The sequence below is a fragment of the Aegilops tauschii genome, chromosome 4 (genome assembly GCF_002575655.3).
Source record: "Aegilops tauschii subsp. strangulata cultivar AL8/78 chromosome 4, Aet v6.0, whole genome shotgun sequence".
Lineage (NCBI taxonomy): Eukaryota > Viridiplantae > Streptophyta > Magnoliopsida > Poales > Poaceae > Aegilops > Aegilops tauschii.
Window position 1 is genome coordinate 510402293 of NC_053038.3, and position 71238 is coordinate 510473530.

A 71238-nucleotide genomic window follows, 5' to 3' on the forward strand; every position below is an offset into this window, starting at 1 on the left:
TGTCCACTCCACGTCATGGATCATAAGCTGAGCATTGACGGTCCCGTTGATGTGATCAACGAGGCCGAGCTTGTGGAAAGTCACGTTGAATTGGGTTTGCTAGATGGTGAAGTTGGACTCCTCGAAGTCGAGGATTGTGGGAACATGCGATCTGATCGACAGGAGCTGGATGGCTGCAGCAGAGGGGCCGAAGGCGTTATGGGCAGGACCGCCGAGGTCGGCTAAGGGGTTGCCGCCGCCGCCGTTGGCATTGGAAGAAAAGGACAACGACATGGTGATGGGGTGGGAGGTGGCGGCTGAAGAAGAAGCTAGGGTTCGGCGGCCTTGGAAGGAGAAGCAGCGGAAGAACTAGGGTTTAGGAACGTGGGTATGAAAATTAGTGAGATGTGGAAAAACTTCAGTTTTTTTATGGAGAGGAAATGTCCATGCATAGTGAGAATAATATAACCGGATATACTAGGAACAGGAGACATCCAAACGTCACAATGTAGAAGTTCGCCGCCCGTCCATGCTCAGTCTCTCCCTCTCTCGTTTCGTCCGTCCACTCCTCTCTTACTCCGGTTCCGATCCTTTCCACCACCATGAGCAGCTCCGGCAGCGACTCTGGCTCGGAGCTCGGGCGGTCCAAAGTGAAGACCGGTGGCAGCTCCGGATCTGGAGCATCGCCGCACCTCCCGCGCCGGCGCAGCGCAGACGCTGGAGCTGGACCCTCCCGACCCGCGTGCAGCGACGCCCGGTCAGAACAGTCTGTGCCAGCCCCGCGACGTCTCCTTCCCCCGCCGGCCGCTCCTCCATGCGCCCAGCGCTGGGTGCTTGTGCTCGCGCCTCCAGCCCGCACGCACACTCCGGAGATGGAGGCACGCGCCGCGCGCCACGAGAGGCGGCGTGCACGGCGGTGATTCATCTGTGCTCCCTCACGACGGCGGAGACAGACGCTCGCCGCCTCCACGGAAGGACGCCAAGGCGCTCCGGCTAGCCATTGAGCAGTCGGAGCGCGAGGCGAAGGAGGCAGCAGCGGAGAAGGCTCGGGTGGCAAGGCTGAAGCGGGAGCAGGACAGGGCGGTCCGTCGAATGAAGGGGCTTATCGTCCTATCCGACTCCGACTCTGACTCCGACGACAGCTGCAGCTCGTCGTCCGACGACCAAGACCCTTCACCAGCCGCGGACACCTACCGGCGACCGGAAGGGCAAAGGCCTGGCGAGGAAGTGGTGATTCCGGCCCTCCTCCTCCTCAATGTTTATATCGTTTTAGTTGTAGAAGTTTATGAACTTGTCCGTGGACAAACTATGATCTTTTGGATGTGGTGAAGTATGTTTATGTCCGTTTGCAGCCGATCTTGTGTTCCTTTGTAGCTCAATTTTGTTGTCTGTCGTTTGATCATGTAGAATAAACCAATGTGTACATGGATAGTATGGATATAAAACGCCGGATATGAAATACGCACATGCAAGACAGCAAATATGAGAGGTGCCCGATCAGTGCCCGCGGACGCATCCGCGAGCGTTTGAGAAGCCGGATTTGTCAAATTCTGTAGATGCTCTTACAGGGTCACCTGCGAGTGTCCCCGCCACCCCGTCAGGCTCTGCCGCAGCACGGCCGCTTCCTCCTCCCCCGGCGTGTGCGCTTGCCCGCCGGCGGGCCACATACTAGACAGATCCTCCTACGGTACCTAGCTAGCTACTCTTCGGGTGTAGTAGTGTAGATAGACAGACGGGACGCACGCAGAGATTTAATAGCGTGCGTGCGTCCTTGTGCAGCCCCACACCCCCTCTCTGCGTAGTTATGCAAGTGAGGCCGTGACGTATGTACGGTAAGATATGTGGAGGACTCCCTCGCGTCAGCTGATCTTCAGTATGTAAAGGGCATCTCCAAATCCGCCCATACAATCGGACACTTCAAACATATGTGGACACGTCCGAATGTGTCCGTGAGATATTTATTAATATTTAGGATTTCTCTTTTACACATAGTAAAAATAAAACAACTAGTCGGATTAGGTGGACGTGGGGGCATCTGTGTCCCATGTCTTGTTCTTCACTTGACATGAGCACATTTATGTTCCATGTCCTACTATTTCTCACTGGAGTCCGCCCTTCGGCTTTCGACGTCGTCGGTTCAGATGAGGTCGAGGATCGAGTAGGGCGGTCAGGGGCAGCTCGAGTGTAGGGTCGTGTAGGGGCGGCCGCCCAAGTAAATTTTTGTAACATAGGGCACCCCTACTGCTTTGGCCAGTGGCCGCCATGGGAGTCGAGAGATGCTCTCCTGTACGTTTCGGTCGGAGGTGATGTCGATCAAGAAGACGAGATGAAAAGAAAATGATTCGTTTTGTGTCTTGTGAGATGGGCCAGTTAGCTACCGAGTAAAGCCTAATAAAACAGACGAACCAACCTGTGGTTGGATGGTTAGAGGAACAGTGGTATTCCAGCCCACCAGGGTTCAAGTCCTGGTGCTCGCATTATTCCTGGATTTATTTCAGGATTTTCGATGATGCGCTTTCAGTGGGAGAACACGTTCCCGTCGACGACGAGGTGCCTACAGTGACTTCGTAAATCTCTCAAAAGTGCTTACAGGGGTAGAAAAAATGTGCGTGGGTGTGTTCATAGAGATGAGTGTATGCGTGTATGGATGAGCGTGTGTTAAAAAAAGCCTAATAAAACATAAGCCCATTATTTTATTCTTCTATACACAGCTTTCCGTTCCCAATTCTCTCTAATTTTCAATCCATCAAAAAACCTAGCATCAGGCGATCACGCTGGCCCGCCTCGCCGGCTTGCTGCGGCGCTGCCCAGCTCCAAGTCCAAGCAATGGCATCGTCCGCACGGACTACATCGCCACCGCCTCCGTCACGCACCCTGCTAGAAACTGCGAGCGAGCGGCCAATAGAAGCAGCAAGTTCGTTCGCTCTCCCCTAATCTTGTCCTTTTTGTCCTATCATTCTTTAATTTCGTATCACATTGGCCTAATTTTTGGAAGGTTACAATTGAAAATTAATTAATTAGGAAATTTGATGTTTTAGGGGTCTTATTCTTTTTTTCAGAGCTACTACTGTAAATTAGTCCCGACCACCAGTTTGGGATAATAAAGAATGAAAGATTTAACCAACGCGAGTCTAAGTTAGACTTTATATGATTTTTCTAATTGCGTTATATATATATATATATATATATATATATATATATATATATATATATATATATTTATTTATTTATTTATTTATTTATTTTTATATATTTATATTTATATTTATATTTCGGCTAGTTCTTAGAATGAAACTAGTTTGAATAATAAATTGTGTTGATTGTATTGCCTGAATGCATACCACTTGACTAATTAATTAGGTTGATTATCTTTTTTGATTGCATCATGGCTTCGATTTTTCCTTCCGTTCAAAGTCTGCCCCTCTCTCTCTCTATTGTGTTTAAAGTTTGCCCCTGGTAACTTCAAATCCTAGATCCACCACTTAGGACGGTCCGGCCTCGTCATTGTTGTTGTCCAGTGCAAATGACAGCGTTCCCGTCTGCCACCGACTGTGTCGCCTCCGCGTCCACTTCCGACGTGATCTCCTCGAACACGCTGTCATGCTCCGCCTCATTGACGCGGAGGTGCCACCGCTCGCATCGGATGGTGCCTGCACTGACTCGTACAACACCCCCATTCATCGATGAGGTCTTGGTTTTCCGCGAGCATGGAAGTGAGGGCCTGCTTGTTCGCCTGCTCGCCGGCGACCTGGCCCTCCGCGGGCTGGTGGTCCTCGTGGAGCGTTATGTTGTTGAAAATGATCCATTGGTTTTATAGTGATCCATTGACTAATTTTATAAGAGAACAAGCACTTCATCCGCGTTCCGTGACGAGTCGGTAATAGTCGCTATGGAGGAACAAATTGAGAATTCTGGAAGGGGAAAATCCTATGGAAGACAATGTTGACATCAACACGGTTGATAACAATGTTAGTGACCATAATCTCATATTTTATTCATCTGTTCCATAATCTGCTAGTATAAACCAGATACTTGTTTTTACTATGGATGTTTATGAACCAAGAATTAGGGTAATCTTAATAACAAGACAAGGGATATTTCATATATAATATGTGTATGAAATCATATTTCCATATTTATATTAAAGGCCTCCATGTGCTTTTTTCGCCCCAGAGACCCCCGAATTGACAATGTCTCAAACTAAGTTGCAAAGCCGCCGATGTTCTAGAATTACAGCACAAGCAGGAGGTTTTAGAGGGGTTATTAAAATGGTCCGGCCAAGGGCTTTGGTCTGAGAAAATGCTCATATTAGAATTGATAAACTCTACTCTAAACTATGCTACTTGGTCTGACTAACACCTGCCATCCATTTTCAAAAGAGTTGAAAACACCTAGAATGGTCTGAAAGAAGATTATCCTCTGCAGCTCTGCTAATTGAAAAGGAAAACACCATCCACAACATTTAGGAACCCCTCGTCGTCAGCCAAATTGTCTTCCTCCTCTTCCCCATCCACTACACAAACGTTCAGATCCCAGCAAAGACGACGACGTGGTCTCACTTCAATGTCCGTGGCATCATCTTTGTCCTCGTTGTTCTGTCGTCGCTTCACCCGTGGGGAGGAAGCGGAAGCCACAGACGCCGACTCACACAGGTCAGAGCTCAGCACCAGGATGACATCCTCCAGACCGACCACGTTGCCGTTGCATCCCCCCGCCATTGTTCCTCCTGCGATTGCATTCTTGATGAGTATTTCTGAATTGCTATCCAGTCGGTCGACTTCGTCTATCAGTATAACACGGTGAGGGTTCTCCTCGATCGCTTCGAACAGCCTCGCTCCAATGTCGCCGCCATTGTGCGGTGATCGCTGCCTCTTGATGGCGAGTTTGCCGGTGCGCGCGGGGATGTCGGTGCTACCCTGCAGGGCGGTGAATTTGGCGTAGGAGCCAAACACAAGCCTCGCGAGCTCCAGAGCAACCGCCATCTTGCCGCTACCGTCCCTTCCTCGGAAGAACAGACAGGTCGTTGCCTTGTTCCCCGCCCTCCGTCTCGTCACGCCGGATCGGCACCGGAGCACCGTGCTGGATATGCCGGGAACGATGTTTGCATGCCGCGGAACTCGCTGCTCAAGCGCGTCACACAGGATCCTGAGATTTTGCGCGGTGAGCTCCGTGAACTTCGGCCGGCTGCAAGCACCCTGCATGTGCATGTGTCACGGGTAATCAGATCGTCAGTTCACGACTTCATGCATGAGAGATACGGAGTATTACACACATATGTATCTATCTGAATGTGTTATGCGTACGTACGTTTGCTTGAAGACTCGTGCCGCAGTATGTTGTACTGGTGTATGTTGTACATTTGTGGCGGTGGAGCCACGGAGGCAGGATCGCCGTCGTTGCGTCTACCATCGTGCCGCATAAGAAAGCCGGCTGCCCTGATCCTGATTTTGCTTTGTTCGCTTGACATTCACTGCAAGAAAACAGGGATAATTAGTCTATTTCTCAGCCCATGAGAGATAGATAGATAAATCATTCGACTAATTAAGTACCATGCATGCGTCTACATTGGCCAAATGGCAGTCTATTGTTGCCTTGTTGCCAACTAGAATTACCTCTAGCTCAGACTAGGATAGTACTATCTCCATTCGAAGATACATGCCTTCATACAAAGGGTGCAATATAAACGTTTCAACTGTGAATATGAACATATAAAAATATATTAATAATGGTAAAGTAAAAATAGAACTAGCATAGAAATATATTTTCTTATCAACATACTACCTCCGTCCTGATTTATTGGTCTTCTTTGTATTTTATGTCAAAATTTGATCATAGATTTAACTGAAAAAATGTTAATGCATGTCATAAAAAAATTATATCGTTGAATTCATATTTGAACATAGTTTTCAATCATACCATTTTCTGTGACATGTATTAACATTTTATTAATTAAATCCATGGACAAAATTTGGCACAAAATACTAAGGGGGGCAATAAACCAGGACGGAGGTAGCACATGTATACAATGTTACAGCCAAAGATACATAGGCCATGTCAGTATCTAAAACAAGAACAATTTTGTGAATAGAGTGAATAATCTTTGACAAGGGAAATAATTTCTATTATTATGTAAGTGGACTAGTGCGAATTATTTCGGCAAAAAACTAGTGCAAATTAACTATAGGAGAAAACTACGGAGAATAACTAAAGCCATAGAAACGTTCTTCCTCGACGTTTTTTAATTTGCCGGCTAGGCAACTAGTATTTCATCATCAAAACCGTTACTATAATGCCATCAACACAAACAAAGTGTTAGAGAACTATTATTTTAATTTGCTAGTCTTGTTTATTTTCTTAAGCACGCGTCCATGTACCATGAGATAAGGAGAGTGTTAGCAGTATAACAGAGAGTTGAGGAACCACCTGCGAAGTGAAAATGACGAAGGTGGTGGGAGGATCGAGGAGGATAATTGTCAAAGTTAGGGTGAGGACGAGGTGCCCGTGGGACATACTCCCTCCGTTCCATAATGTAGTGCCTATAGATTTTCTAAAAAGTCAAACTTTGCAAATTTTGACCAAGTTTGTAGAGAAAAATATTTATATCTACAGTAGCAAAAATATATGATGTGAAACTACATCTTATAATGAATCTAGTGATATATGTTTCGCACTCTAAATGTAAATATTTTTCTTTACAAACTTGGTTAAAGTTTGTGAGGTTTGACTTTTCAAATAATTTATAGGCACTACATTATGGAATGGAGGGGGTATAACAAATTAACAAGCCCAAGGCGATGATTACACTGTTGTGTTGGGGAAGAGATTGGTGCTTGCAATAGCAAGGTGGGGAGAACAGAAATACTAATAGGGTCGTCCAACCGTTTAAGGAATATAGAGATTTACTAGAAAAGCACCACACCGCTGATGTACAAACCTGATGCACGTCCCGAACCTAGTACTCCCTCCGTTCCTAAATACTTGTCTTTCTAGGCATTTCAAATGAATATCACATACAAATGTATGCAGACATATTTTAGAGTGTAGATTCACTCATTTTATTCCGTATGTAGTCACTTGTTGAAATGCCTAGAAAGACAAGTATTTAGAAACGGAGGGAGTAACTTAAACGCCAATCATAAACGTGCATGCATGCATGCGACACTCTGGATGTTGTAGTAAAGTACCTTCCGCCCGGGACGACGTCGGCGACGACCGGCGTGTGAGGTTCCGGGACGGTCTGAAGAGAAAGAGATGCTTGTCCACCAGCCCTAGCCTTCATGGGAACCGGACTGGGAGAAGGCGTGACGTCGGAACTTGCCCTATTTAACTGCTCTGACGAGACGACGCTGGCTCTGACCTGGGAGCTCGACAAGCCGGCCGAGCGCATGACGCGGTCGACGCTCGGGTCGTCGAGGAGGGAGATTACGAGCTGCTCGAGCTCGACCTTACCGCCCGTGCGCCCCCGATGCGCCTGCGCCTGCGCCCGCTTCAGCGCGGCCACGAACGCGTTCGACGGCGCCGGCTCGACGCGGTCAGCGTCGTGGGCGACGGCGGACGCTGCCCTGACTCCTTTGGCCAAGGGGAGGCGGCCGAGCGCCACGCCTAGGCAGAGGTCGAGCGCGCTGTGCTGCAGCAGGTGGGACTGGGACCTGGCGCAGGCGGCGCGGAGGATGCCTGCCGTTGCCGGGGACGCCAAGAGCATGGCGCTAGCGATGTGGAGCGGGGTCACCTGCGCATGGCCCCGCCGCCCCGCCAAGCTCACCGCCTGCTGCACCACGGCTGCCGCCGACTCCCCCAGCGCGTGCGCTTGCCTGCCGGCGAGCCTGAGCCACATATTTGAACGATCGTCCTACGCTGCCCTTTTTTGTTGTTGTTTTGCGACAGTCCTACGCTACCTAGCTGCTACTGCTACTCTTCGGGTGTAGCCAGACAGACGTGACGCACGCAGAGATTTAAGTGCGTGCGTGCGTCCTTGTGCGCCCCTACCCCCTACTCTGCGCAGCTATGCAAGTGAGGCCGTGATCGAATTATGCGGTTGTCGTGATGGACTACTTGGGCTACGTACGTACGGTAGATATGTCGAGTACCCCGTCCCGTCAGCCGATCGTCACTATGTAAGGGCATCTAGGGCATGTACAATGGTGATTTCTTATGAGTGCCACGTAGGATAATTAAATGATGAGGTGGAGAAAAGAGAACTTTTAAAAGAGATGATCTCTTAGCACATATGTCTCACCACATTTTTAGGAATAGCTAGTTATTGAAGATAAGGCTAAGAGATGACCTATTGTAGACATTTTTTCTTGTCATCTCTAAATTACATGCAAGATTTAAGATAAGACTATCTTATCAATCATTGTACATGCCCTAAGGCCCCATCTCCAACGCCATGCATCAAATTAGACACGTCAAACGTCCATGGACACTTCGAACTTGTCCACGAATAGCCGAAATGTTTAGGATATCTTTCACAAAGTAAAAATAAAAACGACCCTAGCAGTCTTGGTCGGACGTGGGCACGTCCGTGTCCCATGTCTTGCTCTTCGCCGGATGTGGGGCAGGTCCATGTTTTTACGTTCTACTCTTCCACGCCGGAGTCGGATGCCTGGCCGTCGATGTCGCCGGTGGAGGTGAGGTGAGGCTAACACTCGAGCAGGATAGTCCGGCCTCGTTGTTGTGAGCAGGCGCAAACGACGCAGAGCTGTCGGCGTTGGCAGCGTTCCCTTCCGCCACCGCATGTGCCGTCCATGCCTACGCCTCCACCACGATCTCCTCGAACAAGCGGCTGCGCTCCGCCTCAATTACGTGGAGCTGACATCACTTGTGGTGGATGGTGCGAGCGCTCTGCACTGACTCGTACGTCGCCCGCTGTTCATCGATGAAGCCTCGGTTCTCCGCGAGCATGGTCGCCATGGCCTGCTCGTTCACCTGCTCATCCACGATCTGGTAACCCGCGAGCCGGTGGTACTCGAGAAGCGAGAGGCTACACCGCTACTCCTCCCGCAGCATCCGAAACGCGGAGACAGGCGGCGCCTGCTCATCCGCCTACTCCTCCTCCCGCACGTCCTTCATGAATGTGGCGCGGAGAGTGGTGTGTTGGTTGGAGCGGAACGAGCGAGAGGGGGCTCGTGTGGGCCGGGGGTGTCGAATGCCCGCAAACCTCCTACTAGTTTGCTTCCGGTTTGGTGGGATTCAGACATGTGGATCAGCGATGAACATTAGATGCACGACATTACATGACACAAAGTATCTAAGCCGCGCTGTCCGGATGTTTGCGGGGTTTTTTATGGACGACATTGAACATTGAAGATGCCCTAATATATACTCCCTCCGTTCGGAATTACTTGTCTCGGAAATGGATGTATCGAGAACTAAAATACGTCTAGATACATCCATTTCTGTGACAAGTAATTCCGATAGGAGGGAGTACCCCGCAAATCTTTTGTCGTCACTGTGCCCTCTGGCACAAGATCGATGGTACAACATCCCTCATTTATTTACATGCAATGCAATCATGGCAGAAAGACGTATTAATGGTGGACACGACCAACTGATTATTGCCGAACATGGGAAGGACACCAACTATTAATTTCCTAGACTTCCTAGACTAGTACTCTCTTCGTTTCTTTTTACTCCGCATATAAGATTTTGTTAAAGTCAAACTACACACAGTTTAACCAAATTTATATAAAAATATATAAACATCTACAATACTAAAACTATATAGTATGAAAATACGTTTCATGGTGCATCTGATAGTATTGATTTCATATTGTGAATATTAAATTTTTTAATATAAAGTTAGTAAAACTCTATAAAACTTGACTTTGACCAAACCTTATATGCGGACTACAAAGAAACAGAGGCAGTACTGCACTATATACTCCTTCCGTTCCATCCAACGTTCGATCAGCGAGTAAGACACAAGCGCATTTCGAGAATCAATTTGACCAATAAAATGTGGGCTATGTGCGACAAAAGTAGTATTGTCAAATTTGTATTTGATTTTTTTAAATGGTCGAACTTTGGTGTCCGATGTCTTGGTCAAGGTGTTCTTGCCCGGGTTCCTTTACAATGTTATGTTCCATGTGTCTCTGTTGATAGTGTCTCCTGAGCCACTTCTGCGGTCGTGGGGTTCTATGCTTCAGGATTTGTCCATATGCGGTCATGTTTGTAACGGTTTTTACCTGCTTTTCATTAATTGACCTAGAAATTCTTCTTAACGGTGCTCCCTTATTCAATCTATGTTTAATAAACCTTACATTATTGGAAATCATTCATGTTTGCTTAGTTGATGCCACAGTGGATACATGACTTACAAAACTGGGTTATGTTTCTTATTTTGAAAGGTAAACTGGGTTATATCAACCTAGGTTTCACGTTCCCTACTCTGTTTGTAAGAATACTAGGAATAACCTATTTGCATTTTGAGATATGATGGATATAAACCCATCGTATTTATGGATTTTCCTCTTTTCATTTTTTTATCTATTTTCCACAGTTCATAATGTTTTGTTTTCTGTCTCATTTTCTGGACCAGGTTTAATTGACATGCATATAGTATCAATTTTTTCATCTAAACCCAGTTGTGACCGAACTGTGCATTTGCTTGTAGACTGTTTGGTTGATCTCAACAATTTCCTCCCTACCCTAAATCTGAGGCTATTGTTGAGGAGGCAGTAAAAGGCGTAATAAAAGCAAGCGGAATAATCTTCGCTGAATATGTTAAATTATTTCCTTTGCTTTTTATATTTCATCACTGGGGAGCAGCTTGTGACGCCCGGGTAATCAAGCTACAGTAACCCTCTGGTATGATGCCACGTCACCACGATTACTGTTGCTAATCTCGTGTTAGTTCAGAACCGATCCAAATTCAAATTTGAATTAAAGTCAAACAATAAAAGTTTTCAATTCTCAAAACTAAAATGTTCTTATTGTGAAAATTAAATCATCGATAGTATTGGTGGAGAAACAACATTTTTATAAAATAATTAATTACTCTAACGTGATTAGAACTGCAGCAAAACAATTAAGTGAATACCTTTTTCGATTAATAAAATTCTAAACTAATTTATTTCGGGGTAAAACATTTATGGCAGTGGGTGGTTCTCAAACATCAATTTAGGAGTTGTTATCATTTTTTTCTAAGCTAAAAACAATGTGTATCTAAAATAAAACAGAACAGAAAAATAAAAAAAAAGAAGAAAAGGAAAAAAAAAAGGAAAAGACACACCCCCCCCCCCCCCCCGCTGGGCCTCGGCCCAGCTGGCCTCTGGGCCACCAGGCCAACCCACCTGGCCGGCCCATCCCCGCACCCCCACTAGTAGAAAAGGGGGCTTTTGTCCCGGTTGGTAAGGGCCTTTAGTCCCGGTTTTTCAACCGGGACTAAAGGGTCGTTACTAACGCCTCCCCCCTTTAGTCCCGGTTCTTACACGAACCAGGACTAAAGGCCGCGGCCACATGGAGCTCCACCTTTAGTCCCGGTTTTTTTTTTTCAAATTTCTGAATTATTTTAACCTCTAATCTCTAATCACCACCCCTCATCACTGCTCAATTTATCCTCTAATCTCTAATCACCCCTCATCATTCCAAATCATCTAACTTCCCAGACGGTCACCCATCCTCTCACTACTCCAGCCTGAGCACGCTTAACTTCCGGGTTCTATTCTCCCTCGTTTCCAAGCCTGCACATGTTGTTTTCCTGACAATAGTAAGATGTCAATCCTATTAACCCTCAGGATTTAGCTTGAGCATGAAGTGACACATTTCACTGTTTGAGTTTGAAACTATTGTTTTAAAAAACAATAATTATTTAGTAACACTAATATTTCTAGAATAATTAGTTTGACCATTGTTTGACCACAGTTTGACCAGATTTGACCAAAATTCAAAAAAACTGAAATAATTATTTAGTAACACTAATATTCTAGAATAATTAGTTTGACCATTGTTTGACCACAGTTTGAATTTTTTTGCATTTTTTTGCCTCTCCAGATCTTAAAAGCCCCGTAATTTTTTTCTGTTAGGTTTTTGAGGATTTTGAACTGTTAAATTCGGATGTAACTTTTCGAGTAGATGATTTTTCATATAAAAAACTTTTTCATCCGAGTTCGTATGCAAAAGTTATGCCCATTTTAAGAAATTCCAGAGAGATTTTGCAAATAAAGTCGAAATTCATATTTGTTAATTTTCCCAACAACTAGACCACATATCACATGGAAAACTTATTTTATTTTATTTTTTTGCCATTTCCATCATTTTCTTTTGTTTTTTCTAAAACTGAAAAGGCGGTCCGGGGGGGTAGAGTTTGAAAATGGGACCTTTAGTACCGGTTCGTGCCATGAACCGATACTAATGCCTCAAAGCCCATTAGTACCGGTTGGTGCCACCAACCGGGACTAATGGGCATCGCACCCTTTAATCCCGGTTCGTGGCACCAACCGGGACTAAAGGGCCCAGGTGAACCAGGACTAATGCCTTAGCCGCACGAACCGGGACGAATGCTCACATTAGTCCCGGTTCGTGACTGAACCGGGACTAATGTGAATACTGCCCTAGGACCAAAGCTCTGTTTTCTACTAGTGGCCATAACCTCCCCCACCCCCCACTCACCCGCCGACACCCCCACACCCCCCCTCCGAAATATCTTCCCCCCTCTCTCTCCCGATTGGATAGGGATCGAGAGGAGGAGGCCGCCGACGCCGCCTGGTGCCGCCTCGCCGCGACGCCGCCGCCTTCACCTCGTCGCCTACCCCGCCGGTCTGCCTCCCGCTCCGCCGCGTCGTCCCCGTCGACCACCCCGGCCCCCACTGCCCCGTCCATACTCCCCGCCGTGAGCCGCGCCCCTCCTCTCCTTCCCCTGTTCCTGCTCGCCATCCCCCGCCCGCGATCACCGCGTCGTGGCCATGACCGTCCGTGTCCGAGCTTCGGCCACCGCGTCGTCCATCCCCGCCATCGACTCTGGCCGTCCCCGGCCAAGCCACCGCCACCAGTCGACGTGCGGCAACGTCTGCGTCCGACCCGCACTCGCTGTGCCGCTCGAGGCTGCGCCCGCACCGGTGCCTCGCTAGTGCCTAGCGCCCGTGGCGACCGCGCCCTTCTCTGCACGCGCCCGCCTACTCTCCCTCCCGTTCGCCGCTGTCCGCTCGTCGCCAGCCCCCCCCCCCCCCCGCGCTTCGCCCAGCCGAGCCCGCAGCCACCCCCCTCCGTTGACGCCCCATCTCCGGCCGCTGCGGCCTGGGTCTCCCCTGACCAGCGCTGTGGCCGCCGGCGCCCTGCTGCGCTGGGTCATGGCCTTTGCCCGTTAGCGGGCGCCCGCAGCGCCCATGCACCCGTAGCGCCCGCACCCGCTGGACCAAACCCACATAGGCCTCTGGGCCACTGCCAAGCGGGGCCCACTGCCCAGAACATTTTTAATAAAAAAAGAATTAAAAAATATAATAACAATAATAAAAATATTAATTAATTAATTAATTAATTAAAGAATTAATTAACTTAATTAATCATAATTAGTATAACCTAATCACTAGTTAACTTAATTAAACCCTGTTTAGCATAATCTGTCAATGACACGGGGGCCCCACCCCTGTTGACCAGTCAAACATTGACTGGTCTGTTGGGGAACGTAGTAATTTCAAAAAAATTCCAACGCACACGCAAGATCATGGTGATGCATAGCAACAAGAGGGGAGAGTGTTGTCCACGTACCCTCGTAGACCGAAAGCGGAAGCGTTAACACAACGCGGTTGATGTAGTCGTACGTCTTCACGATCCGACCGATCAAGTACCGAACGCACGGCACCTCCGAGTTCAGCACACGTTCAGCTCGATGACGTCCCTCGAACTCCGATCCAGCCGAGTGTTGAGGGAGAGTTTCGTCAGCACGACAGCGTGGTGACGATGATGATGTTCTACCGACGCAGGGCTTCGCCTAAACTCCGCTACGATATTATCGAGGTGTAATATGGTGGACGGGGGCACCGCACACGGCTAAGAGATCAATGATCAATTGTTGTGTCTATGGGGTGCCCACTTGCCCCCGTATATAAAGGAGCAAGGGGGAGGCCGCGGCCAAGGGAGGAGGCGCGCCAAGGGGGGAGTCCTACTCCCACCGGGAGTAGGACTCCTCCTTTCCTTGTTGGAGTAGGAAAAGGGAAGGGAGAAGGAGAAAGAAGGAAGGGGGTGCCCCCCCTCCCTAGTCCAATTCGGACTAGTCCATGGGGAGGGGTGCGGCCTCCCTTTGGGGCCTTTCTCTGCTTTCCCGTATGGCCCATTAAGGCCCAATACGAATTCCCGTAACTCTCCGGTACTCCGAAAAATACCCGAATCACTCGGAACCTTTCCGAAGTCCGAATATAGTCGTTCAATATATCGATCTTTACGTCTCGGCCATTTCGAGACTCCTCGTCAAGTCCCTGATCTCATCCGGGACTCCGAACTCCTTCGGTACATCAAGACATATAAACTCATAATATAACTGTCATCGTAACGTTAAGCGTGCGGACCCTACGGGTTCGAGAACTATGTAGACATGACCGAGACACCTCTCCGGTCAATAACCAATAGCGGAACCTGGATGCTCATATCGGCTCCCACATATTCTACGAAGATCTTTATTGGTCAAACCGCATAACAACATACGTTGTTCCCTTTGTCATCGGTATGTTACTTGCCCGAGATTCGATCGTCGGTATCTCGATACCTAGTTCAATCTCGTTACCGGCAAGTCTCTTTACTCGTTCCGTAATACATCATCCCGCAACTAACTCATTAGTCACAATGCTTGCAAGGCTTATAGTGATGTGCATTACCGAGTGGGCCCAGAGATACCTCTCCGACAATCGGAGTGACAAATCCTAATCTCGAAATACGCCAACCCAACAAGTACCTTCGGAGACACCTGTAGAGCACCTTTATAATCACCCAGTTACGTTGTGACGTTTGGTAGCACACAAAGTGTTCCTCCGGTAAACGGGAGTTGCATAATCTCATAGTCATAGGAACATGTATAAGTCATGAAGAAAGAAATAGCAACATACTGAACGATCTAGTGCTAAGCTAACGGAATGGGTCAAGTCAATCACGTCATTCTCCTAATGAGGTGATCCCGTTAATCAAATGACAACTCATGTCTATGGCTAGGAAACATAACCATCTTTGATTAACGAGCTAGTCAAGTAGAGACATACTAGTGACACTCTGTTTGTTTATGTATTCACACATGTATTATGTTTCCAGTTAATACAATTCTAGCATGAATAATAAACATTTATCATGATATAAGGAAATAAATAATAACTTTATTATTGCCTCTAGGGCATATTTCCTTCAGTCTCCCACTTGCACTAGAGTCAATAATCTAGTTCACATCGCCATGTGATTTAACATCAATAGTTCACATCACCATGTGATTAACACCCATAGTCCACATCGTCATGTGACCAACACCCAAAGGGTTTACTAGAGTCAATAATCTAGTTCACATCGCTATGTGATTAACACCCAAAGAGTACTAAGGTGTGATAATGTTTTGCTTGTGAGATAATTTTAGTCAACGGGCCTGTCACATTCAGATCCGTAAGTATTTTGCAAATTTCTATGTCTACAATGCTCTGCACGTAGCTACTCTAGCTAATTGCTCCCACTTTCAATATGTATCTAGACCAAGACTAAGAGTCATCTAGATTAGTGTCAAAACTTGCATCGACGTAACCCTTTACGACGAACCTTTTGTCACTTCCATAATCGAGAAACATATCCTTATTCCACTAAGGATAATTTTGACCGTTGTCTAGTGATCTACTCCTAGATCACTATTGTACTCCCTTGCCAAAATCAATGTAGGGCATACAATAGATCTGGTACACAGCATGGCATACTTTATAGAACCTATGGCCAAGGCATAGGGAATGACTTTCATTTTCTTTCTATCTTCTGCCGTGGTCGGGCTTTGAGTCTTACTCAATTTCACACCTTGTAACACAGGCAAGAACTCTTTCTTTGACTGTTCTACTTTGAACTACTTCAAAATCTTGTTAAGGTATGTACTCATTGAAAAAACTTATCAAGCGTCTTGATCTATCTCTATAGATCTTGATGCTCAATATGTAAGCAGCTTCACCGAGGTCTTTCTTTGAAAAACTCCTTTCAAACACTCCTTTATGCTTTGCAGAATAATTCTACATTATTTCCGATCAACAATATGTCATTCACATATACTTATCAGAAATGTTGTAGTGCTCCCACTCACTTTCTTGTAAATACAGGCTTCACCACAAGTCTGTATAAAACTATATCCTTTGATCAACTTATCAAAGCGTATATTCCAACTCCGAGATGCTTGCACCAGTCCATAGATGGATCGCTGGAGCTTGCATATTTTGTTAGCACCTTTAGGATTGACAAAACCTTCTGGTTGCATCATATACAACTCTTCTTTACTAAATCCATTAAGGAATGCAGTTTTGTTTATCCATTTGCCAGATTTCATAAAATGCGGCAATTGCTAACATGATTCGGATAGACTTAAGCATAGATACGAGTGAGAAACTCTCATCGTAGTCAACACCTTAAATTTGTCGAAAACCTTTTGCGACAATTCTAGCTTTGTAGATAGTAACACTACTATCAGCGTCCGTCTTCCTCTTGAAGATCCATTTATTTTTATGGCTCGCCGATCATTGGGCAAGTCAATCAAAGTCCATACTTTGTTCTCATACATGGATCCCATCTCAGATTTCATGGCCTCAAGCCATTTTGCGGAATCTGGGCTCACCATCGCTTCTTCATAGTTCGTAGGTTCGTCATGGTCTAGTAACATAACCTCCAGAACAGGATTACCGTACCACTCTGGTGCGGATCTTACTCTGGTTGACCTAAGAGGTTCAGTAACAACTTGATCTGAAGTTTCATGATCATCATCATTAACTTCCTCACTAATTGGTGTAGGAGTCACAGGAACAGATTTCGGTGATGAACTACTTTCCAATAAGGGAGCAGGTACAGTTACCTCATCAAGTTCTACTTTCCTCCCACTCACTTCTTTCGAGAGAAACTTCTTCTCTAGAAAGGATCCATTCTTAGCAACGAATGTCTTGCCTTCGGATCTGTGATAGAAGGTGTACCCAATTGTCTCCTTTGGGTATCCCATGAAGACACATTTCTCCGATTTGGGTTTGAGCTTATCATGATGAAACCTTTTCTTATAAGCATCGCAACCCCAAACTTTAAGAAACGACAACTTTGGTTTCTTGCCAAACCATAGTTCATACGGTGTCGTCTCAAACGGATTTAGATGGTGCCCCTTTTTTTTACGTGAATGCAGCTGTCTCTAATGCATAACCCCAAAACTATAGTGGTAAATCGGTAAGAAACATCATAGATTGCACTATATCCAATAAAGTACGGTTATGACGTTCGGACACACCATTATGCTGTGGTGTTCCAGGTGGCACGAATTTGTGAAACTATTCCACATTGTTTTAATTGAAGACCAAACTCGTAACTCAAATATTTGTCTCCGCGATCAGATCGTAGAAACCTTATTTTCTTGTCACGATGATTTTCCACTTCACTCTGAAATTCTTTGAACTTTTCAAATGCTTCAGACTTATGTTTCATCAAGTAGATATACCAATATCTGCTCAAATCATCTGTGAAGGTCAGAAAATAATGATACCCGCCGCGAGCCTCAACACTCATCGGATCGCATACATCAGTATGTATTATTTCCAATAAATCTGTTGCTCTCTCCATAGTTCCGGAGAACGGCGTTTTAGTCATCTTGCCCATGAGGCACGGTTCGCAAGCATCAAGTGATTAATAATCAAGTGATTCCAAAATCCCATCAGTATGGTGTTTCTTCATGCGCTTTACACCAATATGACCTAAACGGCAGTGCCACAAATAAGTTGCACTATCATTATTAACTTTGCATCTTTTGGCTTCATTATTATGAATATGTGTATCACTACGATCGAGATCCAACAAACCATTTTCATTGGGTGTATGACCATAGAAGGTATTATTCATGTAAACAGAACAACAATTATTCTCTAATTTAAATGAATAACCGTATTGCAACAAACATGATCAAATCATATTCATGCTCAACGCAAACACCAAATAACACTTATTTAGGTTCAACACTAATCCCGAAAGTATAGGGAGTGTGCGATGATGATCATATCAATCTTGGAACCACTTCCAACACACATCGTCACTTCACCCTTAACTAGTCTCTGTTCATTCTGCAACTCCTGTTTCGAGTTACTACTCTTAGTAACTGAACCAGTATCAAATACCGAGGGGTTGCTACGAACACTAGTAAAATACACATCAATAATCTGTATATCAAATATACCTTTGTTCACTTTGCCATCCTTCTTATCCACCAAATAGTTGGGGTAGTTCCGCTTCCAGTGACCAGTCCCTTTTGCAGTAGAAGCACTTAGTCTCAGGCTAGGACCAGATTTGGGCTTCTTCACTTGAGCATCAACTTGCTTGCTGTTCTTCTTGAAGTTCCCCTTCTATCCCTTTGCCCTTTTCTTGAAACTAGTGGTCTCGTCAACCATCAACACTTGATGTTTTTCTTGATTTCTACCTTCGTCGATTTCAGCATCACGAAGAGCTCGGGAATTACTTTCGTCATCCCTTGCATACTATAGTTCATCACGAAGTTCTACTAACTTGGTGATGGTGACTAGAGAATTCTGTCAATCACTATTTTATCTGGAAGATTAACTCCCACTTGATTCAAGCGATTGTAGTACCCAGACAATCTGAGCACATGCTCACTGCTTGAGCTATTCTCCTCCATCTTTTAGCTATAGAACTTGTTGGAGACTTCATATCTCTCAACTCGGGTATTTGCTTGAAATATTAACTTCAACTCCTGGAACATCTCATATGGTCCATGACGTTCAAAACGTCTTTGAAGTCCCGATTCTAAACCGTTAAGCATGGTGCACTAAACTATCAAGTAGTCATCATATTGAGCTAGCCAAACGTTCATAACGTCTGCATCTGCTCCTGCAATTGGTCTGTCACCTAGCGGTGCATCAAGGACATAATTCTTCTGTGCAGCAATGAGGATAATCCTCAGATCACGGATCCAATCCGCATCTTTGCTACTAACATCTTTCAACATAATTTTCTCTAGGAACATATCAAAAATAAACACAGGGAAGCAACAACGCGAGCTATTGATCTACAACATAATTTGCAAAAAATACTATCAGGACTAAGTTCATGATAAATTTAAGTTCAATTAATCATATTACTTAAGAACTCCCACTTAGATAGACATCCCTCTAATCCTCTAAGTGACTACGTGATCCAAATCAACTAAACCATGTCCGATCATCACGTGAGATGGAGTAGTTTCAATGGTGAACATCACTATGTTGATCATATCTACTATATGATTCACGCTCGACCTTTCGGTCTCCGTGTTTCGAGGCCATATCTGCATATGCTAGGCTCGTCAAGTTTAACCTGAGTATTCCGCGTGTGCAACTGTTTTGCACCCGTTGTATTTGAACGTAGAGCCTATCACACCCGATCATCACGTGGTGTCTCAGCACGAAGAACTTTCGCAACGGTGCATACTCAGGGAGAACACTTTTATCTTGAAATTTTAGTGAGAGAACATCTTATAATGCTACCGTCAATCAAAGCAAGATAAGATGCATAAAAGATAAACATCACATGCAATCAATATCAGTGATATGATATGGCCATCATCATCTTGTGCTTGTGATCTCCATCTCCGAAGCACCGTCATGATCACCATCGTCACCGGCTCGACACCTTGATCTCCATCGTAGCATCGTTGTCGTCCCGCCAACTATTTCTTTTACGACTATCGCTACCGCTTAGTGATAAAGTAAAACAATTACATGGCGATTGCATTGCATACAATAAAGCGACAACCATATGGCTCCTGCCAGTTGCCGATAACTCGGTTACAAAACATGATCATCTCATACAATAAAATTCAGCATCATGTCTTGACCATATCACATCACAACATGCCCTGCAAAAACAAGTTAGACGTCCTCTACTTTGTTGTTGCAAGTTTTACGTGGCTGCTATGGGCTTAGCAAGAACTGTTCTTACCTACGCATCAAAACCACAACGATAGTTTGTCAAGTTGGTGCTGTTTTAACCTTCGCAAGGACCGGGCGTAGCCACACTCGGTTCAACTAAAGTGAGAGAGACAGACACCCGCCGGTCACCTTTAAGCAACGAGTGCTCGTAACGGTGAAACCAGTCTCGCGTAAGCGTACGCGTAATGTCGGTCCGGGCCGCTTCATCTCACAATACAGCTGAACCAAAGTATGACATGCTGGTAAGCAGTATGACTTATATCGCCCACAAATCACTTGTGTTCTACTCATGCATAGCATCAACGCATAAAACCATGCTAGGATGCCACTGTTGAGGAACGTAGTAATTTCAAAAAAATTCCTACGCACACGCAAGATCATGGTGATGCATAGCAACGAGAGGGGAGAGTGTTGTCCACGTACCCTCGTAGACCGAAAGCGGAAGCGTTAACACAACGCGGTTGATGTAGTCGTACGTCTTCACGATCCGACCGATCAAGTACCGAACGCACGGCACCTCCGAGTTCAGCACACGTTCAGCTCGATGACGTCCCTCGAACTCCGATCCAGCCGAGTGTTGAGGGAGAGTTTCGTCAGCACGACGGCGTGGCGACGATGATGATGTTCTACCGACGCAGGGCTTCGCCTAAGCTCCGCTACGATATTATCGAGGTGTAATATAGTGGAGGGGGGCACCGCACACGGCTAAGAGATCAATGATCAATTGTTGTGTCTATGGGGTGCCCCCTTGCCCCCGTATATAAAGGAGCAAGGGGGAGGCCGTTGGCCAAGGGAGGAGGCGCGCCAAGGTGGGAGTCCGGGAGTAGGACTCCACCTTTCCTTGTTGGAGTAGCAAAAGGGAAGGGAGAAGGAGAAAGAAGGAAGGGGGCGCCCCCCCTCCCTAGTCCAATTCGGACTAGTCCATGGGGAGGGGTGCGGCCTCCCTTTGGGGCCTTTCTCTCCTTTCCCGTATGGCCCATTAAGGCCCAATACGAATTCCCGTAACTCTCCAGTACTCCGAAAAATACCCGAATCACTCGGAACCTTTCCGAAGTTCGAATATAGTCGTCCAATATATCGATCTTTACGTCTCGGCCATTTCGAGACTCCTCGTCAAGTCCCTGATCTCATCCGGGACTTCGAACTCCTTCGATACATCAAGACATATAAACTCATAATATAACTGTCATCGTAACGTTAAGCGTGCGGACCCTACTACTACAGGATTGATCTTTTGTAACACGTTGATGTGCTACTACAGCTTAGATATTGTGTTACTGAAGCACACAGTAACACACTTTTGTATGTGTTCCTGTAGGCTATGTTACTATGTGGTGTCTATTGTAGCACATAAGAGTTGTTCCTATATGTATTTAAACGTGTTACTAAGTATTGTTGCAACACACGCCATGTGTGTTACCGAAGGCCTGGTAACACTTTTTTAGAACTATAGGCACACACTTTGTAACATGGTTAGTAACACGCTTTAACAAAATTGCAACACAATTATTAATGATTCGCATTAATTACAATAGGCCTTTGTAACAGGTTTTGATATTTCAGCAACATATTTTCTTTATTGTAGCAATGCAACAGTAACAATTTTTTTATATATATTGTAACATCTCTAGTGGTGATTGGTAGCCAACCTAGTAACACATTTTCCTAACTATAGTAACACGACATAGTTAGTCCAATGTGCTATTGGAACCATTTTTTATGAAATATTGCATCAATACATTTTTGTTTTTATACTTTCTCATAGTGAAAATCGATAAGCATATGACACACAGTGTATACCATATAAAAAGGCCATGGACATAAAGCTTGCATATATGCACGAGGATATAAAATATCAATATGGTCCATGCCATTCCATAGCATTTGTAACAATAAACATATAGAAGATCCATATTTTAGGGAAAAAAATACATTTCTCAACCCATTAATGTAAACTATAGTATGCGAAAGATTTCCTATCACTGATACCATGTGACACCCCTATTCATGTTCACTAGAATGTGCCCCTCGAATATTTCTTGCATCAATATGTCATATTTGCATCTCGATTCCTCATAAGCAAAACCATCCAAATCAACTCAACCACTGAACCTCTCAATCTGCAAAAAAAAAAAAAAATCAGTTACGACTACATTAAGTATATCATAAATTTAATTTAACAAAACCCAAGAAGTTAAACATTGACCTACACATGACGAAGGCCAAGCAATTGTTAATCCAGAGGTGAAAGTATCGCCAATTGTCCTACAATTTTCCCTTTCCCTTACCAAGAGCTCACATTCCTCAATAGGTTGATCAACTTGCACTTCTATGAACTGCCGACCTAGCTCAACACCACCAACCATTTTTTTTGAATTGCAACCCAAAATGCTAGCATGTGCCACATGCCTTTTGTTTGGATATACTGAGGACTTCAGAATCACTTTTGTGCCAACCTGAAATGAGGTTCAAATTATAATATACAGTAATAAAAACCAATTTTGTGAACATGAATCTAGTATGAACACGCTATTTTTATTACCTCCATTGAAGGACTACGTTTCTGCTTAGAGGACACATGGACTACAGACTTGTCTTGAGTGCTTTGTTTGTGTACTCTAGTCAAATTTCCATCCATATTCTCCCTGCTCTTTCTCATCTACAGATAAACATAAGAGGAAAAATGATTTATCCTTGTGATTTTGCAATGCAAAGTTCACAGTACATTTTATTCATCAAATATTACATGTGCCAACATCATTTTATAACCTCAGGAGAGTCCATTCCATGCAAATCGAACTTAAAATGCAGAAACTCATTCATTCAGCATTATACAAACAAATATGAGTCAATAGTATCAGTATTGGATTGCACTTGAATGAGAAATCGCTAGTACAACATGATATTTTAACTAAAAGTGCGTGAATAACAAATCACGCCATCAATAATTCATATGGAAAATGTTTCCTATCACTGCCTAGGAAGCAGATTTCTCAAGAGATAACCATTACCTCTCCATAAAAAATAGGATCGAAAACAGGATGGGCTGGTGATGATGGTGCTTGATATGAGAGTTTATTGCAGCCCGCATTTTCAAGATGATGCTTCTATACAACAATGTAAGTACATTAATAAGTTGTAGTCTATCCTTTATAGCATGAGTAACAAGAAGATTCTAACCTGTGTGCCTGACAGAATGTCATTATCTTCGTGTGTGCCATGTCGATGTGGGTGAGTTTTATTCTGCATTTTACATGAATAGGCATTAATTCGTTATTAGACACTTATAAAGTGTAGTAATAAATAAACAAATTTACCATTGTTGTATCTCTGGGTTTGATCACTACGTATTCTGCATTGGGTCCATTGGCATGAACTCTCTACAAAATGAAATATTTATAAAGAGAGCTGAAAATGAACTAACACATGTCGAATATATTGACAATACCTTCATAGGACAGGCTAATTTTCCAATTTTCCACAGCCATCTACAATGACATATTGTTGTTAAAATCTAGGATTTATTCATACAGAATTGGAGGAAAATTACATGATAGTATGTAAGTGTTTTACACGATGGAGGATACATACTGCTGGTCAAGCCACCACCAAGGTTGTTATTTCTCTGACCAAGCTTAGTTTTAGTACACAGTGCACATACTGACTTCCTAAATCAAGGGTATAAACTGAATACTGACTGTATAAGATGTACTATGAATTTCAGGGTACATAAATTTTAAAAATCAGTACTAATCAGAGTTCAGAGTACAAGATCTTTGGCCCCAATCTAACTACTGCATATATCAATAATAATCAGAGTTCAGAGTACAAGATCTTTGGTCCCAATTTTTGTCTAAGTACTGCATATATCAGTACTACTCTGAGTACTATGCATTTCAGAGTACTGATCTCAGAGTACTATCAGTACTCTACAAGATATACTATGAATTTCGGAGTACAAGATCTGGGGCCCCTAATATTGTATAACTACTGCATATATCAGTACTAATCAGGGGATTACAGCCTACAAAATCAGGGGGTTAATGACTGAAACCTTAAACTGCAAAAGGGGGGAAAAGCAGCCAACATCTCACGTATATATAGATGCTAAGGTCAATGGTAATATTGCCAGCATTCATGTTGAGAATACTAATGTGATAGGCTTGTAGCACACAAAACTGCAGAGGAATAAAAAAAATTCAGAGAACATGGTACTACTTCTGCAGTGCACAAAAACCAGACTATAAGTCGTATCTCAGTTTAACATAGTGGCTAATGATTACAGCCCATCCTCCGTTCTTATCCTAAATTAACCACAGGTTGATTTACTGCCTGGTACGCACAAACCTAATACCAGATTCAGAGAGGAAAACAAAGGGAGGAGGAAAGGGAATCAGTCAGGCATAGAAGGGAGAAAGCAACGAAATGGGAGTTTAGATCGATACCAGCCGCGAGAATGGTGTAGTCCTTCTGGATTTAGTTCCAGAGTTGAGGATCGACGATGTCGTTGCCACAACGATGCAAACCACTGAGGCAGATCTGGGCAGCGATGGTTTCAATCGGGCGTTGACGGACGGGCAGGCGCGTGGGTAGCCGCTGACAGGTGGCGTCGGATGAGGATGCAGCGAGCGTTGGAGGGGCGGCGACGGAGGCCGCCGAGGTGTGGCTTTGAGGGCGGCGCGAATGATGCAGATGGGATTAGCGATCTAATTTATTTAGCGCTTTGTTAGTTAACCGGAGGGAAAATTAAGCGGGACTAAATTGGGAGCTCTGGAGGAAAATTTTGTCCATCGAGAAGTGGAGGAGGGAAATTGAGATCTGGAGGAATTTTTTGCGGGAATAATCCGGAGACTGTTTGGCAAAAAAAAAAATTAGATCTATAAATAATTCGAGAAATGTTTAAAATGGAAAAAATGGAGCATATTTTGTATTTATTTCATTACTGAGAAGGAAATAATATATAGTTATAAATAGTAATTGCTTTATGAAGTGAATATAACAATATAATTTTGTGAATTTGTATAGCAAACGTGGTAAAAAACAATTACTTACCTTCATTCGTACTGCCACCTCCAAGTCCGGCGACTCCGAGGTGGTGGACTGGTGGTGCGCATCGATTGACGCCTCCTGATATGGATGTTGCGGATGTTGCGTGCCCACGCCGCCTGTGGGGTCCGACGACCTGGCCGGGAAAAAGAGATTCATGTACGTGCGAAGAATTGATTGATGATCCGTCATTGACTGTAGAGGAAGGTCGATTGAGGAGGGAAGCCCCCGCGCCTGCTGCAATGTGAGAAGACAGGTGAAGTACAGGTGCTCCCAAGGGACTCCGGCGGCGAGAGAGCAAGGAACCTCCGAACGACGTGACGTGCACGCATATATAATGATCTGACCTATTCGCTTCGCCTCCTGTATCCTCAGAACAAAGAGATGCTCCTCGCAATAGTGGCACCGGCGGTGTCGAGCAGAGATATGCACTTTCCCACCATCTATGGTAAGGCAACATGAGAGACAAGTGAGTTTGTGGAGTCACGCTTTTGCAGGGAGTGATGAGAGTAGTGCTCTCTTCTAGAGTACCACGGGGAAAGGTATTTGCAATCAGAACCGATGATTGCTTTATATTCACCCAGTTGTGTTTGTGATTTAATTGATGGAATAGAAATAAGGCACTGAGACGGCTACAAGCACTGAAGCGGGTCAAACCTTGTTGTAGTAGACAGTCGGGAAGTCGTCGTGCTAAGGTCCCATGAAACCAACACACCAGAAATCCACACGTCCACTGACGATGCTAGACGCATCAACAGAATGAGGACTAGACGGGGAGACCTTTATTCCATCTTCAGGGAGCCACCACCGTATTGCTTTCCTGAGTAAGACACAAACCCTAACAAAACTCGAAAAAAGATCTAAAAATGGAGCCCTACCACCGCCAAGGGTCGGGATCCACTCCGCCCCAAGACCCTAAGGCCACCGGAGACGGGGTGGACCGGCGCTGGTGGGAGGTAGAGGAACCCTAACTTTTTAGGGAGTGGGCGGCTGGCTAGGTCGTACACGGGTAGTTGAAACCAATGATTTGCTCTAAACTGACCGGTTCACTTCAATCACCACAAATACTCCCCCCCCCCCCCCCCCCCAAAAAAAAACTGAGAAAAAGTTGCGGTAGGCATCAACTGGCTAGTACCACCCCTGGATCAGCTGTGTGATTTTAAGTGTTATTCAAGTGAAAACTAACTGTTCTATTTTGATCAATTTCCCTATAAAGGATAGGTTAGAGATCTATCGACTAGAAGTTGTTTTTGGATCAGGTGATTCATTTTTGAGTCGTCTAATGCAAAATCAATGCCCAGATGGCATTGTACAACATCCTACCTTTGTTGTTCATCTTCTTCATCAAACCGCCCCACAGACTCTTGGTCGAATCACTAGCCTCTCTTGCCCGCGGTGCTCCCATGCCAGCCTCGCAGCCCCGGCCTCCCCTCACCACCGTCCCCGGCCATCCCTTCGCCGACTATCGCGCACTACACTTGTTCCTGGCCGAGGTCTTGTCGGTGTCTCCATGCCTCGCTATAGCTTGCCCCGGTGCCGCAGTCGACTACCTCGGTGCTTCGCCGCGCGTCCGTCTTCCTTCCCATGAAATTCGACCGACCCAAATCCATTTTTTAGGCAACTTATACTTAAATAAATATACTTACTTGTAATACAATTTGGTCCCAATCGATTACTTATGTGCGATTGGCATGTACACGAGCCGCCAATACAAGAACGCGTGCATACATGATAAAAGACAGCTGCTATAGGGATAAGAAACCTATTTTACACGTACGGGATATAAGAAACTTGTAGAGAAAAGAGACGTGGCAACAAGTTTTGGGAGGTGGGCACACGCACGCAGGATAAGAGTTGGACGTCTCCTGCGCGACCTACACGAAGCTTCAAATCAGCCGGTTGAATTATGTAAATATTAATTTCCCAAAAAGAAAACACCAAAAAAAATTCTAACCTTTATCCTCATCTCTTGCCTCGACCCCCTGTTCCGCCGCCGCCCGACCTGAGCGCTGGCCGCATCGCCGCCACAGAGAGGCCGTGCCGCCGCCGCTCGAGTCCACATGAAGCGTCGCATCCGCTCGATTCCATACCTCCACGGCTCCACCGGCCGCTCTAGTCCACAGCCCACGCCGCCTCCTATCGGCGCTCGAATCCACTCGTCGACCGGCCGCAGGAGCTGCCGCCCGATTCCACAGAAGGATGACAGGGAGACGGCGGGAGCGCAGGACATCGCCTCCGCCCAACCATTACCTTTGACGCTGCTTCTCCACAATCTGGCGGCGGGGGTCGCTGCTTCTCTACGTCGTCAGACTGCGCCAGCTAAGGTTTGAGAGCTCGAGATTCAGAACTCCCTGCTGTGCCTCTCATTTAATTTTTTTCTTTAAAGGAACACACGACGCGTTCCGTTACATAATAGTACTGGGTATATCACTAGTTCATAATGTTCAGAATTCGGAATTCCATTGCCTTCACACAGTGCCAATCGTGCTTCCCATAACTTGTGAAAAACTCAATGCCTTGTTGTGCTGTTAGAGCTGCAAATGAAATCTTGCACTTAGAACGTTGTGAGTCACAACGCATACTGCAGAATATGATGTCCACTTTGCCTTAGCTCAGTATTACAAAAGTATTAAGAAATCAATATGCATGCTTCAACATTATCATTTGGATCAGGATGTATTCCTGAGAACCCCAATCCTCTGTCTGCAACCATCAGAACCGACAATTTTATTACCTCTGTCATAAAAGGCACAACCATGTATTTCACGTTGAGGCCATTAGTGCAAAATTAATTCCGTATTATAATAAATTAGCTATTAAAGTACTGATGGTTCAATACAATTTCAACCTTTTAGCATTATAATAAATTCACTAATGACATTTGCTACTTTAACACAGCGAGTCCACGGATCTAACAACCATTAAAAAGTTACTCAGTTCTCGTAGACCAAGTGCAGACTACTTGGCTGGCGTAGATGGTTTTCTTCATTTTGCATACACTGGAAAAAGTTCAGATACCAAGATCCATTGTCCATGTGTTAGATGTGTCAATAGGAACTTGTTGAAGCGAAACACCGTATATGATCATTTGGTGTGTAATGGAATGCTACTTGGATACACAGTTTGGGGTTGTCATGGTGAAACTGCAGGATACATCTCCTCTAACAAACGAAAAAGGTCAAAACAGGAAGGCATAAACTCTAATATGCGCCAGCTAGTCCATGATGTTTTCGGGAACATAGATAATGGGTCTCAAGTGAATGACTTCGATGACCCAAACCCTCCAGAACATGGACCAGATCCTGAAACCCAAGCTTTTTATGACTTGTTGAGAGATGCAGATGTACCTTTGTGGAACGGGTGTCAACTATCAGAACTTTCTTTCCTTGTGCTTCTGTTCAACATAAAATTCACTAACAAGTGGAGTAATAAATCTATAAATGATTTGCTAGCAGTTCTGCAACAAGCAATTCCAAATGGTAAGAATTTACCTGGAACTTTTGCTGAGGCCAAGAAGATCATTGGAAAGCTTGGGCTTAGTTATGAGAGAATTCATGTTTGTGAAAAAGATTGTCAGCTTTTTTGGAAAGAGAAGGCTAATGATGACTTTTGCTCGGTATGTGGAGCATCAAGGTGCAAAAACAAACCTGATAAAACCATGCTAATTCACAAGGAAAGGAAAAAAGCAACCCCGAAAAGGTGCTCTGGTACTTCCCTATTAAGCCAAGGCTTAAGAGGAGTGGGTTGGGCATCATGATATTGCACATGGATCAAGATTATTTTCTCATTCTGGTAATCCACTTGGAAAGCCTAGGAATTATGTACGGAGCGGTGTGGCAAAAGTACAGGCACATAGATATGTCTTGTTCAATTGCTCTGATGTGAATTCATACCTTAGGTAATACTCATGCTTATAAATTGTCTTAGTTACCCTTTTCCCCTACTTTACCTCTGTCTATGAATTACTTTGCAGAGCTCATGCTGATGAGATCACTAATGGATGCAATTTAAACCCTGATGTTGTCGAGAGGATTCAAAATGATAAGTTCCACAAATGGTTCCAAGCTCATGTAAGTGCCATATTTTGCATATACTATACACGTATCACTACATTTAGTTGTAATCGAATTCTAAATATTCAGATAAAGAAATTGGAGAAGGAAAATGGCATCCACAACATTGAAAAGGATATTAGATTGCTCGCCCGCGGCCCAGTTAATGCAGCCAAAATATATTGCGCTTTCAACTCCCGAGGCTACCATTTTAGGCCTAAACGCTTGGATAAAGAGACACAAAATAGTGGAGTCATGGTAACTGCAAAAACAGCTAGTTATGATTCAGCACGTGATGCCAATCCTGTTTTACATGATGTGACGTACTACGGGAGGGTAATTGATATTGTCGAGCTAAACTACTCTGGACAGTTCTCAGTGGTGTTGTTTAAATGTGAATGGGTTGATGTGTTCTCAGAAACATGAATGAAAAAAGACAAGTACGGTTACATCTACTTCTCACATCTAATACACAAAGGAGAAAAGATTGAGCGTGAGCCTTTTATTTTCCCTAACCAGGCGAATCAAGTGTTCTATGTGGAAGATGAATTGAATCCAGGTTGGTCTGTGGTAATGAAGTTGCCAAAGCCTAGAGATGTATATGACTTAGGCAACTTGGAATGGGAAGCGCAGATAGAAAATGAGCCATTCCATGTTTCACAGCTCGGAGAGATTTTGAAGAGAAAGAACAATGAACAACATTGGGTTAGAACAGACGTTGAGGGGACAATAGTGGATGCTAATAATGCTTCCAGCAACGAAGAATAGTTGAGGTTAGTAGCAATATTCAATTTGCAAGATCTGTTTTTTTACCTCTAATATAATTTGTTGTTCAATCTTTCTGTTCTTCAATTTTGTTTTTGTGTGTTCTTTCTTTTATGCTGGGTTGAAACTTTCATATCAGATATGAAATTTTAGTGATAAAAGTAGCACAAAATGTCTCTTCTATTTTCTTGTTCATGTTTTGAATTATTTTGGCTGCATGCTTCAGGTTCAGACTGCATGCTACATGGAGGCATGGAGGGGGTGGTCGGCTGTGTGCTTTGTGTTGGTACAAAACAGCCTACTATTTTTTGCTTGCTGGCTTTCGGCTGACTACTTGACCAACTTGCTTGATGATATACTGCTATGTGAGACCATGTGTTGGCCAAAACTTAGTATACTCTTATATTCATGCTTGGTAATTCGGTCAGCTGCGACACCACGTGCTTGTTTGGAACATCATTTTGTACTTTGGTCAACAACAGTTCAGAATTGAGATACACGCATCTTGTTTGGAACTTTATTTTGTACTTTGGTTAACAATTTAGAATTGGCATACTCTTGCAGATGTTCAAAAATCCTGTTTTCGGATCACATGTTGCCATTTTTTCTAGTCTGAATCTATGCTGAAGCGGTATGAAAGTGTTAGTTTCTCTACATATACTTCACTTGCTGATGATTAGATTAGATGGTTAATAGTCTAGACTCTCATGTGCAAGATGACAGTTCAATGTTGATTGAAGTCTCATGTACCAAGTAGAAAGTTCAATGTTCTGCCAACGACACTCAGCTTTCTCACGATTTTTGCTCTTTGAACCCAGCAATCAAAATGCATTGAAATTTAGGTTCTCAGTATTCCAATTACACGAAATAGATACAATCAATATCTGGTCAATATTCAACATATACTATTTCGTGTAATTTAGATTCTCAGTATTCCAATTACACGAAAGCTACTATTTCTTGTAAATGCATTTCTTGTAAATCCATTGAAATAGTATCTGTTGAATATTGACCAGATATTGATTGTATCTATTTCGTGTAATTGGAATACTGAGAACCTAAATTTCAATGCATTTTGATTGCTGGGTTCAAAGAGCAAAAATCGTGAGAAAGCTGAGTGTCGTTGGCAGAACATTGAACTTTCTACTTGGTACATGAGACTTCAATCAACATTGAACTGTCATCTTGCACATGAGAGTCTAGACTATTAACCATTTAATCTAATCATCAGCAAGTGAAGTATATGTAGAGAAACTAACACTTTCATACCGCTTCAGCATAGATTCAGACTAGAAAAAATGGCAACATGTGATCCGAAAACAGGATTTTTGAACATCTGCAAGAGTATGCCAATTCTAAATTGTTAACCAAAGTACAAAATAAAGTTCCAAACAAGATGTGTGTATCTCAATTCTGAACTGTTGTTGACCAAAGTACAAAATGATGTTCCAAACAAGCACGTGGTGTCGCAGCTGACCGAATTACCAAGCATGAATATAAGAGTATACTAAGTTTTGGCCAACACATGGTCTCACATAGCAGTATATCATCAAGCAAGTTGGTCAAGTAGTCAGCCGAAAGCCAGCAAGCAAAAAATAGTAGGCTGTTTTGTACCAACACAAAGCACACAGCCGACCACCCCCTCCATGCCTCCATGTAGCATGCAGTCTGAACCTGAAGCATGCAGCCAAAATAATTCAAAACATGAACAAGAAAATAGAAGAGACATTTTGTGCTACTTTTATCACTAAAATTTCATATCTGATATGAAAGTTTCAACCCAGCATAAAAGAAAGAACACACAAAAACAAAATTGAAGAACAGAAAGATTGAACAACAAATTATATTAGAGGTAAAAAAACAGATCTTGCAAATTGAATATTGCTACTAACCTCAACTATTCTTCGTTGCTGGAAGCATTATTAGCATCCACTATTGTCCCCTCAACGTCTGTTCTAACCCAATGTTGTTCATTGTTCTTTCTCTTCAAAATCTCTCCGAGCTGTGAAACATGGAATGGCTCATTTTCTATCTGCGCTTCCCATTCCAAGTTGCCTAAGTCATATACATCTCTAGGCTTTGGCAACTTCATTACCACAGACCAACCTGGATTCAATTCATCTTCCACATAGAACACTTGATTCGCCTGGTTAGGGAAAATAAAAGGCTCACGCTCAATCTTTTCTCCTTTGTGTATTAGATGTGAGAAGTAGATGTAACCGTACTTGTCTTTTTTCATTCATGTTTCTGAGAACACATCAACCCATTCACATTTAAACAACACCACTGAGAACTGTCCAGAGTAGTTTAGCTCGACAATATCAATTACCCTCCCGTAGTACGTCACATCATGTAAAACAGGATTGGCATCACGTGCTGAATCATAACTAGCTGTTTTTGCAGTTACCATGACTCCACTATTTTGTGTCTCTTTATCCAAGCGTTTAGGCCTAAAATGGTAGCCTCGGGAGTTGAAAGCGCAATATATTTTGGCTGCATTAACTGGGCCGCGGGCGAGCAATCTAATATCCTTTTCAATGTTGTGGATGCCATTTTCCTTCTCCAATTTCTTTATCTGAATATTTAGAATTCGATTACAACTAAATGTAGTGATACGTGTATAGTATATGCAAAATATGGCACTTACATGAGCTTGGAACCATTCGTGGAACTTATCATTTTGAATCCTCTCGACAACATCAGGGTTTAAATTGCGTCCATTAGTGATCTCATCAGCATGAGCTCTGCAAAGTAATTCATAGACAGAGGTAAAGTAGGGGAAAAGGGTAACTAAGACAATTTATAAGCATGAGATATTACCTAAGGTATGAATTCACATCAGAGCAATTGAACAAGACATATCTATGTGCCTGTACTTTTGCCACACCGCTCCATACATAATTCCTAGGCTTTCCAAGTGGATTACCAGAATGAGGAAATAATCTTGATCCATGTGCAATATCATGATGCCCAACCCACTCCTCTTAAGCCTTGGCTTAATAGGGAAGTACCAGAGCACCTTTTCGGGGTTGCTTTTTTCCTTTCCTTGTGAATTAGCATGGTTTTATCAGATTTGTTTTTGCACCTTGATGCTCCACATACCGAGCAAAAGTCATCATTAGCCTTCTCTTTCCAAAAAAACTGACAATCTTTTTCACAAACATGAATTCTCTCATAACTAAGCCCAAGCTTTCCAATGATCTTCTTGGCCTCAGCAAAAGTTCTAGGTAAATTCTTACCATTTGGAATTGCTTGCTGCAGAACTGCTAGCAAATCATTTATAGATTTATTACTCCACTTGTTAGTGAATTTTATGTTGAACAGAAGCACAAGGAAAGAAAGTTCTGATAGTTGACACCCGTTCCACAAAGGTACATTTGCATCTCTCAACAAGTCATAAAAAGCTTGGGTTTCAGGATCTGGTCCATGTTCTGGAGGGTTTGGGTCATCGAAGTCATTCACTTGAGACCCATTATCTATGTTCCCGAAAACATCATGGACTAGCTGGCGCATATTAGAGTTTATGCCTTCCTGTTTTGACCTTTTTCGTTTGTTAGAGGAGATGTATCCTGCAGTTTCACCATGACAACCCCAAACTGTGTATCCAAGTAGCATTCCATTACACACCAAATGATCATATACGGTGTTTCGCTTCAACAAGTTCCTATTGACACATCTAACGCATGGACAATGGATCTTGGTATCTGAACTTTTTCCAGTGTATGCAAAATGAAGAAAACCATCTACGCCAGCCAAGTAGTCTGCACTTGGTCTACGAGAACTGAGTAACTTTTTAATGGTTGTTAGATCTGTGGACTCGCTGTGTTAAAGTAGCAAATGTCATTAGTGAATTTATTATAATGCTAAAAGGTTGAAATTGTATTGAACCATCAGTACTTTAATAGCTAATTTATTATAATACGGAATTAATTTTGCACTAATGGCCTCAACGTGAAATACATGGTTGTGCCTTTTATGACAGAGGTAATAAAATTGTCGGTTCTGATGGTTGCAGACAGAGGATTGGGGTTCTCAGGAATACATCCTGATCCAAATGATAATGTTGAAGCATGCATATTGATTTCTTAATACTTTTATAATACTGAGCTAAGGCAAAGTGGACATCATATTCTGCAGTATGCGTTGTGACTCACAACGTTCTAAGTGCAAGATTTCATTTGCAGCTCTAACAGCACAACAAGGCATTGAGTTTTTCACAAGTTATGGGAAGCACGATTGGCACTGTGTGAAGGCAATGGAATTCCGAATTCTGAACATTATGAACTAGCGATATACCCAGTACTATTATGTAACGGAACGCGTCGTGTTTTCCTTTAAAGAAAAAATTAAATGAGAGGCACAGCAGGGAGTTCTGAATCTCGAGCTCTCAAACCTTAGCTGGCGCAGTCTGACGACGTAGAGAAGCAGCGACCCCCGCCGCCAGATTGTGGAGAAGCAGCGTCAAAGGTAATGGTTGGGCGGAGGCGATGTCCTGCGCTCCCGCCGTCTCCCTGTCTTCCTTCTGTGGAATCGGGCGGCAGCTCCTGCGGCCGGTCGACGAGTGGATTCGAGCGCCGATAGGAGGCGGCGTGGGCTGTGGACTAGAGCGGCCGGTGGAGCCGTGGAGGTATGGAATCGAGCGGATGCGACGCTTCGTGTGGACTCGAGCGGCGGCGGCACGGCCTCTCTGTGGCGGCGATGCGGCCAGCGCTCAGGTCGGGCGGCGGCGGAACAGGGGGTCGAGGCAAGAGATGAGGATAAAGGTTAGAATTTTTTTTGGTGTTTTCTTTTTGGGAAATTAATATTTACATAATTCAACCGGCTGATTTGAAGCTTCGTGTAGGTCGCGCAGGAGACGTCCAACTCTTATCCTGCGTGCGTGTGCCCACCTCCCAAAACTTGTTGCCACGTCTCTTTTCTCTACAAGTTTCTTATATCCCGTACGTGTCAAAAATAGGTTTCTTATCCCTATAGCAGCTGTCTTTTATCATGTATGCACGCGTTCTTGTATTGGCGGCTCGTGTACATGCCAATCGCACATAAGTAATCGATTGGGACCAAATTGTATTACAAGTAAGTATATTTATTTAAGTATAAGTTGCCTAAAAAATGGATTTGGGTCGGTCGAATTTCATGGGAAGGAAGAGGGACGCGCGGCGAAGCACCGAGGTAGTCGACTGCGGCACCGGGGCAAGCTATAGCGAGGCATGGAGACACCGACAAGACCTCGGCCAGGAACAAGTGTAGTGCGCGATAGTCGGCGAAGGGATGGCCGGGGACGGTGGTGAGGGGAGGCCGGGGCTGCGAGGCTGGCATGGGAGCACCGCGGGCAAGAGAGGCTAGTGATTCGACCAAGGGTCTGTGGGGCGGTTTGATGAAGAAGATGAACAACAAAGGTAGGATGTTGTACAATGCCATCTGGGCATTGATTTTGCATTAGACGACTCAAAAATGAATCACCTGATCCAAAAACAACTTCTAGTCGATAGATCTCTAACCTATCCTTTATAGGGAAATTGATCAAAATAGAACAGTTAGTTTTCACTTGAATAACACTTAAAATCACACAGCTGATCCAGGGGTGGTACTAGCCAGTTGATGCCTACCGCAACTTTTTCTCAGTTTTTTTTGGGGGGGGGGGGAGTATTTGTGGTGATTGAAGTGAACCGGTCAGTTTAGAGCAAATCATTGGTTTCAACTACCCGTGTACGACCTAGCCAGCCGCCCACTCCCTAAAAAGTTAGGGTTCCTCTACCTCCCACCAGCGCCGGTCCACCCCGTCTCCGGTGGCCTTAGGGTCTTGGGGCGGAGTGGATCCCGACCCTTGGCGGTGGTAGGGCTCCATTTTTAGATCTTTTTTCGAGTTTTGTTAGGGTTTGTGTCTTACTCAGGAAAGCAATACGGTGGTGGCTCCCTGAAGATGGAATAAAGGTCTCCCCGTCTAGTCCTCATTCTGTTGATGCGTCTAGCATCGTCAGTGGACGTGTGGATTTCTGGTGTGTTGGTTTCATGGGACCTTAGCACGACGACTTCCCGACTGTCTACTACAACAAGGTTTGACCCGCTTCAGTGCTTGTAGCCGTCTCAGTGCCTTATTTCTATTCCATCAATTAAATCACAAACACAACTGGGTGAATATAAAGCAATCATCGGTTCTGATTGCAAATACCTTTCCCCGTGGTACTCTAGAAGAGAGCACTACTCTCATCACTCCCTGCAAAAGCGTGACTCCACAAACTCACTTGTCTCTCATGTTGCCTTACCATAGATGGTGGGAAAGTGCATATCTCTGCTCGACACCGCCGGTGCCACTATTGCGAGGAGCATCTCTTTGTTCTGAGGATACAGGAGGCGAAGCGAATAGGTCAGATCATTATATATGCGTGCACGTCACGTCGTTCGGAGGTTCCTTGCTCTCTCGCCGCCGGAGTCCCTTGGGAGCACCTGTACTTCACCTGTCTTCTCACATTGCAGCAGGCGCGGGGGCTTCCCTCCTCAATCGACCTTCCTCTACAGTCAATGACGGATCATCAATCAATTCTTCGCACGTACATGAATCTCTTTTTCCCGGCCAGGTCGTCGGACCCCACAGGCGGCGTGGGCACGCAACATCCGCAACATCCATATCAGGAGGCGTCAATCGATGCGCACCACCAGTCCACCACCTCGGAGTCGCCGGACTTGGAGGTGGCAGTACGAATGAAGGTAAGTAATTGTTTTTTACCACGTTTGCTATACAAATTCACAAAATTATATTGTTATATTCACTTCATAAAGCAATTACTATTTATAACTATATATTATTTCCTTCTCAGTAATGAAATAAATACAAAATATGCTCCATTTTTTCCATTTTAAACATTTCTCGAATTATTTATAGATCTAATTTTTTTTTTTGCCAAACAGTCTCCGGATTATTCCCGCAAAAAATTCCTCCAGATCTCAATTTCCCTCCTCCACTTCTCGATGGACAAAATTTTCCTCCAGAGCTCCCAATTTAGTCCCGCTTAATTTTCCCTCCGGTTAACTAACAAAGCGCTAAATAAATTAGATCGCTAATCCCATCTGCATCATTCGCGCCGCCCTCAAAGCCACACCTCGGCGGCCTCCGTCGCCGCCCCTCCAACGCTCGCTGCATCCTCATCCGACGCCACCTGTCAGCGGCTACCCACGCGCCTGCCCGTCCGTCAACGCCCGATTGAAACCATCGCTGCCCAGATCTGCCTCAGTGGTTTGCATCGTTGTGGCAACGACATCGTCGATCCTCAACTCTGGAACTAAATCCAGAAGGACTACACCATTCTCGCGGCTGGTATCGATCTAAACTCCCATTTCGTTGCTTTCTCCCTTCTATGCCTGACTGATTCCCTTTCCTCCTCCCTTTGTTTTCCTCTCTGAATCTGGTATTAGGTTTGTGCGTACCAGGCAGTAAATCAACCTGTGGTTAATTTAGGATAAGAACGGAGGATGGGCTGTAATCATTAGCCACTATGTTAAACTGAGATACGACTTATAGTCTGGTTTTTGTGCACTGCAGAAGTAGTACCATGTTCTCTGAATTTTTTTTATTCCTCTGCAGTTTTGTGTGCTACAAGCCTATCACATTAGTATTCTCAACATGAATGCTGGCAATATTACCATTGACCTTAGCATCTATATATACGTGAGATGTTGGCTGCTTTTCCCCCCTTTTGCAGTTTAAGGTTTCAGTCATTAACCCCCTGATTTTGTAGGCTGTAATCCCCTGATTAGTACTGATATATGCAGTAGTTATACAATATTAGGGGCCCCAGATCTTGTACTCCGAAATTCATAGTATATCTTGTAGAGTACTGATAGTACTCTGAGATCAGTACTCTGAAATGCATAGTACTCAGAGTAGTACTGATATATGCAGTACTTAGACAAAAATTGGGACCAAAGATCTTGTACTCTGAACTCTGATTATTATTGATATATGCAGTAGTTAGATTGGGGCCAAAGATCTTGTACTCTGAACTCTGATTAGTACTGATTTTTAAAATTTATGTACCCTGAAATTCATAGTACATCTTATACAGTCAGTATTCAGTTTATACCCTTGATTTAGGAAGTCAGTATGTGCACTGTGTACTAAAACTAAGCTTGGTCAGAGAAATAACAACCTTGGTGGTGGCTTGACCAGCAGTATGTATCCTCCATCGTGTAAAACACTTACATACTATCATGTAATTTTCCTCCAATTCTGTATGAATAAATCCTAGATTTTAACAACAATATGTCATTGTAGATGGCTGTGGAAAATTGGAAAATTAGCCTGTCCTATGAAGGTATTGTCAATATATTCGACATGTGTTAGTTCATTTTCAGCTCTCTTTATAAATATTTCATTTTGTAGAGAGTTCATGCCAATGGACCCAATGCAGAATACGTAGTGATCAAACCCAGAGATACAACAATGGTAAATTTGTTTATTTATTACTACACTTTATAAGTGTCTAATAACGAATTAATGCCTATTCATGTAAAATGCAGAATAAAACTCACCCACATCGACATGGCACACACGAAGATAATGACATTCTGTCAGGCACACAGGTTAGAATCTTCTTGTTACTCATGCTATAAAGGATAGACTACAACTTATTAATGTACTTACATTGTTGTATAGAAGCATCATCTTGAAAATGCGGGCTGCAATAAACTCTCATATCAAGCACCATCATCACCAGCCCATCCTGTTTTCGATCCTATTTTTTATGGAGAGGTAATGGTTATCTCTTGAGAAATCTGCTTCCTAGGCAGTGATAGGAAACATTTTCCATATGAATTATTGATGGCGTGATTTGTTATTCACGCACTTTTAGTTAAAATATCATGTTGTACTAGCGATTTCTCATTCAAGTGCAATCCAATACTGATACTATTGACTCATATTTGTTTGTATAATGCTGAATGAATGAGTTTCTGCATTTTAAGTTCGATTTGCATGGAATGGACTCTCCTGAGGTTATAAAATGATGTTGGCACATGTAATATTTGATGAATAAAATGTACTGTGAACTTTGCATTGCAAAATCACAAGGATAAATCATTTTTCCTCTTATGTTTATCTGTAGATGAGAAAGAGCAGGGAGAATATGGATGGAAATTTGACTAGAGTACACAAACAAAGCACTCAAGACAAGTCTGTAGTCCATGTGTCCTCTAAGCAGAAACGTAGTCCTTCAATGGAGGTAATAAAAATAGCGTGTTCATACTAGATTCATGTTCACAAAATTGGTTTTTATTACTGTATATTATAATTTGAACCTCATTTCAGGTTGGCACAAAAGTGATTCTGAAGTCCTCAGTATATCCAAACAAAAGGCATGTGGCACATGCTAGCATTTTGGGTTGCAATTCAAAAAAAATGGTTGGTGGTGTTGAGCTAGGTCGGCAGTTCATAGAAGTGCAAGTTGATCAACCTATTGAGGAATGTGAGCTCTTGGTAAGGGAAAGGGAAAATTGTAGGACAATTGGCGATACTTTCACCTCTGGATTAACAATTGCTTGGCCTTCGTCATGTGTAGGTCAATGTTTAACTTCTTGGGTTTTGTTAAATTAAATTTATGATATACTTAATGTAGTCGTAACTGATTTATTTTTTTTTTTGCAGATTGAGAGGTTCAGTGGTTGAGTTGATTTGGATGGTTTTGCTTATGAGGAATCGAGATGCAAATATGACATATTGATGCAAGAAATATTCGAGGGGCACATTCTAGTGAACATGAATAGGGGTGTCACATGGTATCAGTGATAGGAAATCTTTCGCATACTATAGTTTACATTAATGGGTTGAGAAATGTATTTTTTTCCCTAAAATATGGATCTTCTATATGTTTATTGTTACAAATGCTATGGAATGGCATGGACCATATTGATATTTTATATCCTCGTGCATATATGCAAGCTTTATGTCCATGGCCTTTTTATATGGTATACACTGTGTGTCATATGCTTATCGATTTTCACTATGAGAAAGTATAAAAACAAAAATGTATTGATGCAATATTTCATAAAAAATGGTTCCAATAGCACATTGGACTAACTATGTCGTGTTACTATAGTTAGGAAAATGTGTTACTAGGTTGGCTACCAATCACCACTAGAGATGTTACAATATATATAAAAAAATTGTTACTGTTGCATTGCTACAATAAAGAAAATATGTTGCTGAAATATCAAAACCTGTTACAAAGGCCTATTGTAATTAATGCGAATCATTAATAATTGTGTTGCAATTTTGTTAAAGCGTGTTACTAACCATGTTACAAAGTGTGTGCCTATAGTTCTAAAAAAGTGTTACCAGGCCTTCGGTAACACACATGGCGTGTGTTGCAACAATACTTAGTAACACGTTTAAATACATATAGGAACAACTCTTATGTGCTACAATAGACACCACGTAGTAACATAGCCTACAGGAACACATACAAAAGTGTGTTACTGTGTGCTTCAATAACACAATATCTAAGCTGTAGTAGCACATCAACGTGTTACAAAAGATCAATCCTGTAGTAGTGGATCTTGATCGTACACATTTGCGTGCATGATTAGTGTACGGTCAAATCGGGGGCGTCACACAGCTTCAACGCTTTTGACGAATGTGTCATCTAACTGAAAAATTCGAGTTAGTTGTAGAAGTAAGATACGATAGACACGTCATCCGCGGTAGGAGCTTTGTTGTACTACAGAACGAAGAATAGAGTGAGCAGACAAGAACAAAGAGAGAAGAGAAGAGACTAGCATCGTAGTTTAGAGAGGTTGAAGATGTCGGCGGTGGAATGTGGTGCTAGAACTACAAAAACAAAAATTAGGTCAAAAAAATGACTGAGAATGGATATTTTTCTTCAACAATGGCCCATGGAACTTTTGATTTTTATATACTTTCAATGTTTTCTTCTACTTGCAAGGTTGTTGCTTTTTCTAGTATGTGCTCATAGAAAAAAATAGAATTTTTTAGAAACATTGAAATACCATTTTTTAAAGAAAAATCCAGGGTCCACTCCTTAGGCATTTGCTACATATAAGGGAGTTATTTTTCTTTCTTACTATTTTTTCCTATTTCAGTTGGGTTTTCTTATCAATTTTTTTCATTTTTACTGTTTGTTTTTTATTTTCTATTTCTTTTATGTTTTTATTATATTTTCCACATTTGTCCCTCTTTTTGGTGTAAATATATGGACATTTTTTAAAGTATATGAGCGTATATTCATACCTCATGAACAACTATTTTTAAAACATATTTTTCTCCAATATAATAAATATTTTTTAAAAAATAAATTACCATTTATACTAACATACATGCACGATTGTTTTTGCTATATAGTATGATATTAATTAATTTTGATTAGATTTTGAGAATATTTACAAACTCTATTGAATAAAAAGTTTATAATATAACTGTATAGCTATACATAATGTAGTATTTTTTCAAACAATGTAGTAAAATAGTATTTTGGATAGTATAAAAATTATTTTAAATTACTATGTTTGGTAAACAGTATTACTACATTATTTTTTAATTAGATATCTGACAATATTTTCTGTTGAATAAAAAGTTTCTAATATAACTGTATAGCTATATGTAATGTAGTAGTTTTTAAACTAATGTAGTAAAATACTTCCTCCGTCGCAACATATAGGACGTTTTAATTCATAATATATTTTGTGGTCATCTAATATAATTCTTTGTTTTCAAATAATTACTGTATTATGTTTTAGATGTTCTTATATTTTGAGACAGGGGTAGCAGTATTCGGGATAGTATAAAAATTATTTTAAAATTACTATGTTTTGTAAGCAGTATTACTTCTTATATTAGTTTACGGAGGAAGTACTACATTACGACAAGGTTTTACTTAGGGGCGTAGAATAACTATTTGTAATAATGTTTGCAATAAGCTAATAGGACGTGCCTTTTTTCCTTTACGTAAAAAATAGGCTGTGCTAGTGTCAGCCATCTTGAGAGAGCTTTTGCCTCCCGGAAATGCTATACCTACGAAAGCAAGTTGCTATAATTACCTTACATGAAGACGTGTCTTCCTCTAATTAATCTCTCCCCCCGAATTTCAGGGTGGGCCCCCCTTCCCACTAATCAAAAAATGCCAACTAACCCTTTGCTAAGGGCCAAGAAATAGGAGCAGTGACCAAACGCCACGCCATGCGCTCGGCGGCGAGATCCTAACCCTTCGCTCGTTCCCCAAAAGATCACGGATTTTTTTTATCCTTAAAAAAAATCCGCGGGCCTTTGGGGAACGCAGAACAGGTGGATCGATCATTCGGACGAGGGGTACTACGGTCAAACAATACTCCAAACAGAGTAGACGACCATTGATCCACCTGTATCGTCACAACTATCCCTAATTGCATTGCATGCTCTCCATCTAAGCTGAAGAACACAGAAGAACACGACCACATGCCCACAACATTGACACCGCGCGCGCGCGCAAACAGGCAATCCATTATTTCACAAACGATCTGGATAGTGCATCATGCATAGCAATCAAGTAATTCAGGAAGTGTGGCCGTTATGAATCCGCGCTAGCTAGTGCCGTTGGTCGAACAACGCTCCGATTTGGCGTCGCATGCCAAGATTTCCTCCACGGCTTCCTGGAAACAGAGCAACATGTCAGTGATATCCCACCAATCACAGCAGCATCGGCGATGTTTTCTCTTCGAAAACGAAAGGATGAGGTGACAGCCCCCGATCGGAGCCACGGTGGTAAAATGTCAAGAAACATAAATCTGGTAAGGTTTCTGTAGTACCTCGATACATGTCAAAGCATACTGGATGTCACCGTCTGAAATTTGGTAGTGGACAACGAATCTGACGCTGCAAATTAATCAAGGGAGCCCAGAATCAAATAAAGCAGTGCGTTTCTTTTGACTAAATACAGCATACTGTTTTAGTTAGAGACCAATGCAAAAATACATACTTAATGATTCTTATAGTGAGGAGTTGAGGATGATAATATGAATAAGCAGTTAAAAAAAAGAGAGAGAGAAGGAAGTTGAGCGAAGTGAACTGAACCTCTTGGAGCTTGTTGGCATTGCAAGCACACTGCGCTGTTTCAGGGCTTGGCACAGTTTGGCAGGTGTTATGCGCGGATCCGCCATATCAAAGAACACCTAGCGAAGGGAATACATCGCCGGAGGTCACAAACATGATATTCAGTCTGAAAGAAACATCGAGGTCAGTAGTTAGATGGAATAACAGACTAACCATATTGGTCTCCACTGAAGTCAAATCAACTGTGAAATGTTTGATTTTCTTCAGTCCATCTGAACATTTCGACAACAGAAAACAAAATTCAGGGTCATATCGATGCCGTTAAGGGCCTGTCAATAGGATGGAGAAGATAGATCAACATGAAACCTGCTAAAACTTTAGCCTTCCGATGGTCATCGGCAAGCTTGCCTAAGGTGTCGCGAACACCGACTTCAGCAGCAGCACAAAGGACTCCTACCTGCCTCATTCCACCACCTAGCGTCTTCCTAAGAATTTTAGCCTGAAAGTAAATCTTATTTGTCAGATTTCCCTTGCATCTTTTCTTAAGCAAGCAGCTTAAACTTACTAGCATGCACAATATCTACCCATCATCACCTTTTGTATGAAGGCCTTGGAGCCAACAATAACTGATCCAACAGGAGCACCTATCCCTTTCGACAGGCATACCTGCATTTCGACGTTTAACAGAGAAATACAGTCACACATCATATATCAACAGGAATCAGCCCATTTTCCGTTCTTATGTGGGTTGCATATGCAATCTGGTAGCATTTTAGTGTAGTGCCAAGCAGATTGATACATACCGAAACTGAATCAGCAGCTCTTACGAGTCTATCGACAGGAACTCCAAGTGCCTGACAGGCACGGTAACAGTGATGATCTAAAAATGTCAGGAGAAGATCCACATGCTTGGTACTTCGACATGCCGATTAGTTGAGCCCATAGCAGTTGTTACTTACCACGGAAGCATTGAAGATACGAGCTCCGTCGATATGAAGCTTCAAGCCATGAGCCTTAGCAACTTCCCCAACCTTGTCAGTGTATTCTACAGTCAGACACTTCCCACCAGAACTGCAACAGCAACAACAAAAATACTCCATCAACCAGGTAACAAACAGAGTTCTACTAACAGAGAATGCAATTCACTCACTTTCCATGGGTATTCTCCAAGCAGATGAGCCTGGTGGTGGGGTAGTAGAGCGCCCCATCCGTGCTCCGGATGGCGGCGACGATCCTGTCGACGTCCATGGTGCCGTCGGGGTTGTTGGGGACGGTCCTGGGGTGGACGCCGCCGAGGGTGGAGATGCCGCCGTGCTCGTAGACGTGGACGTGGGAGTCGTCGCCGAGGATGACCTCGCTGCCCCTGGCGTCGCAGTGCGCGAGGACGGAGATGAGGTTGGCCATGGTGCCCGAGGGGACGAACAGCGCGGCCTCCTTGCCCATGATCCGCGCCATCTCCGCCTCGAAGCGGCAGGCCGTCGGGTCGGCGCCCAGCACGTCGTCGTCCACGTCCGCCGCGGCCATGGCCGCCCGCATGGCCTCCGACGGCTTGGTCACCGTGTCGGAGCGCAGGTCCACCACCTTGGTCGCCATCCCTTCTGCAGACTACAGTAGGATAACCGAGCGATCTCTCTATCAATTGTGAAGGCGCTGTGAAGCTGTGAACCACTCAAACTCCCAGCAGACATGATTTATATATTGAAGGATGGCGACATGATTTATATATACTCTAGAGAAAGCGAAAATGCCATACGGACGGCTCTGCTTTTGATTCGTTTTTGTACTGCATTGCAGCAGCTTAGCACGCAGCGGACGACGACGACATGGCAAACTCTATCCTTCCAACAACCACAGACTTTGGTGCCCGTACATGCCACTCATTTGCGCTGAGATTTTTCAGGAGCAGAGCGGCCAATGCAAGGCTCTTGAAAAACCACAAGGGAAAACAACAAATCTACCCGCCTCATCATTCAAGAGCAGCCCTATGGTACCGCCGCTGGAACGGATAAAAGGAGGATTTGCGCACCAGAATCCGGATGTAGCGGACGGCGAGGTGGATGGGGGACGGCCGGCGTCGAGCGGAATGCTGTGGCTTCCCTGCGGCTGCGGGTGGTGTGCGTACGTTGCCGGAGAGGAGCGGTGCTTTATAGAGGCCGGCGGCGCCGCTGGATCGAGGAAGAAGACGAGGCGACGTGACCTAACCTTGGCGAGGTCGTCGGCTTTGACGGGTCGCTCGTCTCCACGTGCGCTCCTGCACAACCACGTAGGAAAGCGGTGGCCCGTTGCTTTCTAGTGATGGAGCTACAATATACAGAGACCAAGTGACACCCTCCCTTGGGGTTAGAGTCCTGAAATATACAATCATCTCCGACGTCGGTCTGCTCACTTTCACACCAAAGCGCTCTTCAATCCGGTCTACAAATCCAATACTACACAATCATCTCCACCGGTCACGGTCAGTTCACACCAAAGATATATACCAAGTGGCAGAATACTCAGATATTCAGTTGGTTACAGTGGCCTCACTCGTGGGTTCCGAAGCCGGCCACCAGACATTTCTCAACATCCGCGACGTCCGCATTCATATGGTTCTTGTATTACCTTCATTTTTAAAGCAACATTGACTAGCTTATTTTCGCTTTCGCGGACGTTGTGGATGCCTCCACTTACATCCGTATATATTTGTGTGACCTTAAGTTTGTCAGGGTCGTCTTGGCTAGTCTTATTCAGAGCGTGCCATTCTCACTACGAGTAGTTTTACTTACTAATGGTACTGTATATGTTATCGCACTTGCCCCATGTCGATTGAGAGAAGATGGATAGATTTATGTGTGTGTGGCCATGAGCTTGGGCAGGGTCGTCTTAGCTAGTTTTATGCACATCATGACATTTCACCTTAAGTATTTATTCACAGTTATACATGTTGAGAGAAGACGGGTACTCCCTCCGTTCCACAATGTAGTGCGCCCGCGCATCCCGAGATCTAACTTTGACCGCAAATTTAACCAATGAGACCAACTGCGGCGGGAGCAAAAATTATACCACTGAATTCGTATTTCGATACGAATTCAGTGGTATAATTTTTGCTCCCGCCATAATCGGTCTCGTTGGTTAAATTTACGACCAAACTTAGATTTTGGGGTGCGTGGGCGCACTACATTGTCGAACGGAGGAAGTATATTTGTACTTAACAGCTAGTTAATTTCTAATTCGATAATAATCAGATTCCTAAGGCATCCTTTGGCTTACATGGATATTGTAGGAATTCTAAAGGATAGGAATTCACTTCTGTTTCGGTACAACCCACCTAAACACATCAAGGAAGGAGATTTCTTCATACCTCTTCATAATAAAGGGTAAGATGGTTTTTTTCTTAAAAATACGTCGCGCCGCCTGACGTACCTTTTTTAGGCAAGGGCACCCCCCCCCCCCCCCCCCCAACCCCCACGATTGGGCTGGCCCATTGGCTGCGCTGCCCAAGCATGCCTTGGTGCGAAAAAAAAGTCAAATAGAGATGTGGCTGAGAATAAAACCCCAGACCTCACGAACGTTGAAGGGAGTTCTAAGCCAGTGGAGCTAGCGAGTCCAAATTACTAATGACTTGCGCGAAATTGTAAGAGTTAGTGGCGGATCCGATTAAAAAATATATTTTTATGAATTGTTTTGGAAATTCCAAACATTTTTAAAATTTTGTGAAACTGTGAACATCTTTAGGGAATCTCAAAACATTTTTGGATAAATAGGAACAAAATTTAAAACGGGAATATTTTCATAATTACGAGTAAACTTCTGAAAACATGAACATTATTCGAACTTACGAACAAAAATGAAAACACGAATGTTTTGTGAAATTCCTCGAACATTTTTTATTTTTCCAATTTTTTTTGAAAATGGGACATTTTCTGAAATTCCTGAATCTTCTGAAACGTTCCTGGCTGGTTTCTCCTAAACCTTTTTTTTTTCTGTTTTGGTTTGGTTTCTATTTTGACTTCTTGTTTCTTTTGGGAAAAAATCAATAATTTTAAAAGTATTCAATATTAAAAAATTGTTCACTTGTTTCAAAAGAGTTTGAAAAAGCTAGATTCTGATCCTGTTTTCAAGAATTGTTTACGGTTTACAAAAAATTTAGAATTTTAATTTGTTCACGTATTTGCAAAAAATCTTGGGAGTTTCAAAATTTTCTTCACGCTTTTGAAAATAGTTAGCGAGTTTGAAAAATATTCAGAATTTCAATTTTTTTGTGTTTTGAAAAAGTTCAGATTTTCGAAATTTGCTCATGTGAACAATTTTTTCAAAAAGTTTCAGAATTTCATTTTTTGTTCTCATTTTTTATATGTGTTCATAATTTCAAAATGTGTTCCAATTTTTCAAAGATTATTCGTGTATTCAGAAAAATGTTCTCATTTCAAAATATTCATCGTAGATTCAAAAGATGTTCATGTATTAAGACAAACTTCATGGATTTAAAAAAAATAGCATTTCAAAATATTGTTTTAGAATTCTGAAAAATGTTCCTCTTCTCTGTTGAAAGAATCTAAAATATATTCGTTATTTAGAAATTCAAAATTTTCAGTGAACGTTCCGAATTTTGCAAACATTTTTTCAGATGTGTCGCTTCTGTGTATTCAAAAAAGGCTGACGCTACAATTAATCACAAGCAGCAGCCGGCAGGTGGAGTGGCTAGCAACACTCCATCACTGGCCGTGAGTTCGAATCGTGTTAGCGCATCATTTGGTTTTTGACTTTTATGTCTTGCCCTGTTTCAGTTCCTGTTAATGGGCTGGCCCATTAACGAGCCGTCTCCCAAAACGTACAGTGTACCTACGAAAGTGCGTTTGTCAAATGTCCATATTACCCTTTATACATTTAGTGAGGGGGTTGTACCGAAGTGGGACTCATAGAAATTTTGTAGGAAAAAATCCTTTGGTTTGTAGGAATGGATTCCTATTTCTATATAGGATAGGAATCAATCCTTGACATTTCACAGGAAAAAATTTTAGCCTAGACTCAGTGAAAATAATTCTTATCATATGCATCAAATGACATCTCTTTCCCTATAAAATTGAGATACATGCCATCTCACTTCTTACAACTTGCCTATCGGATGGACCAAAATAGGCCTAAGACTATGAAAAGTGCGAGCATACCCTATGCAACCAGTGAACATGCACCGAGTTGAGAATGCCCACCCCCCCCCCCCCCCCCCCCCAAAAGATAAAGAATGGACCGACAAGATGGGCTATGGGCACATTCACGAAGAGATCCTTGTATTCTTGGGCAAAGGCGTGCTCAGCATCTCCACAAATCCAACCATTGTCAAAAGAAAATCTACAAATCCAACCCAGGCGCATGTCTCCCACACTCCCTTCCCGACGTGTCAATGCCGACCGGCGGCTTGACTTCCTCATCTCTTACTTCCAACCCAACGACTATGGGATTGCTTGGCCTCAGGCTAGGGCGGAAGCCCTGTTCGACTTGCCGATGCTGGCAGCAGCGACACTCGCGGGTCTCGTTTCCTTATTGGAGGCGCTGCCATGGCCTTCATCTACGCCCCTCTTCGAGCACAGGGGAAACCCTTGGTTTTGTTCTTTGGATCGGATGTGACAATGTCACGATATCGATCTCCTTCTTGAAGGCGCCATCATGTTCGCTCGCGGTGTCCCTGTGGTTGGCTCTGTTGATGTTGGCTGCCGTGGTGGTTTTGGCCTGCCACTCTACTTCAGGGCTTGTTGGGTTTAGTTGCGTTGTACACTATGTTGGGTCAAGCATCCCTTTCTCGCTGTTCAACAAACCATTTCCACACCATCTTGCGTTCATGTATTGTATTGTGCCCTCTCTTGTGCTCATTATAGTTCCTTCTATCAATGAAATGATACATAAGCTTTGTGTATTCGCGAAAAAACAAATCAGTTACTTATGTCCTTAAGTACTTTGGTGCCTCCAATAAGCAAACGGCACGGTATATGAGCATTTTTAGTCTTCAGACTTTGTAACTGATGTGACAGTTCTGTTTTGAAATAATGTGCGCCAAACGACAATCCCTCAAAAGTTTATGTATTATTGTTGTTGAAACTTGAAAGTGCAATTTTTTTTTTACTTCTTTCAATAGGTTAATGCTATTTCTCACATCATGAACTCTATTACTAAAGCATCATTAATTTATCCGGAGTATTGCTAGAAAATTTCTTTGCACCAAAAAGAAGTACACACACAAAGGAAAGTGGACACAAGAAATTGAACTATTTTTATGCTACTTGTTCAAGCAATACAAGTTAAAATGAAAATGCACGGAAGAGAGCTAAGCTTAGCTAGGATTGTCTCATCTGATCCATAAAGGTTCCTGGGTATTCCTGCAAATATGCCAGTGGCCAGCTTATAGCTGAAGAGAACTGCTACACGTATAACGAATTTGTACGATTTCTCAGCAGCCGTTCGATCAACTGGGCGGACGAGTGAGATCACGTCGTACAAAGTCGTACACACTATTCATCGTACTCACAGCAATTTCGATAGCTGAATCTGGCCCCTTCATCCTCCATCAAATGACCTAGAAGTGGTGGTGCACCTGGGACCCGTTTGGTTACCTTCACGTACGCTTTTCGCGTTTCTCGGGAGCCTGACCCAGTGGAGCCTCGTTGATGGCATACAGGCTTTGGACAACGTTCTGCATGTCATTTGGTCACTTGCGTTTACCCCCGCCCCTATCCTCTTCCGTATTGTAAATTGCACTAAACCGAGCCTGCATCTCGAGAAACGGCCAATCTGAGCGTTCCTGTCGGGCCAGTGTGAGGATTACTTTGATTTTATCGTGGGCTAGTTTTCCCGTGCAGGTCAGGCAGCCAAACAACTTGGACGTAGCCCGCTAGAGTCTGATTGTGCTTGATGCAGGTAATCAAATGCATCACTGGTACACCAGTTCGCTGGGTGCATCGGATACATCTCTAGGAAATTGCACTAGCAGTGTTATACCACTGTATATTTACTTTATTTTAGTTAATACTCCCTCCGTTCCTAAATATAAGGTTTTTTAAAGATTTCAAATGGACTACCATATACGAATGTATATAGACATATTTTAGAGTGTGGATTCACTCATTTTGCTCTGTATGTAGTCACTTATTGAAATCTCTAGAAAGACTTATATTTAGGAACAGAGGGAGTATATTGTAGAACAATTGTTCTACAGTCCCGGGCTTCAGAAAAATTTGCGTAAGATTCACGGCCAAACATTTACTAATGGCCAATTAAGACCAGTTTTTTCATCACATTATCGGCAGGCAAAACATTTAGATGCCCAACTATGGACCTGCTTGCAGAGGGGCCAAACGGCACACTATGAGCAATTTCAAGTAACCAAAGCTCTGCGGCAGCAACATCATCACATTGGCCGCGACGACCGACAGAATTCCTCCGTTCCCGATTCCGTCCCCGAAATACATGTCGTACTGTTTCAAACACAACTTTACAAGCATGGAAGGCTGGTTGGTAGTCAGGCCAAATATGAACAGAGTTACTAGTAATACTTAATTAACACATCAGAGACAGATAGGAGAGACTAGGGGATAAACAGAGCGCTCCATCATGAGACATCCAATAACGTCAATTGAAGAGTTTTTTTTCTTTTAAAAAAAGAAGGATTACCCTCTGTCTCTATATCAGAGTGATGCATGCAACCCCTTTATTAAGCAAAGTAACCGAATGGTCCGTGGTCCCAAACAAGCTCACTCAGGGCATGGCCAATGCTTGATGGTGATGCCCCGTGTGTAGGATCGGATGTCAGAGAAAATAGGTTCGGATAGGGAAGCGAGATCCTCTACAAGAGGCGGTTGCTTGGGAAAAAAAAATGTGGTTTGGTGTAAAAACCGAAAAAGTTCAAGTGGAGAGTAGAGATGCATATATATATATATATATATATTAAAGTTTCTATTTTCTATTTCTTGATAAGACCCACTAGTATTAGCTTGCGTTGTGGAGAAAAAATCAATGTAGTTGCCTCAAGCTACCTTTTCTCACGGGACATCTGTATCCATATACCACTATTGTAAATGCCCACAGAGCTGAAAATATAAGCAAAAGGTAAAAATTGCTACAACCGGCGAAAATAGGACGAGATGACTACACCCCTTGCCTATTACTGGACCGCCATCCAAACCGGTTGTAGATATCCCGAGCTACCATCTCCCAGGGTAGATCCACCAGTAACCAAAGGCTCTATGGCTTCCGCGGGAGTGAGTAACAATCACGTACGGATCCAAGCAGTGGCCCTGTAGATAATCTGCAAAAAATTAATACGAGACTATCTGTTAAAAACCATATCATTTCTACGGTTCAATATAGCCCAAAGTAATGTGCATACTCCTATCCGAATATGTCTCGTAAGATTTGTCTCTACTCCAGTTAGCCACGTCCGAAATAACGTGTGAATGTTGTTTGGAGGGGTAATATTAAAGGCTATATGGACTGAACGCCATAGTAGTTTGGTCAGCGGACAATCGATAAAGAGGTGTTTAATGTTTTCATCTTGATCACAAAAACTACATCTTTGACTACCTTCCCAATTATGTTTTGCCAAGTTATCCTTAGTCAGAACCACCTCCTTGTGAACAAACCACATGAAGAATTTGATTCTTAATGGCACTTTGATCTTTCAAATATGTATCAATTTCGGAATCGAACCAGAGTCAATAAGGTCCACATACATAGATTCCAGTAAGAAGATACCGTTCATAGTTAATCTCCAGTGAATGCTATCAGGTTCATCTGAGAGTTGAACGTCCATCAACCTTCTCACCAGATGTAGCCATGCTCCCCATCACTCTCCTACCAAAGATCTCCGGAATTGAATATTTAGATATTTAGATTGTAATATTATAGCAACGTAAGCCTCCTTACACTGCAAAATATTGTAGAGACATGGCTATTGTGTGGCTAAAGGCGTCCCCCCTAACCATGTATCCTCCCAGAATCTAGTCGAATTACCGTATCCAATGACGAATTTAGTTCTATTGGAGAAAGTTGATTTGGTTCGCATTAACCCCTTCCAGAAAGGTGAATTGTTGGATCTAACGGTAACCTGGGCCAAGGACTTAGATTGGAGGTACTTATTACGTAAAATTTGTACCCACGTGCCTTCGTTCTCAACAGAAGGCCTGTACAGCCACTTACTGAGCAGACATCTATTTTTTACCTCTAAATTCTCAATCCCGAGACCACCCTGGTCCTTCGGCGTATAAATGATATCCCACTTAGTAAGCCTATATTTCCTCTTTATCTCATCACTCTGCCAAAAGAATCGTGATCGATAGAAGTCCAACCTTTTCCATACCCCTACAGGTACTTCAAAGAAAGACAAAAGGAACATCGACATACTCATGAGCACTGAGTTTATGAGTACCAGCCGACCTCCGTATGACATAAACTTACCCTTCCAGCAACTGACGTCAACTGAAGAGTGCCCTCACTCCGAATGTCCAAGACTAGCCTGATGTGCCGAAATCCTCAAATGTATGAGCTCGACAACGGTGGCAACACCAAAGAACCACTTCACCTTTCCATATATCATGGAAATCTCTTGGCATTACATTCTCGTTGTCCTACAAATAGTTAAGTCGGTGATGTTGAAGTTAGACTAAATAATAACCACAAAGGGCAAAAAGCCATTAACTTCGACATTTCCACATTTCCAAAAAGGAACTCATGTACTTAGCATCATCTGAGGTAAAAAAGGAAACCAACAAATTGCAATGACTTTACCTAATATGTGCCAAAATTTTGTCAATTTGTTTATCTAGCAATCTTGCCTCCCGGATGACCTCCTCTGTAGTGGCTGATTCAAAATCTAAAATTGTCTTACCATGTTGTTCACCCTGCAAACCAAGTAAACTAGGGTAAGCAAGAAATGTGGAGTGCACTTGCTGCTCATAGGGGTAGGGTGTGTGTGCGTGTGTTCATATGGATGAGTGTATATGCGTATGTATGAGCGCATGCGTCTGTACTATGTTGAAAAAAACGTGTTGTTCATCATAATATTGCAAAAGAAAGATGCGTCTACATCCAAACATCTTCATAGAAAATGCAGCTCTCTTAGTCTATGCAAGTATCCATTCATATCCATGCTATGTGCATGCTTTACTTCTTCATTCACAATGGCTTTTTCTTTGAAAGATCCAACAATTTTTGGCACTTCATTAATCATTAGTGTTGGGGAACGTAGCATGTAATTTCAAAAAAAATCCTACGATCACGCAAGATCTATCTAGGATATGCATAGCAACGAGAGGGGAGGTGTGTCCACGTACCCTCGTAGACCAAAAGCGGAAGCGTTATGTTAACGTGGTTGATGTAGTCGAACGTCTTCACGATCGAACCGATCTTAGTACCGAACGTACGGCACCTCCGTGTTCAGCACACGTTCAGCTTGATGACGTTCCTCGAACTCTTGGTCCAGCAGAGGGTAGATGGAGAGTTTCGTCAGCACGACGGTGTGGTGACGGTGATGCAATCCGCGCAGGGCTTCGCCTAAGCACTACGACGCTATGACCAGAGGCGTAAACTGTGGAGGGGGGCACCGCACACAGCTAAGAGAATAACTGTTGTGCCTTTGGGGTGCCCCCGCCCTCGTATATAAAGAAGAGGCGGCCGGCCTAGAGGGGGCGCGCCAAGGGGGGAGTCCTACTAGGACTCCACTCCTAGTAGGATTCGCCCCCCCTCTTCCTTCCAACGGAGAGCGGAAAGAGGAAAGAGGGGAGAGGAAGAAGGAAAGGGGGCCACGCCCTCACCCCTTGTCCAATTCGGATTGGGCAGGGGGGAGGTGCGCGCCACCTCCTGTGGCCTTCCTCCCTCTCTCCAATATGGCCCATGAGGCCCATTAACTTTTCCGGGGGGTTCCGGTAACCTCCCGATACTCCGAAAAATCCCCGAACCTCTTTGGAACCATTCCAGTGTCCGTATATAATCTTCCAATATATGAATCTTTACCTCTTGACCATTTCGAGACTCCTCGTCATGTCCGTGATCTCATCCGGGACTCCGAACAAACTTCGGTCACCAAAACACATAACTCATAATACAAATCATCATCAAACGTTAAGCGTGCGGACCCTACGGGTTCAAGAACTATGTAAACATGACCGAGACACATCTCCGGTCAATAACCAATAGCGGAACCTAGATGCTCATATTGGTTCCTACATATTCTACGAAGATCTTTATCGGTCAAACCGCATAACAACATACGTCATTCCCTTTATCATCGGTATGTTACTTGTCCGAGATTTGATCGTCGGTATCATCATACCTAGTTCAATCTCGTTACCGGCAAGTCTCTTTACTCATTTCGTAATGCATCATCCTGCAACTAACTCATTAGTCACATTGCTTGCAAGGCTTATAGTGATGTGCATTACCGAGAGGACCCAGAGACACCTCTCCGATACACGGAATGACAAATCCTAATCTTGATCTATGCCAACCCAACAAACACCTTCGGAGACAGCTGTAGAGCATCTTTATAATCACCCAGTTATGTTGTGACGTTTGATAGCACACAAGGTGTTCCTCCGGTATTCGGGAGTTGCATATTCTCATGGTCAGAGGAACATGTAAGAAAGCAATAGCAATAAAACTAAACAATCATTATGCTAAGCTAACGGATGGGTCTTGTGCATCACATCATTCTCTAATGATGTGATCCCGTTCATCGAATGACAACACATGACAACACATGTCTATGGTCAGGATCCAACACATGTTCGACGATCTAGTTAAGTAGAGGCATACTAGGGACACTCTGTTTTGTCTATGTATTCACACATGTACTAAGTTTCCGGTTAATACAATTCTAGCATGAATAATAAACATTTATCATAATATAAGGAAATATGAATAACAACTTTATTATTGCCTCTAGGGCATATTTCCTTCAGTCTCCCACCTGCATTAGAGTCAATAATCTAGATTACATAGTAATGATTCTAACACCCATGGAGTCTTGGTGCTGATCATGTTTTGCTCGTGGAAGAGGCTTAGTCAATGGGTCTGCAACATTCAGATCCGTATGTATTTTGGAAATCTCTATGTCTCCCTCCTTGACTTGATCGTGGATGGAATTGAAGCGTCTCTTGATGTGTTTGGTTCTCTTGTGAAATCTGGATTCCTTTGCCAAGGCTATTGCTCCAGTATTGTCACAAAAGATTTTCATTGGACCCGATGCACTAGGTATTACACCTAGATCGGATATGAACTCCTTCATCTAGACTCCTTCATTTGCTGCTTCCGAAGCAGCTATGTACTCCGCTTCACACGTAGACCCCCCCCCCACGACGCTCTGCTTGGAACTGCACCAACTGATAGCTCCACCATTCAATATAAATACATATCCAGTTTGTGACTTAGAATCATCCGGATCAGTGTTAAAGCTTGCATCGACATAACCATTTATGACAAGCACTTTGCCACCTCTATAAACGAGAAACATATCCTTAGTCCTTTTCAGGTATTTTAGGATGTTCTTGACCGCTGTCCAGTGATCCACTCCTGGATTACTTTGGTACCTCCCTGCTAAACTTACAGCAAGGCACACATTAGGTCTGGTACACATTATTGCATACATGATAGAACCTATGAGGCATAGGGAATGACTTTCATTTTCTCTCTATCTTCTGAAGTGGTCGGGCATTGAGTCTGACTCAACTTCACACCTTGTAACACAGGCAAGAACCCTTTCTTTGACTGATCCATTTTGAACTTCTTCAAAACTTTATCAAGGTATGTGCTTTGTGAAAGTCCAACTAAGCGTCTTGATCTATCTCTATAGATCTTGATGCCCAATATATAAGCAGCTTCACCGAGGTCTTTCATTGAAAAATTCTTATTCAAGTATCCTTTTATGCTATCCAGAAATTATGTATCATTTCCAATCAACAATATGTCATCCACATATAATATTAGAAATTCTACAGAGCTCCCACTCACCTTTTTGTAAATACAGGCTTCTCCAAAAGTCTGTATAAAACCATATGCTTTGATCGCACTATCAAAGCATATATTCCAACTCCGAGAGGCTTGCACCAGTCCATAAGTGGATCGCTAGAGCTTGCACACATTGTTAGCACCTTTAGGATCGACAAAACCTTCTGGTTGCATCATATACAACTCTTCTTTAAGAAATCCATTAAGGAATGCAGTTTTGACATCCATTTGCCAAATTTCATAATCAGAAAATGCAGCAATTGCTAACATGATTCGGACAGACTTAACCATCACTACGGGTGAGAAGGTCTCATCGTAGTCAACTCCTTGAACTTGTTGAAAAACCTTTCGCAACAAGTCAAGCTTTGTAGACAGTAACATTACCGTCAGCGTCAGTCTTCTTCTTGAAGATCCATTTATTCTCTATGGCTTGCCGATCATCGGGCAAGTCAACCAAAGTCCACACTTTGTCCTCATACATGGATCCCATCTCAGATTTCATGGCCTCAAGCCATTTCGCGGAATCTGGGCTCATCATCGCTTCCTCATAGTTCGTAGGTTCGTCATGGTCTAGTAACTTGACTTCCAGAACAGGATTGCCGTACCACTCTAGTGCGGAACGTACTCTGGTTGACCTACGAGGTTTGGTAGTAACTTGATCTGAAGTTTCATGATCATCATCATTAACTTCCTCACTAATTGGTGTAGGCATCACTGGAACTGATTTATGTGATGAACTACTTTCCAATACGAGAGAAGGTACAATTACCTCATCAAGTTCTACTTTCCTCCCACTCACTTCTTTTGAGAGAAACTCCTTCTCTAGAAAGGATCCATTCTTAGCAACGAATATCTTGCCTTCGAATCTGTGATAGAAGGTGTACCCAACAGTCTCCTTTGGGTATCCTATGAAGACGCATTTCTCCGATTTGGGTTCGAGCTTATCAGGTTGAAGCTTTTTCACATAAGCATCGCAGCCCCAAACTTTAAGAAATGACAACTTAGATTTCTTGCCAAACCACAGTTCATATGGTGTCGTCTCAACGGATTTAGATGGTGCCCTATTTAACGTGAATGCAGCCGTCTCTAAAGCATAACCCCAAAGCGATAGTGGTAAATCGGTAAGAGACATCATAGATTGCACCATATCTAATAAAGTACGGTTACGATGTTCGGACACACCATTACGCTGTGGTGTTCCAGGTGGCGTGAGTTGCGAAACTATTCCACATTGTTTCAAATGAAGACCAAACTCATAACTCAAATATTCTCCTCCACGATCAGACCATAGAAACTTTATTTTCTTGTTATGATGATTTTCCACTTCACTCTGAAATTCTTTAAACTTTCAAATGTTTCAGACTTATGTTTCATTAAGTAGATATACCCATATCTGCTCAAATCATCTTTGAAGGTCAGAAAATAATGATACCCGCCACGAGCCTCAACACCCATGGGACCGCATACATCAGTATGTATTATTTTCAATAAGTCAGTTGCTCGCTCCATTGTTCCGGAGAACGGAGTTTTAGTCATCTTGCCCATGAGGCATGGTTCGCAAGCATCAAGTGATTCATAATCAAATGCTTCCAAAAGCCCATCAGCATGGAGTTTCTTCATGCGCTTTACACCAACATGACCTAAACGGCAGTGCCACAAATAAGTTGCACTATCATTATTAACTTTGCATCTTTTGCCTTCAATATTATGAATATGTGTATCACTACAATCGAGATTCAATAAAAATAGACCACTCATCAAGGGTGCATGACCATAAAAGATATTACTCATATAAATAGAACAACCATTATTCTCTGATTTAAATGAATAACCGTTTCGCATCAAACAAGATCCAGATATAATGTTCATGCTCAACGCTGGCACCAAATAACAATTATTCAGGTCTAAAACTAATCCCGACGGTAGCTGTAGAGGTAGCATGCCGACGGCGATCATGTCGGCGTTCTGGGAACGGGAGTCCCCAGACTTGCCTGCCTGCGGCCCGTGGCGTGACTCCACCAGCGGCCCTGTACGGCCCATCTTCACCAGCAAACACTCAAGACCCTCGCGAGGGGCCAAGCCTCGCGAGGCGGACGACACAAAACCTCCTCGGGGGCAGCCTCACTAGGCTGGCTCGCGAGGGGCGGAGAGATCAAGGCAAGGGGCACCTCGCGAGGTTCCTGTGACGCAAGCCATGACGACCATGACCAGGCGGGCGCCTGCACGCGCAGCGTACTCGTTTCCTCTTTGGTGCTAAAGAAGCAAGCGCAGGCGAGGAGTCCCGAGGCATCAGGCAAAGGTTTCCATATCAGTGCAACAAGACCAAGACCAGCAGGACGGCAGGATGGAGGTCACCATGGAGCCTAGGACGGCGTCACCACCAGAGCCTTTGGCAGGCGAAGACTACTTTTGTCAGGATAGCCTGTACTAGCTGTCCCCCTTCAAACTTGGCCATTATGGGATCCCTTCCCGCTCAATATTTGGAAAGAGGACCAGGGCCTCTATAAATAGGACTAGCCACCACCATAGCCAAGGAGGGATTCAGATCCTCCTCCTCACCACACTAGCTCATCGAGCACAAGAACACCTCTCCTCAGGAGGCTGTTCTTCCCTTGTACCTGTTCATCCTCAGCCCAAGAGGCAATCCACCACACCACACTTGAGTAGGGTATTACACCACATCGCTGGCCCGAACCAGTATAAACTCTTGTGTCCCTTGTTCTTCGGGTTCGTCGAGCTAAGCCGTGAGATCGTTGAGCGTGCGAGCTAGAGAGAGAGAGAGAGAGAGAGATAGGGAGAGATCTTCGTGCGCACCCCAGTGTTCGAACCTTAAGGGTTTTGCCGGAACCCGTGATCCGACATTTGGCGGGCCAGGTAGGGGTGCGCTGAAGCTTTCCTCCCGTCGATCCGCGCTTCACCACTCCACCAAGTTCATGGCCGACACTCGCCGGGCCCGTGCTGAGCGCCGGGCCGCCCTCGTCGCCCGCGTCACTCAGGCGGCTCCTATTGGCGGGCCTCCCCGCCGTTCTCCGTCACCCGCCGCCAACGCCGCCACCAGCCCGGCTGGAAACGAGCAGCAAGCGTCCTCGCTGCACCCCTCTATGCGGCGGGACGGTCGCACCGCCACCCCGTCGCTAACTCCTGCCGGCTCGTCGTCTCACGCCCGTCGCGCGCCCACGGACGCGCAGGCCGCGCTACTCATGGCACGTGAGCTCCTGCGCTACCGCCCGGTCGGCGACCTCTACGAGGACTGGTTGGACCACATCGCCGAGCTCGTCAGCGCTGCTGGGGGCTCTCCCGCACCGTCCCTCTCGCTGCCTCGCCCACCACCGGCTGCGGGCGACGTAGCTCACGGAGCGCCTCTTCCGCCTCCTCACCAAGACGGCGCCCTGGCGGCAAGACGCGCGGCCCCCCGGCACGACCCGCCGTGCCGGGCACCCGCGCGAGAAGAAGGAAGCTGCCAATAAGTCCCCCGACCACAAGAAAACACTCCACCGCTCCCAGCACCACCACGTCAGGGTCGCTTGCCGCGGCAGGGCCACGCGCCTCTTGCCGTGGCGGTGCGAGGACACCAAGACCAAGCTCCTCCCCCACGACGAGCCCCGGTGGCCACGTCTGGCTGTCGCACCTTCACTCCAGAGCTGCTCAGCGTCGTCTGGCCGGGCAAGTTCAAGCCCGACTTGCCTCCGCGCTACGACGGCACCCTCGATCCTGAAGAGTTCCTACAGCTCTATGAGTTGAGCATCGTGGCGGCCAACGGCGATGAAAAGGTCATGGTGAACTGGTTCCCCATGGATCTCAAGGATGGCGCACGCTCGTGGCTCCTAAACCTGCCCGCGGGATCAATCTCCTCCTGGGGTGAGATGCGTGACCACTTCGTCGCCAACTTCTAGGGCACTCGCGATCACCCACCGGCCACGGGTGACCTGCGGCGCATCAAGCAGCAACTAGGAGAGACCCTGCAGAAGTACATCTAGCGCTTCAATAGCGTCCGCCTCAAGATCCCCAAGGTGACAGACGAAGCCATCATTTCGGCGTTCTCTGACGGCGTCCGCGACGTTAAGATGAAGGAGGAGCTCGCTATCCACGAGGAGCTATGCACCGCACTTGAGATGTTCAACCTAGCGACCAAGTGCGCTAGAGCTGAGGAGGGGCGTCTCTCCCTCCTCGAGCTCCCAGCTACCGACCCAGTGGATAAGAAGGCCAAGCCCAAGGATTCGAAGCGCAAGGGAGCAGCCGTGCTCGCAATTGAGCCTGAGACGAAGCATGGTCGGGACCAACCCGAGTCGTCCAAGAGCAGTCGTCCGTTCTGCGCCTTCCATAACGTGCACAGCCACAACACCAACGACTGTCAAGAGCTCAGGGCCATTCGAGATGGACGCTTCGGTCGACGCCTCGAGCGCAACGATCGGAGCTACGGCCGAGGAGGAGGATGAGGTGGAGGACACTGGGACGACCGCGGCCCACGCCAGGAGTGGCGCGACAGGTCTCGTGAGGACCGCTGGCAGGACCGGCCACGTGAGGGCGCCTGGAGGGACCAGCCTCGTGAGGATCGCCCTCAGGGCAACGTTGGCCTTCCTCCACTGCCGCCACCACCAAGGAGGAACGACGACCACCATCAGGACGAGGGGGCTGGGGGCTTCCAGGAGCCGCGCGCCGTGGCCTGCATCTTGGGCGGCGCTCAGGCCCCAACCTCCCAGCGCATCTTCAAGCAGTTCGCCCGAGAGGTGAACGCGGCTCTTCCCAGGCTCGAGGCAACGCGCCCGCTCAGATGGTCCAAGTACGTCATTACCTTCAGCTCGACTGACGAGCTCAAGTGTGCCGCGACCGCTGGTGCTCTCCCAATGCTCTGCTCACCTCTCATCAGCAACGTCCAAGTCACCAAGACCCTCATCGATGTGGTGCGGGGCTCAATGTTCTGTCCGTCAATACGTTCGATCGCCTCCAAGTAGCCTATGATCAGCTGCAACCGACCAAGCCCTTCTCAGGAGTGACCGATGGTTCCACCACCCCGATCGGGCAGATCTGCCTCTCAGTCACCTTCGGTGGGAGCGATAACTACCACATCGAGCTCATTGACTTCGACGTCGCCCACATTCGTCTGCCATACAATGCCATCCTCAGGTATCCAGCCTTGGCCAAGTTCATGGTGGCAACTCACCACGGGTACAATGTCCTTAAGATGCCAGGGACCGGTGGTATCATCACAGTCGCCTGTGAGGAGAAGGATGTGGTGTGCTCCCTTGAGCGCGCCTTCTAGGCCGCTGCGATCGAGGACCCCGACAATGAAGGAATCATGTACCCTCCTGGGGGCATCCCCAAGAAGAAGCAGCTGCTCCACCTAGGGCCTCAGGAGAGTGCCGTCACCAGCAGCACCACCTCAAGACCTGCGCCCTTGGATGGGGCGCCTCCCTCCCGTGCATAGGAAGGCGAGCCCGATGCCCTCCTCGGGCAAGGCTCGGGGGCTCTCTCCTGGAGGGCCTCAGACCTCGCCAATGTCACGAGGGAGGTGCTCGGGCACCATGTGGAGGCATGCTTTGCTGCATGCTTCCCCCAAGCGGGCCCTGGGCAAGGAGTGCCTGGTGCTCAGGAGTTCATCGTCAAGACCACCCAGGAGCTTCAGGAGGCAAGGGCCATACGTGGCGGCCGTCGCCCACCATCCTGCCCAGCTCCCCATCCTGGCGAGGACGGCGAGCTGCGCGTCTGCGTTGACATTCCAGGGCTCAACAGAGCCGCATATCAGGAGCGGTTCTGGCCTTCGCGTGTTGGGCGCTGCGAGCACCCACCTCACAGTTACGTTCGCATGTCGTTTGGCTTGCCGAACATGGCTGCCACCTACCAGCGACATCTACGGAGCATCCTAGCGGCTCAGGAGGCCATGCATCACGCGGTCCTGGCAGAGATGGTGACGGTCTTCAAGGAACCGCCTGAGCCCCCAGAGCCTCCGAAGGTTCAGGGCCTTGATGGCTCGTGAGGCGCGGCTCCTTCGTCACGCGTCTTCGAATACCTCAACACACCTTCGACAACGGAACCAGGTGAGATTTTCCAAGTTTATTTAGCTGGGAGCACCCTCGGGCTGCATTATTCCCAGGTCGCACGGGCCTGCCCCTGCGGCATGTATCCTTTTGCACCTTTAGCATATTTTACTGGGGGGGGGGGGCCCTCGGGCTGCATCATCCCCAGGCCGCTCGGGTCTATCCCAGTGGCACGCATCGTTCTCGCATCTATCTAAGCCAGTCTACTTCCTCTCATGAGTTATCTAAGGTTATCACTCGCCTACCCGGCGCCTCGCCACCACGGGAGCCGCGCGCCGATCGTCTCTCTTCAGGATCCTTCGCATGAGAAAACTAGGCACGGCGTCTGTGCTCGGGTCCGTCCATGCAGCGTCGATAAACCCAATGACTGAGCTCTGTCTGGCGAGTCGGCCCCGTTCACGTCACCTCCTGGGGTCGTTGGTGTTGGGGAACGTAGTAATTTCAAAAAAAATTCCTACGCACACGCAAGATCATGGTGATGCATAGCAACGAGAGGGAAGAGTGTTGTCCACGTACCCTCGTAGACCGACAGCGGAAGCGTTATCACAACGCGGTTGATGTAGTCGTACGTCTTCACGATCCGACCGATCAAGTACCGAACGCACGGCACCTCCGAGTTCTACACACGTTCAGCTCGATGACGTCCCTCGAACTCCGATCCAGCTGAGTGTTGAGGGAGAGTTTCGTCAGCACGACGGCGTGGTGACGATGATGATGTTCTACTGACGCAGGGCTTCGCCTAAGCTCCGCTACGATATTATCGAGGTGGAATATGGTGGAGGGGGGCACCGCACACGGCTAAGAGATCTCAAGGATCAATTGTTGTGTCTATGGGGTGCCCCCTTGCCCCCGTATATAAAGGAGCAAGGGAGGAGGAGGCCGGCCCTAGGAGGGGGCGCACCAAGTGTGGAGTCCTACTAGGACTCCCTAGTCCTAGTAGGATTCCACCACCCATATGGAATAGGAAAAGAGGAAGGAAAAAGAGAAGGAAGGAAGGGGGCGCCCCCCTTCCCTAGTCCAATTCGGACCAGACCAAGGGGAGGGGTGCGGCCACCCTTGAGGCCCTTTTCCTTCTTTCCCGTATGGCCCAATAAGGCCCAATACGTATTTCCGTAACTCTCCGGTACTCCGAAAAATACCCGAATCACTCGGAACCTTTCCGAAGTCCGAATATAGTCGTCCAATATATCGATTTTTACGTCTCGACCATTTCGAGACTCCTCGTCATGTCCCCGATCTCATCCGGAACTCCGAACTCCTTCGGTACATCAAAACTCAATAAAACTGTCATCGTAACGTTAAGCGTGCGGACCCTACGGGTTCGAGAACTATGTAGACATGACCGAGACACGTCTCCGGTCGATAACCAATAGCGGGACCTGGATGCCCATATTGGCTCCCACATATTCTACGAAGATCTTTATCGGTCAGACCGCATAACAACATACGTTGTTCCCTTTGTCATCGGTATGTTACTTGCCCGAGATTCGATCGTCGGTATCTCGATACCTAGTTCAATCTCGTTACCGGCAAGTCTCTTTACTCGTTCCGTAACACATCATCCCGCAACTAACTCATTAGTCACAATGCTTGCAAGGCTTATAGTGATGTGCATTACCGAGTGGGCCCGGAGATACCTCTCCGACAATCGGAGTGACAAATCTAATCTCGAAATACGCCAACCCAACAAGTACCTTTGGAGACACCTGTAGAGCACCTTTATAATCACCCATTTACGTTGTGAGTTTGGTAGCACACAAAGTGTTCCTCCGGTAAACGGGAGTTGCATAATCTCATAGTCATAGGAACATGTATAAGTCATGAAGAAAGCAATAGCAACATACTAAACGATCGAGTGCTAAGCTAACGGAATGGGTCAAGTCAATCACGTCATTCTCCTAATGAGGTGATCTCGTTAATCAAATGACAACTTATGTCTATGGCTAGGAAACATAACCATCTTTGATTAACGAGCTAGTCAAGTAGAGGCATACTAGTGACACTCTGTTTGTCTATGTATTCACACATGTATTATGTTTCCGGTTAATACAATTCTAGCATGAATAATAAACATTTATCATGATATAAGGAAATAAATAATAACTTTATTATTGCCTCTAGGGCATATTTCCTTCAGTCTCCCACTTGCACCAGAGTCAATAATCTAGTTCACATCGCCATGTGATTTAACATGAATAGTTCACATCACCATGTGATTAACACCCATGGTTCACATCGTCATGTGACCATCACCCAAAGGGTTTACTAGAGTCAGTAATCTAGTTCACATCGCTATGTGATTAACACCCAAAGAGTACTAAGGTGTGATCATGTTTTGCTTGTGAGATAATTTTAGTCAACGGGTCTGTCACATTCAGATCCGTAAGTATTTTGCAAATTTCTATGTCTACAATGCTTTGCATGGAGCTACTCTAGCTAATTGCTCCCACTTTCAATATGTATCTAGACCGAGACTTAGAGTCATCTAGATTAGTGTCAAAACTTGCATCGACGTAACCTTTTACGACGAGCCTTTTGTCACTTCCATAATCGAGAAACATATCCTTATTCCAGTAAGGATAATTTTGACTGCTGTCCAGTGATCTACTCCTAGATCACTATTGTACTCCCTTGCCAAAATCAGTGTAGGGTATACAATAGATCTGGTACACATCATGGCATACTTTATAGAACCTATGGCCGAGGCATAGGGAATGACTTTCATTCTTTTTCTATCTTCTGCCGTGGTCGGGCTTTGAGTCTTACTCAATTTCACACCTTGTAACACAGGCAAGAAACTCTTTCTTTGACTGTTCCATTTTGAACCACTTCAAAATCTTGTTAAGGTATGTACTCATTGAAAAAACTTATCAAGCGTCTTGATCTATCTCTATAGATCTTGATGCTCAATATGTAAGCAGCTTCACCGAGGTCTTTCTTTGAAAAACTCCTTTCAAACACTCCTTTATGCTTTGCAGAATAATTCTACATTATTTCCGATCAACAGTATGTCATTCACATATACTTATCAGAAATGTTGTAGTGCTCCCACTCACTTTCTTGTAAATATAGGCTTCACCGCAAGTCTGTATAAAACTATATCCTTTGATCAACTTATCAAAGCGTATATTCCAACTCCGAGATACTTGCACCAGTCCATAGATGGATCGCTGGAGCTTGCATATTTTGTTAGCACCTTTAGGATTGACAAAACCTTCTGGTTGCATCATATACAACTCTTCTTTAATAAATCCATTAAGGAATGCAGTTTTGTTTATCCATTTGCCAGATTTCATAAAATGCGGCAATTGCTAACATGATTCGGACAGACTTAAGCATAGATACGAGTGAGAAACTCTCATCGTAGTCAACACCTTAAACTTGTCGAAAACCTTTTGCGACAATTCTAGCTTTGTAGATAATAACACTACTATCAGCGTCCGTCTTCCTCTTGAAGATCCATTTAATCTCAATGGCTCGCCGATCATTGGGCAAGTCAATCAAAGTCCATACTTTGTTCTCATACATGGATCTCATCTCAGATTTCATGGCCTCAAGCCATTTTGCGGAATCTGGGCTCACCATCGCTTCTTCATAGTTCGTAGGTTCGTCATGGTCTAGTAACATAACCTCCAGAACAGGATTACCGTACCACTCTGGTGCGGATCTTACTCTGGTTTACCTACGAGGTTTGGTAGTAACTTGATCTGAAGTTACATGATCATCATCATTAACTTCCTCACTAATTGGTGTAGGAGTCACAGGAACAGATTTCTGTCATGAACTACTTTCCAATAAGGGAGCAGGTACAGTTACCTCATCAAGTTTTACTTTCCTCCCACTCACATCTTTCAAGAGAAACTCCTTCTCTAGAAAGGATCCATACTTAGCAACGAATGTCTTGCCTTCGGATCTGTGATAGAAGGTGTACCCAACTGTCTCCTTTGGGTATCCTATGAAGACACATTTCTCCGATTTGGGTTTGAGCTTATCAGGATGAAACTTTTTCACATAAGCATCGCAACCCCAAACTCTAAGAAACGACAACTTTGGTTTCTTGCCAAACCATAGTTCATAAGATGTCGTCTCAACGGATTTAGATGGTACCCTATTTAACGTGAATGCAGCTGTCTCTAATGCATAACCCCAAAACGATAGTGGTAGATCGGTAAGAGACATCATAGATTGCACTATATCCAATAAAGTACGGTTATGACGTTCAGACACACCATTATGCTGTGGTGTTCCAGGTGGCGTGAGTAGTGAAACTATTTCACATTGTTTTAACTGAAGGCCAAACTCGTAACTAAAATACTCTTCTCCACGATCAAATCGTAGAAACTTTATTATCTTGTTACGATGATTTTCGCTTCACTCTGAAATTATATAAACTTTTCAAATGTTTCAGACTTCTGTTTCATTAAGTAGATATACCCATATCTGCTCAAATCATCTGTGAAGATCAGAAAATAACGATATCCGCCACGAGCCTCAATATTCATCGGATCACATACATCTGTATGTATGATTTCCAACAAATCTGTTGCTCTCTCCATAGTTCCGGAGAACGGGGTTTTGGTCATCTTGCCCATAAGGCACGGTTCGCAAGTACCAAGTGATTCAAAATCAAGTGATTCCAAAATTCCATCAGTATGGAGTTTCTTCATGCGCTTTACACCAATATGACCTAAACGGCAGTGCCACAAATAATTTGCACTATCATTATTAACTTTGCATCTTTTGGCTTCAATATGATTATGTGTATCACTACGATCGAGATCCAACAAACCATTTTCGTTGGTGTGTATGACCATAGAAGGTCTTTATTCATGTAAACAGAACAATAATTGTTCTCTAACTTAAATGAGTAACCGTATTGCAATAAACATGATCAAATCATATTCATGCTCAACGCAAACACAAAATAACACTTATTTAGTTTCAACACTAATCCCGAAAGTATAGGGAGTGTGCGATGATGATCATATCAATCTTGGAACTACTTCCAACACACATCGTCACCTCTCCTTTTACTAGTCTCTGTTTATTCTGCAGCTCCCATTTCGAGTTACTACTTTAGCAACTGAACCAGTATCAAATACCGAGGGCTTGCTATAAACACTAGTAAAGTACACATCAATAACATGTATATCCAATATACCTTTGTTCACTTTGCCATCCTTCTTATCCACCAAATAGTTGGGGTAGTTCCGTTTCCAGTGACCAGTCCCTTTGCAGTAGAAGCACTTAGTCTCAGGCTTAGGACCAGACTTAGGCTTCTTCACTTGAGCAGCAACTTGCTTGCCATTCTTCTTGAAGTTCCCCTTCTTCCCTTTGCCCTTTTCTTGAAACTAGTGGTCACGTCAACCATCAACACTTGATGTTTTTCTTGATTTCTACCTTCGTCGATTTCAGCATCACGAAGAGCTCGGGAATTACTTTCGTCATCCCTTGCATACTATAGTTCATCACGAAGTTCTACTAACTTTGGTGATGGTGACTAGAGAATTCTGTCAATCACTATTTTATCTGGAAGATTAACTCCCACTTGATTCAAGCGATTGTAGTACCCAGACAATCTGAGCACATGCTCACTAGTTGAGCGATTCTCCTCCATCTTTTAGCTATAGAACTTGTTGGAGACTTCATATCTCTCAACTCGGGTATTTGCTTGAAATATTAACTTCAACTCCTGGAACATCTCATATGGTCCATGACGTTCAAAACGTCTTTGAACTAAGCCGTTAAGCATGGTGCACTAAACTATCAAGTAGTCATCATATTGAGCTAGCCGAACGTTCATAACGTCTGCATCTGCTCCTGCAATTGGTCTGTCACCTAGCGGTGCATCAAGGACATAATTTTTCTGTGCAGCAATGAGGATAATCCTCAGATCACGGATCCAATCCGCATCTTTGCTACTAACATCTTTCAACATAATTTTTCTCTAGGAACATATCAAAAATAAACACAGGGAAGCAACAACGCGAGCTATTGATCTACAACATAATTTGCAAAATACTATCAGGACTAAGTTCATGATAAATTTAAGTTCAATTAATCATATTACTTAAGAACTCCCACTTAGATAGACATCCCTCCAATCCTCTAAGTGATCACGTGATCCATATCAACTAAACCATGTCCGATCATCACGTGAGATGGAGTAGTTTCAACGGTGAACATCACTATGTTGATCATATCTACTATATGATTCACGCTCGACCTTTCGGTCTCCGTGTTCCGAGGCCATATCTGTTATATGCTAGGCTCGTCAAGTTTAACCTGAGTATTCCGCGTGTGCAACTGTTTTGCACCCGTTGTATTTGAACGTAGAGCCTATCACACCCGAGCATCACGTGGTGTCTCAGCACGAAGAACTTTCGCAACGGTGCATACTCAGGGAGAACACTTTTTCTTGAAATTTTAGTGAGAGATCATCTTATACTGCTACCGTCAATCAAAGCAAGATAAGATGCATAAAAGATAAACATCACATGCAATCAATATAAGTGATATGATATGGCCATCATCATCTTGTGCTTGTGATCTCCATCTCCAAAGCACCGTGCTTGTGATCTCCATCTCCGAAGCACCGTCATGATCACCATCGTCACCGGCGCGACACCTTGATCTCCATCGTAGTATCGTTGTCGTCTCGCCAACTTATTGCTTTTACGACTATCGCTACCGCTTAGTGATAAAGTAAAACTATTACATGGCGATTGCATCTCATACAATAAAGCGACAACCATATGGCTCCTGCCAGTTGCCGATAACTCGGTTACAAAACATGATCATCTCATACAACAAATTATATCACATCATGTCTTGACCATATCACATCACAACATGCCCTGCAAAAACAAGTTAGACGTCCTCTACTTTGTTGTTGCATGTTTTACGTGGCTGCTACGGGCTTAGCAAGAACCGTTCTTACCTACGCATCAAAACCACAACGATAGTTTGTCAAGTTGGTGCTGTTTTAACCTTCGCAAGGACCGGGCGTAGCCACACTCGGTTCAACTAAAGTGAGAGAGACAGACACCCGCCGGTCACCTTTAAGCAACGAGTGCTCGCAACGGTGAAACCAGTCTCGCGTAAGCGTACGCGTAATGTCGGTCCGGGCCGCTTCATCTCACAATACCGCCGAACCAAAGTATGACATGCTGGTAAGCAGTATGACTTATATCGCCCACAACTCACTTGTGTTCTACTCGTGCATAGCATCAACGCATAAACCAGGCTCTGATACCACTGTTGGGGAACGTAGTAATTTCAAAAAAAATTCCTACGCACACGCAAGATCATGGTGATGCATAGCAACGAGAGGGAAGAGTGTTGTCCACGTACCCTCGTAGACCGACAGCGGAAGCGTTATCACAACGCGGTTGATGTAGTCGTACGTCTTCACGATCCGACCGATCAAGTACCGAACGCACGGCACCTCCGAGTTCTACACACGTTCAGCTCGATGACGTCCCTCGAACTCCGATCCAGCCGAGTGTTGAGGGAGAGTTTCGTCAGCACGACGGCGTGGTGACGATGATGATGTTCTACTGACGCAGGGCTTCGCCTAAACTCCGCTATGATATTATCGAGGTGGAATATGGTGGAGGGGGGCACCGCACACGGCTATGAGATCTCAAGGATCAATTGTTGTGTCTATGGGGTGCCCCCTTGCCCCCGTATATAAAGGAGCAAGGGAGGAGGAGGCCGGCCCTAGGAGGGGGCGCACCAAGTGTGGAGTCCTACTAGGACTCCCTAGTCCTAGTAGGATTCCACCTCCCATATGGAATAGGAAAAGAGGAAGGGAAAAAGAGAAGGAAGGAAGGGGGCGCCCCCTTCCCTAGTCCAATTCGGACCAGACCAAGGGGAGGGGTGCGGCCACCCTTGAGGCCCATTTCCTTCTTTCCCGTATGGCCCAATAAGGCCCAATACGTATTTCCGTAACTCTCCTGTACTCCAAAAAATACCCGAATCACTCGGAACCTTTCCGAAGTCCGAATATAGTCGTCCAATATATCGATCTTTACATCTTGACCATTTCGAGACTCCTCGTCATGTCCCCGATCTCATCCGGGACTCCGAACTCCTTCGGTACATCAAAACTCAATAAAACTGTCATCGTAACGTTAAGCGTGCGGACCTTACGGGTTCGAGAACTATGTAGATATGACCGAGACACGTCTCCGGTCAATAACCAATAGCGGGACCTGGATGCCCATATTGGCTCCCACATATTCTACGAAGATCTTTATCGGTCAGACCGCATAACAACATACGTTGTTCCCTTTGTCATCGGTATGTTACTTGCCCGAGATTCGATCGTCGGTATCTCGATACCTAGTTCAATCACGTTACCGGCAAGTCTCTTTACTCGTTCCGTAACACATCATCCCGCAACTAACTCATTAGTCACAATGCTTGCAAGGCTTATAGTGATGTGCATTACCGAGTGGGCCCGGAGATACCTCTCCGACAATCGGAGTGACAAATCTAATCTCGAAATACGCCAACCCAACAAGTACCTTTGGAGACACCTGTAGAGCACCTTTATAATCACCCATTTACGTTGTGAGTTTGGTAGCACACAAAGTGTTCCTCCGGTAAACGGGAGTTGCATAATCTCATAGTCATAGGAACATGTATAAGTCATGAAGAAAGCAATAGCAACATACTAAACGATCGAGTGCTAAGCTAACGGAATGGGTCAAGTCAATCACGTCATTCTCCTAATGAGGTGATCTCGTTAATCAAATGACAACTTATGTCTATGGCTAGGAAACATAACCATCTTTGATTAACGAGCTAGTCAAGTAGAGGCATACTAGTGACACTCTGTTTGTCTATGTATTCACACATGTATTATGTTTCCGGTTAATACAATTCTAGCATGAATAATAAACATTTATCATGATATAAGGAAATAAATAATAACTTTATTATTGCCTCTAGGGCATATTTCCTTCAGTTGGTGCCTGGCCTTCTCATGCGATAGCCTCAGGAGATTCGTTCGGCGCAGGTTGCCTAACCATCTTGCAGGACCACCGCAGCCATCAAGAACCAAGACCAGGCGCAACCCGCCTTGAGGTAGGGCCTCATGAGTCCCGCGCTGGCTCACGAGTGCCCAAACACACCTCGCCTAGCCCTGATGTGCAAGCCACGTGTCAGGGCGGGGCTGTACACGCTCCGGGGGCTCCACTCAGAGGGAGCCCTCACCCACGCACCAGTGGAAGCACCATGCTCCG

The 71238-nt window shown here is 44.5% G+C and overlaps 4 protein-coding genes and 2 pseudogenes across 16 annotated transcripts; 2 read left to right on the forward strand and 4 right to left on the reverse strand.

The window, feature by feature from the left end:
- Positions 1 to 4409: 4409 nt before the first annotated feature.
- On the reverse strand, positions 4410 to 7813 carry LOC141022038 (protein SMAX1-LIKE 3-like). The gene is made up of 3 exons (XM_073497917.1): positions 7164 to 7813; positions 5287 to 5449; positions 4410 to 5174 (listed from the first exon to the last, which is right to left on the reverse strand). The coding sequence occupies exons 1-3, from the start codon at positions 7811 to 7813 to the stop codon at positions 4410 to 4412; spliced, it is 1578 nt and encodes a 525-aa protein (XP_073354018.1).
- Positions 7814 to 21908: 14095 nt separating this feature from the next.
- On the reverse strand, positions 21909 to 24845 carry LOC109735068 (uncharacterized). 7 transcript variants are annotated; one of them, XM_045228047.2, is made up of 9 exons: positions 24533 to 24843; positions 23679 to 23755; positions 23536 to 23575; positions 23405 to 23467; positions 23268 to 23330; positions 23099 to 23194; positions 22630 to 22746; positions 22298 to 22543; positions 21909 to 22207 (listed from the first exon to the last, which is right to left on the reverse strand). In XM_045228047.2, the coding sequence occupies exons 3-9, from the start codon at positions 23539 to 23541 to the stop codon at positions 22187 to 22189; spliced, it is 612 nt and encodes a 203-aa protein (XP_045083982.1). In that variant the 5' UTR covers positions 23542 to 23575; positions 23679 to 23755; positions 24533 to 24843; the 3' UTR covers positions 21909 to 22186. The 7 variants fall into 7 exon arrangements, with proteins under 7 accessions (XP_045083982.1, XP_073353266.1, XP_040243578.1 ...); XM_073497165.1 differs by having other exon boundaries at positions 23679 to 24843; XM_040387644.3 differs by lacking the exon at positions 23679 to 23755 and having other exon boundaries at positions 24533 to 24842.
- A 2348-nt stretch (positions 24846 to 27193) lies between these two features.
- LOC141022039 (uncharacterized) lies at positions 27194 to 30465 on the forward strand (annotated as a pseudogene).
- Positions 30466 to 31227: 762 nt separating this feature from the next.
- On the reverse strand, positions 31228 to 33463 carry LOC123493810 (uncharacterized; annotated as a pseudogene).
- A 3484-nt stretch (positions 33464 to 36947) lies between these two features.
- LOC123493811 (uncharacterized) lies at positions 36948 to 39886 on the forward strand. 7 transcript variants are annotated; one of them, XM_045228050.2, is made up of 9 exons: positions 36950 to 37262; positions 38040 to 38116; positions 38220 to 38259; positions 38328 to 38390; positions 38465 to 38527; positions 38601 to 38696; positions 39049 to 39165; positions 39252 to 39497; positions 39588 to 39886. In XM_045228050.2, exons 3-9 carry the CDS (start codon positions 38254 to 38256, stop codon positions 39606 to 39608), a joined length of 612 nt encoding a protein of 203 aa, XP_045083985.1. In that variant the 5' UTR covers positions 36950 to 37262; positions 38040 to 38116; positions 38220 to 38253; the 3' UTR covers positions 39609 to 39886. The 7 variants fall into 7 exon arrangements, with proteins under 7 accessions (XP_045083990.1, XP_045083989.1, XP_045083985.1 ...); XM_073497167.1 differs by having other exon boundaries at positions 36950 to 38116; XM_045228051.2 differs by lacking the exon at positions 38040 to 38116 and having other exon boundaries at positions 36951 to 37262; positions 39252 to 39501.
- A 2515-nt stretch (positions 39887 to 42401) lies between these two features.
- On the reverse strand, positions 42402 to 45309 carry LOC109735079 (low-specificity L-threonine aldolase 1). The gene is made up of 10 exons (XM_020294279.4): positions 45010 to 45309; positions 44134 to 44588; positions 43943 to 44054; positions 43787 to 43837; positions 43578 to 43649; positions 43350 to 43482; positions 43197 to 43255; positions 43005 to 43102; positions 42740 to 42806; positions 42402 to 42583 (listed from the first exon to the last, which is right to left on the reverse strand). The coding sequence occupies exons 2-10, from the start codon at positions 44574 to 44576 to the stop codon at positions 42515 to 42517; spliced, it is 1104 nt and encodes a 367-aa protein (XP_020149868.1). The 5' UTR covers positions 44577 to 44588; positions 45010 to 45309; the 3' UTR covers positions 42402 to 42514.
- Positions 45310 to 71238: the final 25929 nt, after the last annotated feature.

Excerpts from the sequence above, each read along its gene's own strand:
- LOC141022038 (XM_073497917.1), bottom strand. The coding sequence starts at position 7,813 with ATGTGGCTCAGGCTCGCCGGCAGGCAAGCGCACGCGCTGGGGGAGTCG. Across the intron at positions 5,450-7,163 it reads GACGTCGTCCCGGGCGGAAG|TGAATGTCAAGCGAACAAAG; the intron begins GTACTTTACTAC and ends GTTTTCTTGCAG. Across the intron at positions 5,175-5,286 it reads GCACGAGTCTTCAAGCAAAC|GGTGCTTGCAGCCGGCCGAA; the intron begins GTACGTACGCAT and ends ATGCACATGCAG.
- LOC109735068 (XM_045228047.2), bottom strand. Across the intron at positions 22,747-23,098 it reads ATCCTATTTTTTATGGAGAG|ATGAGAAAGAGCAGGGAGAA; the intron begins GTAATGGTTATC and ends GTTTATCTGTAG. Across the intron at positions 22,208-22,297 it reads TTGCTTGGCCTTCGTCATGT|ATTGAGAGGTTCAGTGGTTG; the intron begins GTAGGTCAATGT and ends TTTTTTTTGCAG.
- LOC123493811 (XM_073497167.1), top strand. Across the intron at positions 38,528-38,600 it reads ACATTCTGTCAGGCACACAG|AAGCATCATCTTGAAAATGC; the intron begins GTTAGAATCTTC and ends ATTGTTGTATAG. Across the intron at positions 39,498-39,587 it reads TTGCTTGGCCTTCGTCATGT|ATTGAGAGGTTCAGTGGTTG; the intron begins GTAGGTCAATGT and ends TTTTTTTTGCAG.
- LOC109735079 (XM_020294279.4), bottom strand. The coding sequence starts at position 44,576 with ATGGCGACCAAGGTGGTGGACCTGCGCTCCGACACGGTGACCAAGCCG. Across the intron at positions 43,483-43,577 it reads CCAAGGCCTTCATACAAAAG|GCTAAAATTCTTAGGAAGAC; the intron begins GTGATGATGGGT and ends ATTTACTTTCAG. Across the intron at positions 42,584-42,739 it reads ATGCTTTGACATGTATCGAG|GAAGCCGTGGAGGAAATCTT; the intron begins GTACTACAGAAA and ends CTCTGTTTCCAG.